This window comes from Calypte anna, chromosome 2 (assembly GCF_003957555.1).
Source record: "Calypte anna isolate BGI_N300 chromosome 2, bCalAnn1_v1.p, whole genome shotgun sequence".
NCBI classification, from domain to species: Eukaryota; Metazoa; Chordata; class Aves; order Apodiformes; family Trochilidae; genus Calypte; species Calypte anna.
In genome coordinates, this window is record NC_044245.1 from 66,406,787 (window position 1) to 66,478,221 (window position 71,435).

The 71,435-nt window shown below is 44.0% G+C and overlaps 1 protein-coding gene across 1 annotated transcript; it reads right to left on the minus strand.

The window, feature by feature from the left end:
- Positions 1-28,185: 28,185 nt before the first annotated feature.
- Positions 28,186-54,695, minus strand: LY86 (lymphocyte antigen 86). The gene is made up of 5 exons (XM_008492612.2): positions 54,419-54,695; positions 41,342-41,428; positions 39,605-39,733; positions 31,588-31,640; positions 28,186-28,609 (listed from the first exon to the last, which is right to left on the minus strand). Exons 1-5 carry the CDS (start codon positions 54,537-54,539, stop codon positions 28,511-28,513), a joined length of 489 nt encoding a protein of 162 aa, XP_008490834.1. The 5' UTR covers positions 54,540-54,695; the 3' UTR covers positions 28,186-28,510.
- Positions 54,696-71,435: the final 16,740 nt, after the last annotated feature.

The window sequence follows — 71,435 nt, forward strand, 5'->3', positions numbered from 1 at the left end:
TTTGAGTTCACATTTTACTTACAAAATGAATGAAAGTTTAGATGCTTTGTGGCAGGAATTGCAGATGTTTTACCTCACTACTTGGTTTCTCTTCAGTCTTCACCAAGTGATGGGAAGTTGGAGACATTCACAAGCTATCTGGCATGTGCAAAGGCACTCTCGGCATCCTGGTGTTCTGTGGCCATCAAAAATTGGCTTTTCTGTGGGCAAGTGAGCTTCCAGCAAATCTGTATAGACCGGGATGTTCCTGGACAGACACAGTTCTTCATCGCTCGATAATGTTTCCTAGACTTCTGATCTATATCACGGCTCTCTTCTGGGCTCTTTCCAGTTGGTTGCTGTTGAAGTGCTGTTGTGTCCAAAACTGGACAGCAGTCCAGCTCTGGCCTGGACAGTCCTGAGTGGAAGGATTACTTCACTTTTCTCAAGTTTTTTTCTCCTGTTCATGATCCTCACTTGCAGAACATGTACTGAGATGCTGTCTCCATCCTGGATCTGGGAACTGATGCATTTCTCCTAGCATCTAGTTCCTTGTGCTTAGGCCACTTGAAGTACACTCTCTTTCTCTGAGATCACTTCTTCAATTTCTCTGTGGTTAATGGACAGATGATGATTGATTCAGAGAGTTCACCAATGTTCATGCTGGGGAGGCTGGTCTGAGTGATGGAGTTGTGGCAGGCCAGAGTACTGGGAAATGGAGGCAGATGTTACAGGCAAGACTGAAATGTAATGGCTGATGTTACAGTGCTCAGTTGTGAAAATACTGGTTAGCTCAGTCAGGAGATGGGCGTTGCTGACTGACTTTAGAAGTAATTACAAAAGATTGCCTGGTTATAGAAGTGAACATAAGAACAGTTTTGCATCTCTTTGAGTTAGGGAGTTAGTAATAGCCAGAGGGTGAAGATTTTGTGTGCACACCTATTATCGCCTGGCATTTTGCAGAACGGCTGAAAACTTCAGCTGGTTTGTGAAATGAGTGGTTTCACAACATGGGAACATAATGTATGTGCCTTAAAAGGCTACTGGAACTGAAAAGGAGCAGTAACTGAACAGCACCTTTGAGTGTTCAATAGAGAGGTGAATGAGGAGTCCCATCACCTCTGTCAAGATACTCTCCCTGTCACTGTTGCACTTTGTAGCCATTAGAAAGAACAGAATAGCCTTTAGACTTCTATTAACCTCACAACTCCGCTACTACTGCATTCTTTTTACTTCTGTCAAAAAACTGTTTCCCCTTGCACCCATCAGCTTCTCCCTGCTTCTCTTGCTTCAGTTCAGCACAGCATAACTCGTCTGGTATTAAAACCCACTCCTTCTGCCATGCAAGTCCTGGGAGAGGAGAGTGATTGCTGGGCAACTGATGAGCTGGGGTGAAACAGTGTTGGGAAAGAGAGCACAGTGTTCTTTTCTTTTCATGGAAAATGATATATTACTGTAGACCACAGTAATCCAAGGTCTGCTCTTAGCTACTTCACGATTAGCGAACAGGCCCCACTTGTGCTGTACCATTTGTGCAGCTGTGGTAGGCACGAGGATGTCAATTAATCTTGATTTGTGCTATAGGATTACTTCATACGAGAGGAAATTTATCATCGGGTTTGGTTTCAGTGCATGAAGATGAACATCTTTGTCCCTGCTATCTTTGCAGGGGCAGCACAGGCATGCACTGTGCCTGGCATGTCACTGGTCCTCGCTCGAACTTCCTGGCAAATTCCCTTGCTTCTCAGGAGCCTAAACTCAGTCTAAAAGATGGAGCAATCAGCACACAGTACAAAATGTTTTGCAAACTTTGCGCAGTCTGTCCCTGTATCACACCCATTTTAGGGAAAAGAAAAATAAGGCTTATTCTCAGCCATATAAATGATTGCAATTATTATTTGCACAGCAGCTCAAACTTTGTGAGATGCAGGGTAAACACAGAAACAGGTGAAGCCCTTGTTATGCATCAGAGAGCACAGAGTCTGTGCAGATAAAAAAAAAAAAAATCAAAAAGACAAAAAAGATGTAGGTAAGCACACCCTCCAAGAGCAGACACTTGTTGTCTTTTAATATTTCTTCAACCACCATCCTGAATCACAGAAAAATGAATTAACCTTAAGAACTGCAAGACTTAGAGAAATAAATAAACTGCAAACCATGAATGTGGCATCCTTATTACTGACTTCTTTTTGCAGAGTGATGTTTGTGTAGAAGAATGAAGCTTTTGTCTCTGAGGTGTGACAGAAAAAATCCTGAATAATGTGACCCGTGACAAAACCACTAGACCTCCCAAACTGTTTCTCAGTCCAGTGGCCATGTAGCTGTTGTCCCTCGCTACCCAACATACCAGCCCCTGCTGCACAAAGCCACACTCACCAGGGACCAGAGTGCTCTGAACTGGGTGCAAGGCAGCACGTGCTGGATGATCTAGTCAGTACAGGTCAAAGCAGGGAATAGGGAGCAGCATGGCCTTCAGCAAAAAGGAAAAAAAAAAAAAAAAAAAAAAAAGTTCAGGGACCTGGAGAACTGACTGCCTTTTGTGAGTTGGGGCTGAAGTCCTCGCTGCTGTGCCTCTGCTGTGAGTGCTCGCTGCCTGACCCTGCTGGGCTGCAGCTAACTCAAGCATGCCACCCATGCTGATTGTAATGTGGAGATCACTGTGCATGAGCCAGAGGAGAAAATAGCTGGGCAGATGGTGCTATATTAAGGAGAGTGTCTCAGAATTGTCTGCTGGGATTCTCCAGGGGCAAGGGCCTGCTTTGGCCTCACTTGCTCTCTGCCTTCCCCAGCCCCTCCTTCTCTTCTGCCCCTTTTCTCTCTTACGGGTTCCCCCCTTGCTGAGGAAGCTGTAGGGTGGTGAACTGCCCCAAGATGTGCTACCTCCAGCTGGAATTTGGGGGAAGATGAAACCTGGTCGTACAAAGCCTGTGCCCCATCTGTGATCAAGCAAGCTGGAGGCTGCCCCTGTTCCCAGGCCCTGGTCCAGCTCTCTGCTCTCCCTCAGGTCCTAGGGCAGGACCCAAGGGGCAGTTTTTCTGCAGGGATGGGCTGGCAGGGGAAGGGAGGACCTCCTAATCTTCCTTGTCAGCAATCAGCTGTCTTCTCTTCAGAGTCCAACGGGAAGGGCTTGCAGCAGCATGTTTTTTCTTCTTCCTCTCCCAGCCTCAGCTCCTCATCTTTCCCCCCTCCCACCGCCCCCAGCCAGTACCAGCCCTGCTCCTCATCCCTGCCAGTTGTCTCTGCCTCCCTCCCACCTCTCCCCTCGGGTTCCCAGCTCAGCTCCAGCAAGCAGGGCAGCAGGCAGGGGCAGGAGGGGAGGACAGTGACAAGACACAGCTGCTGGCTGCCTCTCAGCAGCTGAGAGTGGCCTCTAGTGACCAGCAGCAGAGCAGGGTGGGCATGGACGACAGATGCATGGCAGGATGGAGGGCACTGGTGTGTCCTTCAGAGGTCAGAGCCCACTCCCCTAGGGTCACCTTTTATAAACAGTCAAGACCTATCTAGGACAGAAAACAAATGGGAGAAGAACAACACTTGTGCTGGTGGTGCTGTTGAAGGCCCTGATGATTTGTGGCTTTGCATTGTCACCACTCTTTTTGTGGCACTGAGACTTATTTCCTAGGGCAGTGACTAAAGCGATTCTGTGATTCTGAAGAGGTTTGGCAGAAGTTCCCTTGCCCCATCTCCTCCCCAGCCTTGCTAGAAAACAGAGTCCACACACGGTGTGATTTTCCAGCCCTTTGAAATATCCCAAAGGACATTATGAAGAAGGTGGCTGGAAGCACGCAGAACGGTCATCCTCCTTTATCGGTGCAGGCATCTGTTGTTTGGGGGGCTCAGAAAGGAAAGGAGCTGTCTGGTCATATGTGATATGAGCTCCAGTGGAGTCTATCTGGGCAATAGCTGGAACCTCTAGCTGGTTACTGCAGAAAAATGGAGTGCAGGGAAGCCCTGGAGTTGCTCTAAGTAATGGATATGCAGGATTCTACACGTACAGAGAGCAAACTGGCTCCTTACACTAATCAGAGTGTGGAAAACTTAAAGATGGAAATGCTGGGCTTGACCATCGTGGGTGTCAATAGGGATGCTGGAAGATAAGCACAGCAGCCCCATGGGAACAGTAGTGCAGTCATTGGAGGTGCTACAAAAGGCATGTGGGACAGTGGCCATCGTTTGCTCTTCATAGCACACTTCTTATTTGTTTAGCTCTTCTGTCATAAGAATAATTTTACTGCCTGTGAATGGTTTTCATGACATTCCTTTTCCACACAGCCCTTTCACAATGTTTTTTCCATATTAAACTTGACAGGTTTTTAAGTGCAAGATTGTCACAGAAGAAGAATTTTGATTTTTTTTTTTTTTTTCTGGCTCTCAAACATTTAAAAAAATCTTGTCCACAGTATTGTTCCCAAATATTTTTTTCCCTAGTTGTTAAAGTACAGTGCTCCTGGTTTTATCTCCTTCTTCATACCGTTGTTACAGAGTGGCATTTTGCCACAGCTCCTTGTGGCCCTCTCAGGACCTAGTTTGCTATTAAAGATGACTCTGTGTCCATATGCAAAGCGGCAGGCAAGGTCCCTGTCTGACTGGTGCAAAGTGCCAGTGCTTGAGAGAAGGGAAATACTAATTCTGTTGTAGAAAGCAATGTGACATGCCATCTGCACAATGCAGGGCAGTTATGGTCATTCATGTTCAAAAAAGATTGATTCACGCTGGAACAGGTGCAAAGAAAGGCAGCGGGAGGATTAGGGTGTTGAAGAGCTGAGGTTACAAAAGTAGACTAAAAGAGCCTGGCTTATTTAGTCCAGCACCACGAAGGCTGAGTGAGGGATACGATTGCTCTCTATAAATACATCCTGGAGGTTAATGCTAAGGAGGAAGAGGAGCTATTTCAGTTAAAGGACAATCATGACACAAAAGCAAATGGGCATCACAAACCTGGCAGGCAGAGACCAAGGTGGGAGCTGGGGCTGATGTCAGGCATTGGTGCTGGCAGGGTGAGGGCAGGGGCGGCTTGAGGGGTGACTGCAGCGTGGCAGTGGCACCCAGGCTGGGCACAGCAGACATGGGCTTTCAAGTCCCCCTCAGGGGACATCTGCCAGAGCCTTTTTGGTTGGTGTTGAACCGAGGGAGCCCAGCAGATCTGCAGCTGCCACCCCACACGTACCCTTAGGGCACTGGCAGCCCTGATGTCCCTGTCCTGGCCCTCAGGGGCTTGCTCAGGGCCCAGGACCCCATTTCCCCCGGAGATGCCACTGCAGGGATGTTCTCCAGCCACCCACAGCCCTCCCCTGCCTGGCCATGGGCCCACAGGCGAGCCCAGGCCTGTCCCCATCCCCTGGGAGTTGCCTGCTGCCCTCCCTGGGCCTGCAGGGGCTGTGGGACAGGGCCCCACTGGCCATGTTGGCCCTTATTGCTGGGGGTGAGCAGGCAGGGCCCTGCTGAGCTATACACAGGGCTTTGTCCAGCCCCTTGCTTACAACAGTCATGGTACCCTCAGCTCATCTGCTTGGAGAAGGAAGAGGTGCTATGGAGACAGGGTGCTGAGGGTACCCTCAGCTTATCTGCTTGGAGAAAGAAGAGGTGCCATGGAGACAGGGTGCACCGGTGCTCACTTTGTTTCTTGGCCAGGGAGGGAGAGGTTTCCTTGTAATGGCTTTCAATGGGAGGCTCTCAGGGTGTGGAAGCAGGCAGCTGCCCTGTGGGGCCAGGTCCCAGGAGCCAGCACCCCTGGGGCTGGTGCTGCTGCAGCAGCCGCATGCGGTGTCCCCAGGAGGCCGCGGACATTTTGTTCCTGGCGTGGAGTGAGGTCGGCTGCTTGGAGTTAGCCCATGGCTGAGAAGCTCTCTCTGGGTGTGTCTGTCACTTGAAATCACTCGCATCGTGTTGTGCTTCAAACCTCTGACTTGGGTTTCAGATCTCGCTGCCTAAAAATGTTGGCAACGCCAAGTGGAGCAGTGAGTTGCTCTCAGCGATGGGAGTCAAGTGGCTGCTGGCTTGCCAGTCCGGTTTTATTTCCACCCTGCACCATGTGCTCACTGAGAGGCTTCACCTTTGGATCAGTGGGGTGGAGAGAGAGGAGCTGCTTGTGAAACTCTGCCTCCTGCTGAAGCACCATGGGCTGGGGCAGGAGCCCTGCCTTTCCTCCCCTGTGGAAGATGCTGCTGCTTGCTCTTGGGGTGCTCTGCTGGGACGGTGCTCTGAGCACACCCCCTCTTCGGTGAGGCCAGACCACCTGGTGACATGCAGGGATGGAAACTAGATGCAGGGTTGCTTGCAAAACAAGTAATGTCATAAATATCCCAGGTCATGTGCTTCAGGGTTTCCCCCCCTTTTCTATTTTTATTGCTTGAGGCTGAGGGCAGCCCATAGGATGAATGTTTCTCTCCGGACTTCCATTAATCTGTTAAATTGGGATGTTTGCCAAAAGTATAATTCTTTCTTGTATCTCCAGGATAATAGCTGGGCAGGATGGAGGATGGCTCATTCAGGATGAGACATTACAACACTTTTTTATTCCTGGCATAGGATGGTATGTGGCTATACTGCCTCTGGGTAGGTGCTTGGCTAACAGTGCTTCTGTAAGGAGAGATTAATTTATTTTTTTTATTATTATTATTAAATATCTCTTTTGTCTTGATGGATGAGTTCTGCTGATTGGGGCATCCTGTTATCAGAAAGGGACCCGTCAATGCATGTGTTAGATACCTGCTGCCCTCTAATGGCTGTCTGTCGATCCGAGTCTTGGGACAGCACAGGTTTTGTGCATTCAGTGAAAGAAAAATGCTTAGCTCAGAGCTTTTTCCAGCGATTTTGTAGCAGGGGACAAGTCTCTGGAGAGAGAGTGTGGAGAGATCTCTTCATTACTCCTCATGTTATAACGTGCCTCTTCCGTTTTCCTGCACTTCTTTTTACTCCTCGTTTCTGCCACATTCCATCCTGCTTTGGTTGCTGTTAGGGAAGTGCTTTCCTTTCCTAACAGCTTTAGATGCAGTTTGGAGGGTGGACAAAGAAGCAAAACAACGGCACGGCCCTTGAACTCCATCAGCTTCCTGCAGACCACAGGAGACCTGCAGGACATGGTCAGAGAGACTCTGCTCTGGACTTGCCAAACACTTGGAGTGAGTTCAGACAGCTCTATTTGTGAAATGCTTTACTGTGGTAGCGGAAACACATAGTGTCAGCTCCACTAGTTCACTACCAGAAGTGCAATAATGTCTGCTCTCTTCCGAGAAAGCTATCGGTGCCCTGCCTGCCCTGTTGACTTAGAGGGATTACATTTCTTACCAAGCAGGGACCATGCAGTTCCCTGCTGAAAGGCTTGCTGCTGCTGCTGCTGCTGCTTATCTGTGGGCAAGGTACAGCGTGCTGCTTCCTCAAGAGCATTTCCTGAACCAGCACAGGCTCCCTGAAAAGGCCGGTGCTCGGTGTGTCTCATGGTGTTCTCCCCCAAAACAAAATCTTTAAGGCTGTCTGGAGGTACATGGCTGTACTGGAGCAACAGTAAGATATCTGGAAGGAATTTTGCAGATGAGTTAATGATAACTGGAGTATGAAGAATGGTACCGACACAGCCTGCATCTCTTTGCCAAGGAATCTAGCATCCTACTGAGGACTGGAGGCCACAAGCAACAGGGGAAAATAAAAGATGAATTGCAGTTAGGCAGACAAACAAGCACTTTGAGAGCTCTTGGAAGAAAGCTGCAGGGGCTGAAGCCTAGCTTCATTCTCAGCTTCCTCCCTCTTTTGACTTCACTTCTTTTGCTAATTTTGATAACCATCTCGATGAGAGCACAGGATCACACTGTTGTTTCATCACAGTTAGCCAGCCTCAGTGAAAGTTTAATAAAACCAGCAAGGCTGCAGTCTTTAATGCTCCCTCTTCTATTCAGCCCTGGAAAGAACAGCTTTAGTGCTCTATTTATAAAATGTATTTTAAATCTGGGTTTGCACATTTTGGAAGGTGGGGGGTGAAAGCCTGGCTTCGCTCAAATCAGTGGGAGTTTTGCCATGATTTGCATGGGCCAGAATTTCATCCTTGTTTATGTAGTTTTGCAGCCAGGCTGAAGAACTATTAGGGTGTCTGGGCCAGAAAAAGAAATCTTGAATCTCAATATTGCTGCAAACAGTTGGGGTAAAAATGCTGGGGAAGTCCCAAGGAAATTGAACTGGCATAGAAGTCATGTGTTTAGCTGGCCATTTTAGATGCTTTTTTTTTGTTGTTGCTCTCCATCTCCTCTCTTGCTGCCTGAACTGCAAATGATGTGCTACAGCCCACCCTGATCTGCAGAGAGCTGCAAATCTGACACAGAGCCATCTGTGATGCCTTCCCTGGCAGGGGAATGCCGTGTAGCCTTTAAGATCAGATAATAGACGGGTGCAAGACAACCAGAAGTCTGAACATACTTACTAAGCAATGTTCCTGACTAATGTAGGCAGCAGTTGGTTTAATAGCAATCCACATTTGGTAGCCAAGGCGCTCTGGGATGTGCTTGGATCAGGTTTGGGCATGCACCAGGTCAAAAAAACTGCTCTGTTAGATGGGTTGCTTTTTCCAAGCTGGCATTATAGGTCAGTGCAACACACTAAAGTAGGAGCCACATGTTGAAAGGCTTTCTAGGTCACATCTCTGTGGCTGTGAACTTGCACCCATGGGGTTTTCAGGTGGTCTTTCTATATCTAATAGCACTCATCAGTTTCTAAATTCCCCAGTCTGTGTCTGCACAGCAAAGAGCATGTGCAGCTGTTCATTTCATTCGATAAACCCTGTACCTCATATTCCTGAATAACAGTCAACACACACAATTAAAAATTTCTATTTTGGGTAGAGCAGTCTATATTTGGGTAGAACTTACTACTTCTAGTAAGTTGCAGTGTAGTTTTTGCCCCACAAGCTGCACTAATTTTGAAAATGGCCACATCTGTGCAGCCTCTTCTGCTAGAACACTGGGATGCAAAGTGCTGTACAGACTAACCTGAACTAATCCACACGTCTGCAATACTTCCAAGTGATTGTATGATTTTTAATTAATATAGCTTAATATTTTACTACCCAGGCATAGTGTCTTCTGTAGGGAAGATTTCACCAGTACCACCAAGGGCTTTCCTGGGTTGTTAGAACAAGCATCTTTTAAGGTAGAGCTTTGAGCTAAAAATAAGTCACTCAGTCCAAGTGTCCACATAAGGTTGTGCTATGCTCTGCAGCTTATCTGGTAGCAATGACTTCAGAGGAACTACATTGAAGAACTCAGGAAGAAAATTTGGTCCCAGGCTCTGATCTCAGAACCTCCTGTAGGCCCCAGAAGCATGTGAAGCAAGCAGTAATACTTTTTGGGTGCAATGGTGTCCCTTCTTTCCACAGTATTTGCATCAGTAGAATGAGGATCCAACCAAGGGCAGTCTAATCCCAGACCCAAACATGATGGCTGAAGAGTTGTTGGATTGGATCCTACAGATTAGTTTAAAACAAAGCAAAAGAAAACAGAAAAGACAAACCCCACAGTCCTGCTGACACAGGTTGGATTTTTGCCTGAGGGAGACCTACCAGGTCTGACATTTGGTGAATGAAAAGTGAAATTGTCTGGGTGACTTTGCCATTTTCTGCAAATAAACATGCCAACACTCCCATCAAATGTAATGTTCTGCACAGAAACAGTTTGGCAGGACCCACCAGAGAGAATTTTGTCAGATCTTGCCAAGATGCTGGTGGCTGTAATAAGCTGGATATAAACAGGGCAAAGGGACAGCCCGCAGGCCTCCCCTTGCCTCTACCAGTGGAAAAGGGATGGGTGAGATTTCCCTGCTGTTGTTCAGCTGCTGGTTAACAGAAGAAGCTGTTTTCTATTTGGGCTTTCTCTGGTTGAGCAGCCCTGTCTGCAGCTGTATCGTGTTACACACTGTTACGCAAGCCCATCCTCTCTTGTAAACAATGACAGGAGCAACCTAAATCATGAAACATAAAGACTATAATTAAAGAGGGGAAAGTGCTTATTTTGCATTCGGATACCCACAGCCAATTCAGATTAGCTGAACTTGCAAATCTCTTGGCACAAGCTTAATGAGGATAACATTTGCACTGGACTAAATGATGGTTGCTTTACCCCACTGTTGGCCAAGGCAGCAGTGTAACCTGACTAATGCTGCCATGGCTTGGGCAGTTCTCTCTCTTCTTGACAGACAGTGAGATGTACTTCATGAACAGGAGAAGCTGTGCAGTCAGAGACCCTGCCTCAGGGTCTGAAACCATTAGCACCTGAGAGAGGTCTGGTCCAGGATGATGCTTTAGGTCTTTCTTATGACTTTGAAGTTTGCAGGTCTACAAATCTGAGAGTATCTGCTCAGACTATGCTCTATGTTTCCTTGTTGGGCTTATCCTCTTCATGTTGGTTGCAGGGTTTATTCATCCATGCTGCTGCAGTTAACTGTGAAAAGTGGATGCTCCCTGACATGAGCCCTGATTTTAAAAGTGTGCAACTGTGTAAAGCCTCTGAGACCTCTAGAAAGGTAAGTATTTCAGAATCCCCTACTACCTCCATTTCACCTCCTTAAGAAAGAAGAGCCAGAGTTTTAAAAGCCAATATTTCTTTCAGATTTTTCTTGCTGGAGGTCTTCCTTGGGGAACCCAGATAGTAGCTTACACAGGCATTAATGGAGCAGCAGCTGTTTAGTGTTAAACAAAGAGAGATTTTCATCCAACTGATTGCTAGATATTTGAGTTAAATAATAATTAATAAAAAATAGAGGCCCTGCTTCCCTTTGAACTTGCAACTCTTACTCTGGTGCACATTTCTAAGGGACTCTGTTCAGTTTTCTGATTTGTGCCACAGTCATAAGGCCTCTAAAAGCTCTAAACAAGCTGAGAAAAAAAAAAAAAAGTGAATGTTTTTATGTTGCTGCCTTGGGGACTGTGAAACTATATAACTGCTGGATGCCCAGATGACCCTAGGGATATCTATCAGGGGGAGGAAAAGAGCTTTAGTTTAAAATGTAAAATATGGGGAAGATGAATCAGCATGATTTAGAAGCTGGTGGCTCCACCCACCTGTTTTAACCATCCATCTTTCCCTTTTTCCTGGTGTAATCATTCTCTGGATGTAGTTAGAATTATTTTGCAGATCACTGAATGCCAGAAATTATGCAAGTTACACCGTCCCAGTATCAGTGATGCCCACATCTTGCTAATTTATATTGGATATGAAGATAATACCCATGACTTTGGGCAAGTAGGTCAGTTTAGTTTATGGAGAGGTCTGCAAAATACTGATGACAAAACACAGCAGCATCTGTACCACTGGTCACAGAGCAGACACTTTCTTGTCCCACTGCTGTCCAAACCCCTGTATTATCCCATCCCACAGCCATCCCATCACAGCCAAAAGCTTATCTATCTGAGGAGTCAGGCAGCTCTTCAAATGGGAAGACGTTGCATGATACTGAATAACAGCTCTCTTTCTCCATGTGCACACATTTTTCACAGTTAATCTTTCATTCCTTTGCCTCAGTCTCTGGGAGGAAAAGTTCATGCATCTTAACCTTGAAAATAGCTCTGTGTTGCCCAGGGAGTTAGCTAAATTTGAGATGCAACAGGTCGTTCCACAGAGACATTATTAAGGATGGGGTCTGTACTTACTAGGAGGGTACAATATCACATTTTACTCAATGCATTATTGGTCAGACACAAAGATACCCTTGGCCAGCCTGGCTCTGCTTCTGCTCAGCTTTGGCTGTAGGTTTTAGGTGGGAACCATGATAATTTTGCAAGCTAACAAGCCCTTAATAACACCTGCTTAGATGCCTCCTCCCCTTAGCTTAGCTGAGCTCCCAGCACACAGGTCATAATGTGCCTGAAAATAAAGCAGGTGACCAGTCTTCCATGCTGATAAGAGGAGAGCTTACTTACAGCTGGGATAATTTCCAAGATATAAGGTCCAAGAGCCTGGGCAGGAGGTTTGCCTGTGGATGCAGAGGGGAGTTTGCAAAGTGGAGTTAATGGGGTTGTTTCAGCACTGCCTTGCCTTTAGGGCTGTCCCAAGTTGTTCACCTGCTTTTAGTCAAGTGATGAAGCTGCAGCTGGTGCAACCCTCCATTTTCATCACCTTTATATTTGGCCCTCCAGGAAGCAGTTTAGATTTGTCCTCTCTAGCAGGTCTTAGTTTCCTGTTTAGGAAGAATGAAGGTGGCTGGAAACATTGCTCCTGGTGCAGGTTCATTTCTTCTCCTTTATGGAGAGACAAGCTGGTCTGATGTTCTGTCTATCTACAAGAGCTTCTCTGACTCAGAAGGTACTGTTGTTAGGGAATTTTTAAAAAATGTGCTGTCTATTTTTAATTCTCTGAATATGGGTTTAAGTTCATGGATGATTTTAAGAGGCTTTTTTGTTTCCTTATTTTTTTTTTAATAAAAAAATAAAATAGAAAAGTTGCTTTGGGAATGCTTATATCTAGACTCATGCTCAGTATTGGAACTTGGCTCTCTGTGATGCTGCAAGGAACACAGGCCAAAACTGCTGTCTGTTGGTTGCAAAATAAAGGTTCTTTAGCAGCCAATAGTGTCACCCCTCTGAGGATGCAGGAAAGGCTATTTCTATGGATCACAGAGCCTTATTGAATGGAGGAGCAGTTGGGTATTTGATACCTCTTCAGAAGTCAAATTTACCAACTTAGACATTGACATGAAACACTTGGTAACTTAAGAAAGTGGAATTGTATGTTATGTTCCTATATTCTTCTTTTTCCTGCACATTTTCCCTTCTTCTAGACTACCAGTCTATTTTCTACTTTAACTCTGTGACAAGAAAAGCTACTTTGAAAATGTTTTTCTCTCTTCCAGCTTTCAGTCACTAGTCAAATTCAAAGAGTTAATCTCTTCTACATATGTTAAATATAAAGGCTCTCTTCTGGCTCAAGTGCTGCTTTGCTGAAGTCTGTCCTTCCTTTCATCTCTCTGTTTTTTTGGAATCAAATTTATGGTTGCTTCTCCACAGAGTATGAAAGTTTCTTTTTATTATTATTTAAAGTAAAAAATATAACTGCTGTGGTGTCCCACTTCCTGGATGACATTGGCAACTTTACGTGTGGCTACTGACATTTCAAGGGAACCATCTTATACAGGCAGTCTGTGTTTGGCTAAATTTAGCAATCCATGGATCAAGTGGCAAGTATGTTCCACCCTGAAACCTATTTTAGGGATGAACTCGGTATAGGCACCAAGAGGTTAAAAAGCTGTGTGGGGGAGAAGGGAAAAGAAAAAAAAAAAAAAAGACAAGAAGCAAAATATTTTGCAAGAATTGTTGCTATGTTCTGAGCTTCAGCTCGTGAACACTGCGGCTCTGAATCACGATCTCTGGGGAAACAGCTGCAGCTGTTTAAGATGCTACTGCTCCTCAGCTGTTTGTTACCTTCCCTTTGGAGGATGGGGTCTGAGCACAAACCTTCCTTAGCAGCCTGGGCTTAATGTTCTGCCTTCTGGTCTGAAGTGAGTGTGACCCAGGCCTGTACCCCTTTCCCCCAGCATCGCTGGGCAGCCCAGCAGTGCCTGTGAGAGGGCTTTGGGTACTGTGAGCAGTCCCAGCAAGTTTCTGTAATGAGTTTGGGAGGGCTGCATTTAGGTCCATTGTGTGCCTGAGATGAGTCCTGACTGTACCCTGCTGTCCCAGATCATGAAATACATTTTTATGTGTTCAGTTGTGACTGGGTTGGTTAAAATTGTTTTGGAAAATCGACTTGGCTAAATCACAGAGGAACCATGGTGTGGGCATGCTGGTCTGTAATTAATTGATGATCACTAACCAGATAAAAACTAGTTGTCAGCTCACATAAGTGCATTCATATGGGCTTATGCGTGTTCAGCCAAACAGCTGAAACCCCGTTTCGGTTCAGCTGCTTCTAAACGCTGCCGATTCCCTCCTGTAGCAGCATCCATTAGCCAAAAGGAGGTGTAGTGCTGTCCCAGAACAGAGGTAGGTGTACCGCTGTCTGCCCATCTGCTCCCTCCTGCCAGGGCTGCCCGGTGCTGGAAGATGCAGAGCAGATTGTCTCCCTGGGAGCCCTGCCAGCGGCTGACTCAAGGCAAAGCATCTCGGGGACTGAGTGTAATGGATAAAGAGCCGCACCCGGGCTAGCTGAGCAGCACACCTGGTGCTGTCTGCTGCGGCAGCGATTGGGAAAGACATCGGTGTTTCCTGGCACAGACCCCTGATGCCGTGCCCGTGGCTCACCTCAGCCACAAGCACCCTGCGAGCTTATGCAGCTACCGCACCGGGTCGTGTGTGGGTGGGGAGCTGGCACGGCCCTGCTCCTTCCCTGCTGGAGGAGGGAGATGGATGAAATTAGGCTGGGGGTAGCTGAGTCACAGGCTGGCTTCTTACTCTTGGGGCAACTTCTTGATCATAGAATCGGCTTGGTTGGAAGGGACCTCAGAGATCATCAAGTCCAACCCTTGATCCGCTACCGCTGCGGTTCCCAGACCATGGCACTGAGTGCCACATCCAGTCTCTTCTTAAATATCTCCAGGGATGGAGAATCCACTACTTCCCTGGGCAGCTCATTCCAATGTCTGATCACCCTCTTGGTAAAGAAATTCTTTCTAATATCCAACCTAAGCCTCCCCTGGCACAACTTGAGACCGTGTCCTCTTGTCTTGCTGAGAGTTGCCTGGGAAAAGAGACCAACCCCCACCTGGCTACACCCTCCTTTCAGGGAGTTGTAGAGAGTGATGAGGTCTCCCCTGAGCCTCCTCTTCTCCAGGCTGAACAGCCCCAGCTCCCTCAGCCTCTCCTAGCAGGACTTGTGCTGGATCCCTTCACCAGCCTAGTTGCCCTGCTTTGGACCTGCTTTGGACCTCAATCTCCTTGCTGAACTGAGGGGCCCAGAACTGGACACAGTACTCAAGGTGTGGCCTCACCAGGGCTGAGTACAGGGGCAGAATCACTTCCTTGGACCTGCTGGCCACACTGTTCCTGATACAGGCCAGGATGCCATTGGTCTTCTTGGCCACTTGGGCACACTGTTGGCTCATGTTCAGCTTCCTGTCAATCCAAACTCCAAGGTCACTCTGCCTGCTCTCCAACCACTCTCTCCCCAGCCTGTAGCACTGCTTGGGGTTGTGATCTAGGATCCACAGGTGTTAGAAATAGGAAAGGGACAGCTAGGTTCTAGTGGGGATGCTGGGCTGGGAATCTGGAAGTGTTAGAGATTGCCAGCTGTGCTATTGGCCTCAGCTTTCCTAGAAACAAAATAGGGCTCTATCATCAAGTCCAAGCTCTGGGGTATCAAACATTACTCACGGTACTATTACTTTTAAGGTGTTTTTATTAACAACACTGACACTTATTAAAACGGCAATAATCTGAGGATCTAACAGGGTCTTCACAGTGTAGCTAGCTTGGTTATTCATTTACTGAGCTGAAGTCAATTGACAAAATAGTTCAGGGTCTTCTGCATCAGTTGTTAGTGCAGTGTGAGAATAAATATGATTAAAATTTTTTAAGTTTTCATACCATGCTCTAGTGGGCATATGTATACACACTTTTTTGGGGTGGGGGGTGTTGATGGTTGCATGTGATGATCTTAGAAGTATTTTCCAACCATGACAATTCTGTGATAATTGCAGGAAAAAAGAGGCTGTTCCCTTTTTTCTTGACATGAACTAAGCAAGTCTTTTTTATTATTAAATCTTAAACACAGATGTTTAGACCAGCCAGAAAGGCATCCTGGCAATGAGGAAACTAATGTATCAAGTGCTTTTGGTACACAAGTATTTAGGAGAGATGCTTTTCTAAGCATCAGTACTCCTTTTTTCTTTTTTTCTCCCCCCAAAATAATGAAAGCATTCAGTATACAGCCTGAAAACCCTCTGTCTCTGCTGGAGAAGGCCATGTATAGGTTTATTCCTAAATCCAGACAATGTGTGGAAATCCTATCCCTGACCTGAAAGGCAGCACAGATAATTTCCACCTTTCATAGGAAAAGTTGTGTTTTTCAAGCTCCAAGAAACTCCCCTGAAAGAGCAGAAACACAATAATATTTTTACAAGCATCCCTAAGATCTCAACAACAAAGAAGACAGAATTAAACCTCTTGAAGACATCACCTTAAACTTAGGGCAACACGGGTGGGAGTAGAGTCTTCAGGTTAGACTCATCCTCCCCCATTTTCATGTTTGTAAAAGTGAGCAGGAAGTAGAAGGGGTCATTTCAGTCCCAGCTTGCAGAATGCAGCAGTGTTGAAGAGCAGAAGGCAATACTTCAAGGTTGCTTGGGAAGAGAAGGAATTTAATTCCCACCTTAATCAGTGAGATGGGCTTTTTCCTATTGATTTCAGCAAGGGCTGCCACAGACACTAATAGACTGAGGTGAAATTACAAATAGAGTAAAGCTTGCTGACACTAGTTGTGGAGGGAGAATCTGCCCTCCCATTTATGGTAGGAGTAGGAAACAGAGTAGGTCCCTAAGGGAACCTGAAAGGTGAAAATACTGGAGCCCCTGTCCCAAATGCACAACCATGACAGGTGGCAGCAGCTTCAGCTGCCTATTGGCTTAGTGAGCGTGAAGGGCTTGAGAAGAGCTGGGAAAAATGCTGGTGCCCTTTCAGTGACAGAAGGTGGCTGTCCTAATGCTTACTTGTTGCTGCACACACCAGACAGCTCTCCCCTTTCCTCTGTTCCTCCTCCTTAACTCTGAAGCATAGAATTACAGAATTGGCTGGGTTGGACGGGACCTCAGAGATCATCAAGTCCAACCCTTGATCCACTACCACTGCGGTTCCCAGACCATGGCACTGAGTGCCACATCCAGTCTCTTTTTAAATATCTCCAGGGATGGAGAATCCACTACTTCCCTGGGCAGCCCATTCCAATGTCTGATCAGCCTCTCGGTAAAGAAATTGTTTCTAATATCCAACCTAAACCTCCCCTGGCACAACTTAAGACCGTGCCCTCTTGTCTTGCTGAGAGTTGCCTGGGAAAAGAGACCAACCCCCACCTGGCTGAATCAAGGTATTTGGGGGGCTCAAACAAACCCAGAACCACCTCACCCTCCCAATAGTGATTTATTTACTTTAGAATCATCTTGCTGTGAGATGGCAAGGATGGCTGCACTGGCTTGAGGGAGAAACACAGCTGCAGATGGGGGATGTGAGGAGGCAAGAGACAGAAATCTGAGGGTGATTCTTAGGAAAAAATCTGCTGAGCACTGTATTGGCAGCTGCAGCTGTTAGTGAACTGGCTGTGGATCTGCTGCAGGGGATGGGCAGCTGTATTAATGCTTGGTATTGACGAGTTTGCTACCGCACCAGCCTGTTACTGGAGATGGATTGGGAAGAGTTACGTTAGGTGCCTTGCTTGGCTCTGCAGGGCATTAATCTCTGGCAGAAGAAAGGTTGGTGGCCCACAATGCATGGTGTCCTGTAGTCCTGCAGCAGGTACAGCCAGAGCCACTGACAAGGTTTGAAGAGGCTTTAGTCACAAAGTGTGTGACTTTCAATAGGGGACATAAAAATATGAGGAAATGACTTGCTGTGCATTATTTGATCTTTCCTGTGTTCATGGGGTTGGGAGGAGAAAAAAGCAATTTGTGCGTTCTTTGTAAAGGGTGGAGAGAACACCTTAATGGACAACCAAATCTGCCTGTAATGGAAACTCACCACTCCCTACGTTTTTGTCTAGCTGCTGAGGTCAGAAGGGATAACAGTAGCACTGTGCTGGGGTTGATGTTGTGAGTAGAGAGTCCTGCCTTGTCAACATAGGCTGAAATAATCTTGTAGTATGGACACAGAAGGTATTTAAGTCATTAACACTTCAGTGATACATATCGCCTCGCATCGTAAAGTCTGAGAAAAGTGGCTTTGATAAAAATCAAGATGAGATGATTACTTAACTGGAATCTATCTATGCTTATGGCACTTACACTGTGTTGGTATATAACACTAGATGTGCTTCAACAAGTAAGGGCCCTTTAGAACAATTCATAAGACTTCTAGCCTAGTCCTTGTCACCTCTTAACTTTTTTTTTGGAGGACTCTCCTACCCTGCTGGTCATAGCAAAGGTAGCAGCTGAGGCACTGCTGCTTCATCTGTGTTTCATGATGTTTTTTCCTGTACTGGGAGACCAGGTGTCAACTCTCTTCGCAGGAGAGGAGGGGTTGCTAGGTCCTCTGGGAAGCTAGTAACTGGTTGGTTTCCAGAAAACTGGTGCTTGTGGGTAGCTTCATTAGAAGCTCTTGAAAGATAGTTTGCTCTGGTACCACCAGCTGAGGACTGTCTTGATGGTCTTGGTAAGAAGCAGGGTGGGTACAGGGTTGTATGAATGCCTGGAGCAAAGGCAGCTTTTCAGAGGGGCATTGAGCTGAGTGCATGTACAGAGGTTAGCTCTTCCTCTTGTGTGTGAAATGTCCAGAGATCACAGAATTGTCACAGTTGTAAAAAAACTCTAAGATCACAGACTACAACCATTAACCCACAAAAACCCATCATACCCACCACATTATGTCCTGAAGTGCCTCATCTACATGGTTTTTAAATACCTCCAGGGACGGTGACTCCACTGCCTTCCTGTGCATCTTATTACAGTGCCTGACAACTCCCTCACTAAAGAAATTCTTCCTAATATCTAGCCTAAACCTCCCCTCTGTGGCTTCAGGCTGTTTCCTCTAGCCCTATTGTTATTTACTCTTGGGAGAAGAGGCCAACACCCACCTCACTACAACCTCCTTTCAGGTAGATGTAGAGAGTGATGAGTCTCCTCTCTGCCTCCTCCAAACTAAACAATCCCAATTCCCTCAGCCTCTCTACATGGGACTTGTTCTCTAGCCTGTTCACAAGCTTGGTTGCTTTTTTCTGGACACACTTCAGGAATTCCTTCTTGTGTTGAGGGACCCAGAACTGAACAAAGTAATCAAGGTGCAGCCTTACCAGTGCTGAATACAGGGGCACCATCACTCTATCACTCCCCTAGTCTGCTGGCCTTGCTATTTCTGTATTTCTGATGCAGGCCAGGATGGTGCTGGCCTTCTTGGCCACCTGGACACACTGCTGGCTCATTCATCTGGGTGTCAACCAACAACCCCCAGGCTGTCTTCCACTTCCCAGCTACTCTTCCCCAAGCCTGTAGCATTGTAGGGATATCCAGGTGTGTAGTAGTCTCATGGTGAGGAGAACTTGTGGCCTGTGTTTAGGTGGAAAAATTGACCACTGCTGCCCCAGAACGTGTAGCTTGCAAAACCTCACTTGCTGGTAGTTTCTGCAATTGTAATAGAGAAGGATGAAGTTTTGAGGAGGAAAAAAGTGGCCATGGGAACTTCTAAATCACTAAAAAAAGACACACACACACTGCAATCATTGCTATGACTCATTTGGGCTGTTACTTGTAAGAAAGGCAGGCTGAGCAGTTGCAGACCTCCTTGCTCAAGGGAGAAGCACTCATTTGTGAACTTGCTGAAGTCCTGAAAGCAGAATTGATGTAGGTGAGCAGTTCCCATACTGAGCTGCTGACTCTTGTTTCCCTCCAACCATGGCCAGATTCAGCTTGGGGAGAGCTAGCAGGTCATGGCTGGCTGGTTTCTTCCCACCTATGATTTCCACTGCTGCTAAACAAGTTTGTGAAGTGAAAACCCAGCAGGTACATTCTCAGTGACATTCTAATTGTCATCTTTCTGCTGCAAACAAACAACAAAATAGCTGTGGGGACACCAGTAGTTCCCGAATGATGGGGTGGGTGTTGCAAATGGGAGGTGAGGGGGTGTCTGTGAGGAAAGTTGGTGTCTGTGTTATGGAAGTGTGAGTGGAGGTAACCTCAGGATGTTTCAGGAATGTTTTTCCCACTTTGAACTTTATTCCATGCTGACAGAGAGTGTTGTGAACTGCAGCAGCTTCTTCAGTCACTTTCCTTCAGTGAACAAGCCACGCTTCCCCGGGGCCTTGCTGGGACATGAAAGTGCTGACAGATGAATTCTGGCAATCCTTGCAGCATCGCAGCCTTCTCCCTGGGGATTAGGGACCTCTTGAGCCCCAGCAGAGAAGAATATATCCCCTCAGCTCAGCAAATCTTGCTGCAAAGGGCTAAAGGGGAGTAGGCCCATGCCTTTTCAAAGTCTGGCAGGCAGGCATTGGGCAGAGGAGTGCTGCTGTCCCCAGCCACTGCTGCTGTTTGCTCAGGGAGCGGGAGTTGAGGTGATAAGGTGTCCCTTCTGATAAAGTGCTTTTGTTGTTTGCCTGCTGGGTCAGAGCTGGGTAGCTGCTCTGCATTGCTGTGCACTAAGGGTGTAGGCTTTCTAAAGGAAAATTGAAAAGGAACTTTGAATGGGTTGGGTCCAGGTGCTGGAGGGTTAAAGCAGAACACTTCAGGCAGTGGCTGGAGGGAGAGAATTTATAACATTGCCTTGCACCTAGTAAACATCTCCATCTGAGCTACCTTACCTAGCAGGCACTTTGAAACTCTGATGAAAGAGAGAGACCATCGCACACTCATATAGCTTTTTTTTTTCCCCTCCCGTTTCCCTTCCTTTTCCTCCCCCTTTTTCCCTTTCTTTCTCATCCATCCTCAAGGCAGAAAAAAAAAGATTACTGGGGGGCTTAGGGGGGGACGTACGAGTGGAAAAGAATAGCCTGGTGGCGAGGCTCTGTAGCTTAACAGTGCCACCTCCTGGCTGGCCGTGCGAGGCAGGGATGTCCCTCCCAGCTTTTCACTGGCGTGTCCCACACAGTCCCCAGCAGCAGCCGTGGGGTCCGTCGCACAGATTTATGTCCGCGGTGCGGGGCTGCAAAGGGGAAAATCGGCTGCGGTTTATACCTTGTGGCCGCAGCAGCCAGGAACGGCCTTTGGTGTGTGCAGGCTGGCCCAGGCAGGATTTTTCCACTTCATGTGAAACCCACAAGTCTCCAGTGTTTTTTCAACTACATGGGATGAGAAGAAGTCCTGATCTTGCCACCTCTCCCAGGAGCTGTGGGGCGGGGGCTCAGAAAAGAAAACGTTTTGATTCTGTCCTGCCCTCCCTGTGATCCTCTTTGGTAAGGTCAGATAAACGATCCAAATGCAAATATTTAAATTTCCTAAAATGTTGATTAAAAGCACAGTTCGGTATTTTGAAATGAAAAGCCCCTTTGTATAGCACTGGTGTAAAGTTTCCTCCTTAGGAATAGGCCGGGATTTCCTGGTGTGAGGGAAAATCCACTGCCCCATCCTCTGAGGCCCCCAATCTCTCTAACACCCACTGGCACAGGGTGGGTACTGCCCCACAAGGCAGCTCTGCTGAGACTCCACTGGGTGCTGCTGCAAATGCTTCCTCAGCCAGGATGATGCTGAGTGGCTCCTCAAGATGGGATGTCAGCTGGAGAGTGAAGATTTGCTTGGGACTGAGGAACTGGAGCTTGGGTACTGTGGAGAAAGCTGTCCCTAGGGAGGCCAGCAGAATAAGGTCTCAGCATTGCCAGAAACCTTGGTTGGGTTTGGGGGCTTTATTTTTACTGCTGCAAGTGAGCTTCCAGGAAGCTGAGCAGGATCCAGGACCACCCTGCCTGTGGATGGCATTCCCACAGCAGCTTAGGCAGCTTTTAACCTCCAGCCTTTTTTCCCTGCTCCTGGCTGCAGTTCTCTTTTGACCCCTAAAGCGTCAGGTCAAGAATTTAAAACAGCAGAAAAGCACCGGGCAGAGGTGAGCAGCTTTCTGCTGACTGTCTCATGAACAGACCTGCAGCAGAGCAGGGGAACACAGTGTGAGGTACAGGACAGGAGCCCATAGATGTGTTGGCAAGGGTGTGACCACAGACATCCCCAGTGGCCTTGGTGCTTTGCTCTGCCCTGCATGCTTTTTGTGATGACCCCAGGAGTGGTTGGGGCAGGCCTTCAGCAGCAGGGTTTACTTCCTGAGGCACATCTGCTGCTTCAGTGGTATTCTCACAAGCACATAAAGATGCTTAGGACCTTACAGGCAGTACTTTCCCTTCTAATTAAATAATTTATCTTTGCAGTTGTTCCAGTAACAGTGTGGGTTGTTTCTTTTTTTTTTTTTTTTCTCTCTGTAGTACAAAAAAATATACTCACTTATGCAGTACAGCAGACCGGCTTTCTAATCTTCCCTCTGTACCATTTTGGCAAGTTCTTCAGTTTTATATCTGTACTTCATGGTTTTCCCCATCCTCCTCACTTTCATCTCATTCTGTGGTGTTTCCTGTGGGTGTAGTTACTACCAAGGGAGCAGGAGTGGCAGGAAAGTCTTGAAATGGCTGTGATGGAAAAACCTGGTAGTATGGTAGTGCCTCCTGAATGGCACTTCAGCCCACAGAAACCTCCATGACACTTTGATATGAGGAATGCTGCATCCTGGAACATTGACTCTTCAGCTGGGCTAACGGATTTGAAGAGTGAAAAGAGCTAGACAAATGGCTGAGACTAAAATAAGTAAATAAAGGTACAGTGCAAATCTAGGGTTTTCCTTCAGCCAGTTTTCCTGCTGAAGTCCCCCATATCATCAAGGTACAATTTAGAAGTTTTGGATTTTTTTCCAAAGCGTTCATGAGTGAGTCTTCTTCCTACTGTCCCTTTCTGCTGTGTGACTCCAGTCCATGTCTGGAAGGTTGCCTGTTTTATCAGTCTTTTAGCCACCATCCTTTTCTGCTTTGGCTAGTCTGGTTGCTTACTCTGAAATTGAACAGGGGATCTTCAAACCTCACTATTTGTTACCTCTGTCTCACCTGTGTTTGAGGTTTTATCCCAAGTGAGAGGTAAAAAAAACAAAACAGAAAATTTGCGAGGAAAATGCCTTTCAGTCCTGGTGGCAGTATCACTTGTGTGAAGGTCTGCACAGAGATTGTGGTTTCCAAACCAATGTAGAAAAATTTTCCCTGAACTGTCACAGGAGGACTGGGATTTTCTTTTTGCTTCAGGATACACTGGTGTGGTTTAATACTGAGATAACCATGAGTAAAACTGAGATTAAGTTTCTTACCTCAGATGTACTTGGGATTTAGGTCCACATTGCTCTATTTTGCTGGCCAGTAAATGCCAGAGTGAGAGCAATCTGTCATGGCAGAAACAACTCCAAGATCTGTGTGAGCAAGGAGCAGTGGCTTGGAGGTAAAAAAAATCTTGTGGTGTTGTTTGCTTGCCACCTTCTGCAATTACAGTAGCAAAGCTCATTGTAATAGTGGCTCTAGGCCTGTTTGTTTATTTGTGCTCATCATCTGCAAGGAACTGATGTATATTTGATTGCATGTCTCTTGTGTGTTTACCTGTGAGTATGCTGATGAAAGAACTGGGGATGGAAAAGTATGGTGTATTCCTGATCTGGATCTACAGCTCCCTAACATCCAGGGAGACCTTGAGTTTGCTACTTTCCTGCTTCTTAGGAAGCAAACCAAACTATGTATAATAAATACTAACTCTGGGGCAAAACTGTTTGCCTTTCATAAAATTCAACAGTAGGGACTGCCTGCTGCAAAACAATAAGAACTCTGAGTTGGGACTAGGAAGCCACTAATGGATTCTGCAAGTTTTTCTGTGCCATGATTAACAAATCGGTTCAGCTTTGATTTTTATCTAAGCTGAAGACATCTTCGTTCTACCAAGTTATGCAGATTGGGAACTGCACTTATCTAAGCAGTCTCAACTTGAAAAAATAAAGGTAAAGCAAATCCCCTTCTTTCTGTTGGCTGCTCTCTTGGCTTTCAGAATGGGAAACAGCTGGGGCATAACTTGAATAAATCAAGTAGAAAGAACAGATGAAATCTATGACATTGTTTTGAGCTGAATTAAAACCTATTGTAGAGGCACTTAAGTTTCTTCTTCAGTGATGATGGGGTGAGAAATAAAATTATTTGCATCCTATGATTTGATGGTGTCCTTATCCTACAGTTGTGTTTCAGCACCCAAAGGGTCCTGTGGGAGCTCATGCCTGCTGGGAAGCAGGTAGGGAGGAGCAGGTAAATCACTGTTGGCAGAGTGGCACAAAGGTTGAGGAGGATCTTTCATTTGGGTGCTCTGGTAAAGAGCATCTCAAACATTCAGTAGGGAAACCTGATTATGACTTGAACTCCTCCTGCCCTGGAGCAGCCTGTTGTTTTCCAGGCTGATGATTGTCAGGTGGTAGAAGGAGGTGAAGTTTTGCAATGGGCAGGAGAGCATCCTGGATCAAAGTATTTGGTTTTTCAAGGTAAGCCTGCATTAAACTGGGGGGAAGCAAATCAGCAATAGCAAAGAATAATCTGTGCATTTTATCACTCTGCTAACCCCAGCTGTAAAACTTACCACAGGAAAGCTAATAAAATGGGAGACATGCAAGCAAACAGAGGGCACAGAACTATTAGCAAACATTTATTTTGGCTCTGGTGGAGCCACTCTCCTGATCAAAGCTCTTGGAGTTTGAACCTCTTTTAAGTCATTCCCTGCTCCATCTGGGAGTGCCCTGCTCTTGCACTGATGGCATCAGTATCCTCTGTGCAGCTTGAGTGGGAGAAGGAAAGTATGTGTGAGGTTGCTCCAGTGCAGTGTGTGAGACAACAGCAGCTTATTTTAGCTTTGCCAGCTGCTGTCTGCTTTAGGAAAACAACCTAAGGCTTGTTGTATAACTAGATAGTACAGGCATCATCACAGGGCCAACAGGGAATGCTTTACCATCTTGTAGGCTCATGCCTGGTAGACTGAGCAGCTCTGTGACCCTTAACAAAATAGCCCACTGGCAGAAATTCCCTTGAGCCTCAGGCTGGACCCTTTGGAGACCCCCCTCTCTGTCTGGTCTCTTTGTTTAGGGTTCCCCTCTTCTTCCCTATCTAGAGATGCTTGAATCCTTGGCAATTAGTCTCCTGTCTGAAATCGATTGCTCCTCTTTGATTCTTTCAGGCTTTGTGGTTCGTGTCTGGTGGGGGGGGGTCACTTGGTGACTGTATTGCTCTTGTGCAGTCCCAGTAGCTGAGAAAATTCTTGAAGTTTCTGGGAGGAGGTAATATGGGTGAGGAGCTCAGTACTCAGTAGTGCCATGGAGTGAGGCAGATAGAAAAGAAAGCTTTAAGGTCTCATGAGTAGGATCTTTCTCTGCAAACACCTTGCATCTCAGTTTATATGGTGGAGCAGAATAAATGCAACTTTATTTCTGAATTTCTATGGTTTATTTTCCCACCACTTTTGTTGTTTCTGTAATTCGTGTTGTTTGTTTATTTTGGGGTTTTTAAATTTTTTTTTTACATTTACACTAGAGAGGAGACACATGGGGAGCTGGGCTCAAATGTACCTCCTAATATACTTCCTGAGCAGGAAGGAAAGAGTTGATAGCAAAAAGTTAACACTGTGTTATTCTGCAGAGGGTTCCTTCAGAATATTTTTTTCAGTGCTTATTTAAAAAGATATCTTTGCATTATCTAGCCAGAGCTATGATGGAGTACTTGTTTTTGGACCCCTTCCTGGAACTGTGGTTGTTGGGGGTAAATTGGAGAAATCTGGAGAGCTGGCCAAGCAATTCAAGCAAGACTATAACCTTGGGATCCCAGAGGACAAAACATGACTTTGTCCTCATGTCAGCCACCTCTCTCTTTACCTGTGTGAGGAGAGTACTGCATCCATCCCACTGAGTCCATGAAGGTTTTCCAGTTCTAAGCTGGCTGAACACTGGGCCTTGTGCCACATTAGTCAGAGCTGCCCTCCAGGGGAGCCTCACGCTATTGCTGCACAGAAACAGGAGTGTCTGCAGTGTGTGGCCGTGTAATGAGGCTGGGTGGGGAAGAGCTGGAGTTGTGGGTGGACATTGACACCAGCACGGCCCTAGGTAAGCATGAAAGGAGTTGTGGGAGCTCTGTTCATGTCTGTCTATTTTAGACTGAGATGTGGAAGTCTCTGCCTGGGCTGCGTGTGACTTGTTAGAAATATTGTGGTAACTGTTTGATCTTGGCCTCAGCTAATTATTGAGTGTTATTTGCATCACACTGATCAATCATTGAATTTGCTTGGGCCCTGTGGGCATTCCTGGGGACCAGGCATCCATCCTGTCTGGCTCAGTGAGGCGTTTGTTAATCATGGGAAGGTTAGTTCAGGATAATCCATAGAAGAGACAGGGGTCTATATGCTAGGCAAACTTTTCATCATAGTCCATTGCATCAGAGTTGAGGGTAAAGAGAGCTTCATAGTTTATCTTCTCAGTGTCCTCTGGGGCAAAAACTTGATCTATATTGGAATAACATAACACTCTTTAGATGTCTTGTTCTCCTCGCTTCCCTTTCTCATGCTGCAGAGCACCATCAAAAGAATGAAATGGAGCTGTTCTGGGATTATTTTAGGGCTGTACTGGAGAGAATAGAAGATTGTGTTGAAGAAATTTTAACAATGGATCTTTATGAAAAAAGTAATATATTTTAACAGAAGTAACAGCATAAAGATACTTCCAGCATAGGCCATCTTGCTGACAATTGCTGAGAACCCACAATCTGACTGTGGAGTTCACTTATGCCTCATCCCCCTGACTTCATGGGGAGCTGGCTGGAAGTGTGCAGATCCTTGCTTCAGCAAAACCCAGCTGTATCCTTGCTCAGACTGCAAATCCCTGGAGGATATTGATACCACCCTTGCACCACCGAGCTATGTTCAGAGCCTGGATGTTGCTACAGTGCCCTAAGCTTTTGGCTGCTATTTCTGAAAGACACCTGCAGCAGCTACCAAATGTATTTGAATTGTGGTGTGACAGTGTAAGTACACCACAAAACCACCTGGGACAGTAAGGGATTTGTTAGCTGTGCTGAGATCAATGAAGTTGAGCTCTTTTTTCCTACCCCCCCGTGTCTTTGGGGATTAAATTTCTGCTTTTTGGGCAGCTGAGACCTGCAGCAGCTTCTGTTACAGATGCTCCAGGAGAGCCCAGACACCATGAGGAGATGAGGGCTGTCTTGTTTCCTCTGGTGGGCCTTGGGGGCCTGTCCAGGTGTGTCCCAGGTTATAAAGAGCCAAATAAATATAACTAAGGGGATTTTGGCTTTTATGAGATTGGTTTCAAGCAGAAGTACTTAAACTAGCATTGGGTTTGCTTTTTCATCTGATAACAGACCAGGAAGCTTGGTGGAAGGAATTTGGGTTTTAGTCATGCTTTTGTTGTGTGGTTGTGGTGGAACAGAGCTGAGAGAGTAGACTCTTGTGTGAGTGCTGCTGTTGAATGTGGTTTTGCTACCTTTTCAAAGCCTGTGTCTTCTGGTATCTTATGGGAAATCCCAGGGAGAGGGGTGAATCTAAAGAGCTACTGACAGGGGAGAAAAAACCTGAGCTTGTGTCTGTATTGTGATACTCTCTCATTAGTTATGAAGAACTAAAACACAGTAATGGTGATGACCTGGATCAGGTACTTTCTAAACAGCATCAGAACTTGAGCTGAACCCTGGTCTCTGGGGAGTGGTGACCAAAGCTGGTGAACCCCTCTGGCCTTTTGTTTCCAAATCAAGGTGTAATAGAAACTGATTGAAAAAGCAATGTGTTACACATGCTTTATCCCATTTTGTGGCTAATGTTCAACAGTGCTAAGCTTCCCTAATGCAAGTCAAGTCTCAAAGGCTTGCTTGCCTTTTCTGAGCTGGCAGATGAGAATTTCACTGGACAGCAGGGAAATAAGGGGCTGTCCCTTGCTGCTGGCTGTTGGATGCTCTTTGGCATTGATCATCTGTGCAGCAGGGATGTTCTTGCTGCTGAGGAGCTTGTGCCACAGCATGTGGCTGTAGGGATGGAGGCCACGTGTCAGAACTCCTGTGTGGCCAGCTGCCCTGACTGGACATGCTGGACCTCTCCAAGATGAAGGTTGCTGCCTGGTGCTTGCTGCCATCCTTCATAAGCCTGTGCTCAGCTCCAGGACCCTCTTGTGGCTCTGGTTCCGGCCTATATCTTCCCAAATCAGAACTCAACCCTTTACCTCCTCTCTCTGTGCCTTGAATCCCCCAAACTGATCTCCACACCCTTCAACCCAGGATCCTATTCTTGGTTATCTCCCTATCCATCAGCTATGCCAGCTGCAAAGGCTGCTGGAATAAGAGGGCTTGGGGATGTGCTGCACCTGGGAGTGTTATTTGGGTTCACTTCTGGGGCTTCATGCTCAAAGCATGGAACAGTTTGTCCTCTGCTAACGTAATGTGTGTCAGCAAAAGGTGCTAATTAAATCTGTTTCCCTAAATCTTCCACCCCCCCTCCCATTTTTCCCCACTTAAAACTTTGGAAAGATCCTAGAATAATGAGACAAAATGAAGAAAAAAAATGTTCTTATGATTTTATTGAGAAGCAAGAAGAGCACCTGTTGCCTGTTCTGCCTCATGCTATTTTCATCCTAAAATGAGAATGTTTCTATTAGATACTTTCTGCTTTTGCTGGATACCTTGGAAGCAAAATGTGGGATCCCATGTATATTTAGGGATAAAATTACCACTAAAGGGTCTAGTGATTTCTTAAAAACAGTGAATTATTAAGTGGAATAGCATCAGAACCACCATGCTGGGATTATTTGCTTCAGAATCATTGCAGCATGTAAGCAGCTAACTTTCCTTGACTAGCTTTGGTAGTCTGTAGCTTTTGTGAAGTTGGTTTGTTGTTAATACTCATAATCTAGGTAATTTTTCACAGTAAAATCAGCACAAGCAACGATGGCATGATCTTCATTAGTCAGCTTTGCTGAAATAGTGTAATCTCCCTGTGTGAGACAAACAGAAAGTAAGAGATTAGCCCACCAGTAGTATTTTTATCAGGAATCCTCTTCCTAGAAACAATATAAATCTTTTCCTATCAAATCCATTCCAAAGCTTTCCTGTCCAAATGAGATTCAGAACTGGTAAAAACTTTCCTATATTTGCTGCCAAAATACTCTCATCAGGGATATCAAACCTGACAGCACAACTTCAAAATTAAAACATTATAAGAGCAAGAAAGTGTTTTGATGCATACAAACTCCTTTCATATCTGTTTAACTTCTCATGATTCCTATGGGCAAGCACAATATGGCCTGTTCTGTTCAGCAACTGGAAAGAGCAGAGATGCTCAGTTGTCTGGCACATCTCCTTGGATCTTGTTCAGTATGTAAACTGTCATTGGTATTAATTTTTCTATAAAAGAGAGAATCTTGGATATGTGTTTGTAGATATGACTCGATCTGTGGTGAGTTCCTATATGATAAAACGAGGCAGTTTACTTTCAAACTGTGTAGTTAAACCTACTAATAATTTAGGCTTTGGGGACAACTGTTATCATTGCAGTACACAAATCTCAACTTTAAAGAAGCAATGGATTCTTACAGTGGTCAAAAAATTGCTCTCTTCAGACTCTTGCATAAGGAGTAGTGGACAAGGGGGTGTGACAAGGCTCATTTAACAGATTTGAATGAAGATGTGGACTAGATTTCATTAGCTCTAGATTGCTGATACTGCAATATTTATTTCTGTGTGGGTTGCTGGTTTTTGGTTGTGTGGAGGTTTTTTTCTTTCTTTTTTTTTTTTTTTTTTTTTTTTCTTTTTCCCTTGGGAGTGTGGAGAGGAATAGAACCTAAGGTAAGAGAGTCTGGCAGCAGTGGCCTCCTGGTCTTGACTGAACTATAGAAAACCCTTGTCCTGCTCAGAACTCTTCTTCTGGAGTAGAAAGAGGCATAGCTAGAATGAGTCAGGCTTCTTGGCATTTGCCTTTTACCATGGGATTTCTAAAGCAATAACTGGTCTGTGTCCTCACAGAGAAGTTCAAGCTAAGTGTAACTTCCAAATTTAGAGAGAAACCCAATGCATATAAACTCATGAGAATACAGCCTTGTAATTGCTGTGCAGACTGCACAAATGTCCTTTGGGCTGCTCAGATGAGGCTGTTCTTTGTAATAAGATGATGATTGCTGCATGGAATAATTTCTTATTGGTGGCATGGACTATGGTATTAGTTGCCTGATTGATTAATTAACAAAACAGGCTTCTTTTTCCCTTTCTCACAAGCATATTAATTCTCCAGCAGCTTAGTTTCATTCATAGAAGGGGGTTTATAATAACTCATTTCCATTGCTTGTTGGTGATTAGATTATTTTTTTCTCCTCTCAGAAAATGTTTTGCTCATGGGGAAAAGTTTTTATTAAAAGGAGGACCATGAACAGCCCTAGAATTTCTGGCTCCAAATTCAGCTGATATGCTCAGAACTGGAGTTTTACTCATCTGTGTGGATGTTTGTAGGACTTCTTTCTGGTCTGAAGTCCTATAATTCAGAAGTCCTATAATTCAAAAGAGGACACAAAAGTGCCCTCAGTATTTTGTGAAGCTGCTCCTAGGATGTTGAGTGATAGGAGCTTAGGCTGAGTGAGAGAGAACAAAAGTGTGAGAGGACAAAAGGCACATAGCATCTCTAGGAGTAAGTAGCCTTTAGGGAAGCAGGCTGGTAAGGGTGGGATAGCAGCCTGCATAAGGGGGACCAGATCCCTGGAGGAAATTGGTGGAAGAGGAAGGCTTTGCTGCTATCTCTCTGGGAAGACTGAGGTGAGATAGTAACTATTATGGAGGCTTTGATCCTCACAAAAGCCAGCTATCCTCATAGTCTCTGCAGATCTTGGCAGGCCTGGATCTCTGGAACTCATGTCTCTGTTTTTTTGTATCCCTGCTCTGATCCAGTTTTCTCCTTTTCCTGCACATGGGCCAATCTAGTGCTGAGCAGGCCCCAGACATAAGTTTTCTGTCTGATGATGAACTGAGAACTCACGTTGTGCTTCTCTGTGTGAATAAATCTAAGGAGTGTTTGATCACTGTGTGCTTTTGCAGTGGTGACAGTGATCCTTTTCTCCACATTCTCAACCAGATGCCTTGATGACCCAGTTCTTGTATTCTCCTCTTCAATCCAGTCTCTTTGTGTAAGCAGCTAAAAATCCTTTATTATTTACTGGTCAAATATAGATTTGTGTTGTACCCAGTTAAGAGACACTGTAGTATGTTTGGCATTGGAGACCAATCTTGCTTTGCAATGTGATTTGATTTACCTTTAAGGAGGAAACTTAGCTAGTGCAGAGAAGGCCACTTGTAAAGAGCATCAGTATTGGATAACCAGGAAATTCAGAGCAATGCTTAGGGTACTGCCTGGTTTCTCACCTTTGCAAGACTTTTTTTTCTTATTTTAATGCTGCACAAATCCAGAGAGTGTTCTTGACCCACATAACTTGTACTTTTGGTTTCAACCCACAAGACCTCTCTAACACCATATAAGTACAGTGGAACACATACAATTGCAGTACTTATATAAATTGTCTTTATAGCCAGTGAGGATGAATATACTTCTCCAAATGGTTCACCCCACTAAGGAGCGAGCTGAATTGTGGCCTTGGTCTCCTAGAAGTCCCTTGGAGTTGCTGCTTTTGTTGCCATTTTAAGAATAATACAGGGGGAACCTACTACAGAAATATGCAGCTGCCTGACAGTGTTGGTAGAAGGGATCTGCTAGCCTAAGAAAAGTGGTCTGTCTCTAGATAATGGTGGCTGCCTAATGACTTAAGCAAAGCCACTTAATTTCATATTGGAAATACTGCTCATGTAAATGCTAGCAGATCCACTGTGCCAGCGGGGGGAGCTTGTAATATGCTGATGTGATTTCTGATAATTCTCTGACCATACTGCATCCAGACAGCCCTTCTGCTTGGAAGCACAGATGTGGCCAGCTTACCTGAGGGATTTCTTGGATTCCCAGTGTGACTGGTCCCTCATAGTAGAGGTGTTCTGAAAAGCAAAAATGATGATGAGTGATTAGGCTTGCAGCCCAAAAAGGAAACAAGCAGCTGATTGTAGATGCTTTTTAGTCACAGTGCTGTAAAGTGCTGCAATGCCAATTGCTATGGAACTGCAAAGTACTCTATACAGTCCTGGAACAGCCTTCCTGAAAAATGTCAGGATGTGTAGTAGTGCCATATGGAGAAGGCAGGGCAGAGCCTGGGCTCAAGGCATACCTGGAGTCCCAGTCTCAGTGGAGGAGGAGGGGTCATGGTTTAGCACAACTGGGTGGGTGCTTCTGCATCAGTATGTCTTGCAAATAGGGAAATGAAAGGAGAGGGGATTGCAAGTCCTTTAGCATGATCTGTTAAACATCTGCAGCTGCAGTAGCTGAACTATACTGTTTTGGTAGCTTTAAGAAAAAACACTGAGTGTTACTATAGGTGTGGACTTTGGCTGCTTTCTGAACATGACCTTAAGGCAATGTGTCTATCTTGCTGCTAAGGGAGTGTTCACCAAGAAGTTACATGATGTGCTGAAGTCATTACAAGTTGTTTTGGTGACTCAAATAGAGCCTTGGAGTTCCACCTTCCATTCCTCATCTTCATAATTGCAAGGCATACTTGCTCTTTGCTGTTGAAGAAAGGGCAACTTTGGCACTTATGGGCATAAGTAGCAAGATGTTCTGCAGTTCCTCCTACTTTTTCATAGCCTCCTGGGCCACACTGTGCAGACTTGACTGAAATTTGTACATGTTTCAGTATTTTAGAATTTCTTGCACGACTTGCTCTTCACAAGTTGTGGAAAAGTCTAAGAGCTGTCTAAGGATTCTCTTTTGTAGGTGTCATGAAATAGTCTTTACTTTGACAGTGGCAGAGGAGTGTTTCATCATTTATATGAATATGTGCTGGCATTTTTTTTTTTTTTGTCAGTTCTAGAGAGTTGTTTTAGTCCAGACTCACTGTGCTAGTTTAAATTCTTTCTTGTGAAAGGTTGGGCAAAATGTTTGTTACATGTTTATGTAGAATGGCTCATCCCACAATGCAGTAGGAATCTAACTTGGAAAATGTCCACAGGTCTTCCCCACACATGCCGTGAAATGTTAATCCCTTATAGCAGACTCATATCAAAGAATCATGGCAATAATATAAATAAGGAAAAGAGTAAGAGAAGCTGGAAACATCACCAATGTTCTACACCTTTGCATTAATAAGGAGTTAGAGTTTGTTAAATGTAATGCCTTGATGATCCTGGAGAGTGAAGAGAAATTTTAGTGTTGCCCTGAAAAACCTAACACCAAAACATAGAATAGAATGAGTATGTTTTGACTTGTCACTCTGGAACTGATCAGCTATGTTGCAGTACTTTTACTGTACTCCTTCCCCTCTGCCTGCCTGGTTACTTCACCTGGATGCCAAGAGCTCTCTCGCTTTACAAAGAGCAGTTGCCACCACTGCTTGCTTCTGTGCATGAAGCAAGATCCCTGGAGTCTGACACATCTCCACCGCAGAGAGCCGTGACTCAAGAGTTTTAAAAATACAGTACAGCCCACTTCTCAGTTCACAACTTCACCAGAGCCTAAATGGGAGTTAAAGACACTGCATACTGCATGACTTGGGTGATGAGTGGCTGCCTTGGCACTTGAGCTGTGTGTGTCTTGACGTGTGCTAAGCCATATTGTGAGCTGCCCCCCCTCAAGATGGTGTGGATCATGCAATGGCACGGCTCGTGGTTTGTGTGACCTCTAATTTCATTGTCCTTATTGGAAAAGGGAAGTGCTGTGGATGTTGTGGACCTTGACTTTAGCAAGGCCTTTGACACAGTTTCCCACAGCACTCTCCCAGAGAATCTGGCTGTTTGTGGCTTTGCTGGATAAAAAAAAAAACTGGTTTGTTGGCAGGTCGAAAGAGTTGTGTTAAATGGATTTAAAACCAGATTCTGGCCAGTCACAAGTGGTGTACCCTCCTGGGCTCAGTGCTGGAGACACTGCTGTTTAACATCTTTATTGATGATTTGGATGAGGGGATAGAATGCACCATCAGTAAATTTCCAGATGACATTTAGTTTGGTCGATCTGCTTGAGGGTAGGGAAGGATCTAGACAGGCTTGATCCATGGGGCAAAGCCAATTGTATGAGTTTCAGAGAGGCCAAATGTCAGATCCTGCACTTGAGCCACAACAACCCCCAGCAGGGCTTGGGGAGGAGTGGCTGGAGAGCTGCCCAGCAGAGAGGGACCTGGGGATGTTGATTGACAGGAAGCTGAACATGAGCCAACAGTGTGCCCAGCTGGCCAAGAAGGCAAATGGCATCTTGGCTTGTACCAGGAACAGTGTGACCAGCAGGAGCAGGGAGGTGATCTTACCCCTGTACTCAGCCTTGGTGAGGCTCCACCTCAAGAACTGTGTGCAGTTTTGGGCACCGTGGTATAGGAAGGATATTGAGGTTCTGGAGAGGGTGTAGAGAAGGGCAGGTAGGCTGATTAGGGGGTTGGAGAACAGGTCTGTGAGGAAAGGCTGAGGGAGCTGGGGCTGTTCAGCTTGGAGAAGAGGAGGCTGAGACCTTATCACTCTCTACAGCTACCTGAAAGGAGGTTGTAGTGAGGTGGGTGTTGGCATCTTCTTCCTAGAGATAGGACAAGAGGCAATGGCTCAGGTTGTATCAGAGAGGTTCAGATTGGATATTAGGAAAAATTTATTCACCAAAAGAGTGGTGAAGCATGGGGACAGGCTGCCCAGGGAGGTGGTGGAGTTGCTATCCCTCGGATTGTTCGAAAAATGGGTAGATGTCCTTTGGGAGATGGTTTAGTGATTACAGTGGTGTAGGGCTGACTTCATGGTCTTGAAGTTCTTTTCCAACCTCGATGATTCTATGATTCAATAGAGAGCCTTGTTTGACTGCCTCTCCTTCAGTCAGCTCTGAGCCTATCAATTCTTGGATGGCAGCAGAGGCGAGTGGAGAGGAAACTGGGCTATGAACAATCACCTCTCCCCAAAGACCACCTCCACAGGGATGTGAAAACACCTCCTGGATCATGTGGCTCACTAGGGTCTCACCTAGGCTATCGGAAAGCCATCCAGAATATAGACATACAGAGGCAGTATATAGGCTCTGCAAAGCCTATATTTTAGAATGAAGTAGGAGTCATCAGGCCATAAATTTGCTTCTGAAATGATGGAGATGCTAATCCCTCCTTCAGTGTAGACAGAAGCTATTTCCCACTCCCTCCCTCTTTGCTGTGACAAAGTAATGATTGCATCAGAGTTAGATGAATGCAGCCTTAGGGCTCTGCCTCAGCCCTCTCTGAAAAGTTTTCTGTGATTGCTTTCATATGTGGTGGTTACTTTTTCTTGGGAAGCAATGGAATAATTCTTCTTGGCTGTATTATCTTTCAGGCAGCCTCAAACTGTGAAGATAGAATTTGTGTGTCCAGTTTGAGGTCCATTTTTACTGTTCTGTGCTTTAACATTGCCCTTACTTAGCTCTTTCTAACCTTGCAGTGGTTCACAGCTGTTAATCATATGGAGCTACTGGAGAGTCCAGTGGAGAGCCACTGGAATGATCAAGGGACTGGAATATCTCTCCAATGAGGAGAGATTGAGAAAGCTGGAACTTTTAACCCCCCCAAAAAAAAAGTTTAGAGGAAAGCACATCAGTATGTACCAAAACCTGAAGGGAGGCTGTAAAAAGGACGAAGTCCTTCCAGTGGTGTCCAGTAACAGGACAAGAGAAAGTGGGAACAAACTGAAACATTGGATGTTTCTCCTAAACATAAGGAAATACGTCTTACTGTGAGAGTGCTGAGCATTGGCAGAAGTTGTTCAGAGAGGCTGTGAAGTCTGTCCTTGGATATAATAAAAAATGCTACTTGGTCATGGACAGCCTGCTGTAGGTGGTTCTGGTTGAGTAGGTTTGAATTGGACTACATGGTTTACAGGGGTCACTTCCTTAACCATTCTGTGGGTCTGTAACCGTGGCTCTAGAAAGTTCTTGTAACCTTCCTTGCTTCAACAAATCATGTTCACTTTTGACCACAGCAACCTTCACATTGCCTACACTGGCTGTATCAGAATTTTCAAAGCTCATTTCATGTTCCTCTCCCATGAGGATTTCTGCTGTAATTCCAGAAGCATAAATATCCTCCACGGTTTTAAGGACTGTAGCTCCCATCATCCTTCATATCCTCATACATTTTTCTCCATGTATTCATAAATTTTTGCATTGCTCCATTGAAAGAGAGTGAACACATCTGCAGTAAGTGTAGCTGTCACAAGCACTGAGCCTGGATCATTGAAGGAATTCTGTGGTCTTTTTAGAGCAAGCTCAGATGTAGCTGCAAAAATGTATGAACATTGGAAAAAGCATAAATGATGAGTGCGTTTTTCCAATTACAAGTTCCTATATGTTTTTATTGATCTACTGGTAAGCTTTAGTATCTGTCAGGTATGCTGCCACCAGTGATGTGCTTTCAGTCCAGCTTCCATGTTCACTCCTTTTTCTTAAAGATATAACTGAAGGTGCCTTCTATAGAGCACCCTTGAAAATGTTTGTTGTACTACTGATTGTATTTCTTGTAGCAGCTTTTCACTATTGTTTCTACCACAAGTAACTTCTCCCTGACTGTTGAGAGGGCCTCTATCAGGTTCTATTCAGAAGCAGAGCTTTCAAATATGTAATTTCAAAAATCTTCCTGAGGATTACTTCAAGTTACTAGTTATCATTTATCGTGAAGAAACCTCTCATTTCTGAGAACACCTATAATGAAATTCTCACTCCTCTTTCTCAAATCTTCCTTGCACTGAAAATCTTTAAACATTCTCACACTCTTGTACTATATAAAGGCCCTGTACATCTGCACCCACCTCTTCCTTTTTCTGCTTTAGATCTCTTTAGAACTGAAATGCTCCATGTTGGAGCATGTTGGAGTTTTAGGACACGATCTTGCACCCATGCAACTGACACACAACTTTTGGGAGTTTTAGGAATGCAGAAGTGATCTGAATAACTGCCAGCTATAGGTGTATAGTTGAGTGAGAAAAATGTATATAAATATACAACTGGATGAGAAACTTCCTCTCTCTTTCCCGGGGAGGAAAAAGTGATATGAAGGGGCTAAGCAAGGCAGCACTGTGTATCAGCCCAAAGACCTTAGCTTTGTGGGGTGGCTGCTGTCTCAGAAACATGTACCTAAACTCTCTGTGTGATACCCAGTTCTGTAACTTGTGCCACATTCTCTACTTTTATTCACAAATACTGCTTTAGAAACTTGCTCACTGTAATGCCAACTGAAAAAGGCAGTAATGTAAAGAATGGGGAGGTTGGAAGCAAGGGAGGTTTTTTTCTGTGGTTTGGGAGTGTGCACAAGACATTGTGCAAGTTCTGTTTATCAGTTGGGACTGAAAGAAAACTTGTGGACTTGCAGAGGATGCAACTATGTTTTGTCAGGAAGTTTTGTTTAAGCCTGCAAGCTGTCATTGGCACACTGCTAAATATTACCATGGTAGGTCTTTATCTAGTTTTTAGTGATTACATTGGGAAATCTGTTAAATCTTATGTAACTCCTTTCTCTGGAAATGGGAAATAAACAGCACTTTCTACTAAAAAAGGAGAGCTAAGTTCATGTTATGCCACCCAAAAAACTCAGCAGCTTTTGTTGTTGTTATTCTGAATTGTACAGAATTTTCTATTTTCTTGCAACCTTTGAGCTAGCAACTTGATGGCAGTTATATAGCTCAAATAAAAAGATTTTGGAATCTTATTTAGGAATCCCAGTGAGCAGAGCTAGGTATGGCCTTTCTTTGACATAGATAGCCAATACTGTATTATGATTATAATGAACATGAAACCTGCAGGTGTATTTAGCCTCCTGAAGTATTTCCAGTCAGGGCAAAACTGTAGCATTATAAGGGAGAGCAAAGATAACCCAAACGCACACCACCAAACACCCCAGACCTCTGTCACATCCAGCTTTTATGTGTATCTTCCTTTAACTTCCTCTCTGTTTGTCCATGAGTGAGTGAACCAGCAAAGTCTGTAGCAGAACTAATTTCTGTCTCCTTTTTGGAGAGAGAGAGAAACAGGCAATTTTTGAACTCCTTTTGGAAAAGAAGCAAATTCTGTGTGGAACTATATTTAAACTCAGGTCAGGTGTGGCCAGATGATGGAAATGTTGCCTGTACAATAGGGAAAAAAAAAAACCTTACTCTGAAAAGCTTTGGTTGAAAGAGCTGCCCTGCTGCTTTGTACCTTTGCTAAGCTGCATACTTGGCCATTCACAATGTTGTCCTTTCTGCATAGGTATAAAGGTAAGATTTACAGCCGTACTAATATGGTAAATTATGAATGTGCCAAATAACCTCAAACTAATCTTCAGCTCATTTGTGTCCTAAAACATTGGTTAGAATCAAAATGTCAACTAATTAAGAAATACCACATTTTCAGTTGGTCCTTAGTCTGAGAAAGTTCACTTTCCCACAATGACTTTAATTACTAAATAAAAAACAACTACTGAACTAGTGGATAAGTATTAAAAAATGTTGCAGAGATCCTTGCACTAACTTAGGAGTGCTTCAAAATGAAGATGTATAGCATTATACAAACAACCAGCCATGGTTTTATATCATAATGTACTTCAATTAGTAGAACCAATCACCTCTCTGTTTAAGGGACTTGGAAAGCCCAGGAAGTTTTGGCTTTGTGGTTTAATGTGTGAACAGCATTTTGTGCTCAGCTCAGGACCAATTCTGCTTCTCCTTAATGTATTCTCTAAAGAATGTTTTTTAGTTATTCATCAGAATAAGAGTTTTTCAGCAGGTCTGTGGGTGGTTCCCCCTCTTTGCCTAGTAATTCAATATACAGTGATGAAAACTTTTTTTTTTTCTCCTATCTGGCTTACAGGATTTGCATAATTGGTTGCTCATTGCAGCATTTTTCTATTATTCTTTGTGATATTTCTATGTTCTGTGAAATGTCTTAGTAATTTTCCAGGGGCTGCCTTAGCAGTAATGCTGTGTATGGTCTTTAAACTCTCAGCCCTTGCACATGAATTATTGCAGCATTATCAGGATGGAGATGCAAGTGGATGGAGGTCAAGCAGTACTAGTAAACTAACTCATGCTCTAACTCTGAAACTTCCCTGCAGCTCTTTCTGTTTATTTTAAAATCAGCCTAAAGAGATGGTCATGGTGTACGAGAGATTTCAGAATAACCACTAAAGATATGTGGATATTAAAGTCCAGAGGCATGACCATGGTTCTTCTGGAGACAGCATGGCTAGCATTGAATACTTGGTCTGGGTTGCAGCAGAAGGGACCTTGAGGTGTCCAGATGGGACCGATGATGCTCTCTGTGGGCAGCTAATGCCACTGTGACTCAACTGGTACATGTCTGCACCAGCTGGCAGGTTGACTACCATGAACTGAAGTCTTCCTACTGCTGCACAGGCACATGTTGAGCAGAATGAAAACAGGATGAAAACCCCATAGCTGGCCCAAATATCCTTGTTAAAGTATAATTTCTCAAAGTGAGTTAAGAACTGCGTTCAAGGACAAGGAAGTGATACTTGCTTAGTAGCAAAGAACATGTTCAGAATGGCTTGTTTGTTTGCTCAGCCATTTCTTTGACAAAAATAAAGGCCAGTTCTGTAATATTTCTTGCCACATGACATCCATGTGGTTATAAATAGGGCTTATGAACCTCTCTGATGTTGGATAAGGTCACATTACCACTGCTTTTTTTAATGGACTTAAAATCCCATGTGCATGTGATATTCTGTTATTCAATCAAAAGAAAGTAAACAGGTTAGGGGAAAAAAAGCAGGCTCTGAAATGAAAATGCCTCTGCTCTTCTGTGTGTCTGTCACCCATTAACATGCTGTGGAAGTAACTGTAGTGTGGTGTGTGTCAGCAGCACAATGGATGCATCCTGCTTGGAGTATTCAGTAGCTGTGAATCATTTAGAGTGCTGCCTAACTTACCTCCTTCCTTCTTTCCACAAAAAATAAGCTTGGAATGACCCGGCTCGCAAAGTGTCTCTGAGTAGCTTAAGACAGTCTTCCCATTTATGATCAGATCAACCTTGACACGCAGTTCCTTGATGCTCCGTTCTACACACAAAGCAGAAGGAGAGCTCAGAGAAAGTGGAAGGGTAAACAGGTTCATTACTTTATTTTCGAAAAGATACCTATTTTTCCTCTAGCATTAAAGCCACTGAATGTTTTCATGGATAACTCCTGATACACAAATCTATGCTTCAAGAGCAGGTCTCTAAGTCCCTTAAGACTGTAGAATCATAAAGGTTGGAAGAGGCCTTTAAGATCATCAAGCCCAACCATCAGCCCAGCACCACCAGCCAACTAAACCAGCTCCTCATGTCCACACATTTTTTAACACCTCTAGGGATAGTGTCTCTACCATGTCTCTAGGTAGCCTGTTCCAATGCCTTACCACTCTTTCTGTAAAGAATTTCCCTAATATCCAGTATGAACCTCCCTTGGTGAGGGAGGATATATAACAGGGTGCTTAATAGTGTATATATTTAAATAAATTATATTAATGAACACTCTCTGACCCTGAGACCAAGTGGCATGGGAAAGCTTGTGTCCATGCACCTAAATTTTTTCTCCCCCAGTGTCCCTAGCACAGGGATCATAGCAAGGTTCTGCCTCCTGTCTGAGAAAACAGTAGCTGACCCGAGTCAAACCTCTGCCAGGCATAAGCACAGAAGCTTGGCAGCCCTGGGACATTGCCTGCTTGTGCCTGGGTTGCTAACATAAATACAGACAGTGAGATTACTGGATTTAAAGAGAGGGAGGTCCTGTAATAGCTGCAATGTATTTTGCAGATTTAACTTTGCAGCCACCTGAAAACTGGTGTTGCCTGGGCAAGAGGGCAGCATGTATCACAGGACGGAGACCTCTTGCTTGCAAGCAAGCATTCCTAAGGCCCTTGGCATACAAAAATATTTTCATCACCAAGAACATAGAGTAGCACTCTTATATTTATACTCTGGTAGTTGAGGTTCTAAGTGACCTTGGAGCTAACAAGGTTGTATGAAAGTGGCTTTCCTGTGCAAAGATCACAAGTCAAACTATGGCTAATATTAACTTGAGTGCTCAGCCTGTTAGTTCAAATGCAGTTCTGCTTTTGACCCTTTACTTCTGCTCAGTCAAGTGCCGGAGGTTTAATTCCAGCTGGCACGGGTGGTGAGCTGATGGCATGGCTGTTGCCTGGGGGTAGCACCCCTGCAGTGCTCTGGATCCCCAGCACTCCCCACATGCTGCTCTGCATGCCCAAGAGGGTCAGGGAGGTGACCACACCTTACCCTTTGGGAGCTCCTTTGCTCAATCTCCCACCTGCAAGGGTCAGTGTTGGTGATTTGCTGCTGGAGCTGACCCCAGTGGTGTTAGTGTAGCTGTCTTATTCAGCAAGACTGTCCCTGGAGGACACAGCTGCTCTAGAGTGACCCTCATCTTGGCTATGTACAAATGAAGGGCAGGAGAGGAATAGGGGCTGAGGGCTGATATGACCTGCTTAGGGTGATGTGTAGTCCAAGATAGAGCTAATAAGAGAATGGGAATTTCCATGGGACAAGCAGCTTTTGAAATTTCTCAGAACTGAAGCCTACTCATCGTCACCCTTGCTTACTTGTCAATACAACAGTGCTAGCACAGGAACTACCTGTTTGGGGCATGAAAAAACAGCAATTCACTTACTTAGGACCATTGCAGCTCTGATGTTAAAGTTGTGGGTTGCAACGTCAGGACAGTGGTCAATGCTGAAAGCAAAATCTTGCTGGGGATCTGTTTGGAGACAAAAGCAATGGCCAACAACTCACGTTTTCAATGAGATACTGATTGCATAGAAGAAAACAAGAAATTATAGAAGCTATTAAAAACAATACATATTTCTTAGAAACGCTGCAAGCTGTCAACAAAGTTCTCATACTCTGTGTTTAATAACTACCATCCTTCCTGCCACTTCAGTCTGAAGCACATTCAGCTGAAAGTATGTGGACAAAACCTATCGTGTGGGGAAAAAAGCGACTTCCTCAAGGTGGTGTGTAGTCAATAGTCATTCAACAGTGAAGTCTTTGTACAGCTGCTCTTCCCAGGCTCTGTGCATTGCTGTTCCTTCCTCAGCACTAATGAGCAATTGGTTGTGATGATCTTTAATTCATTTGTATCACAAGATGTCTTGGGGAGGCTGTTTGAGAAACTGAATTCTGAAGTGGGATGAGAAGTCCAGAATTGAAAATAAAACCACGTAACTGAAATTGTGAAGTGTTTCATGCTGGGTCCACTCTCATCTACTATTTCTAACCAAGGAAATATCCCACAATTCTCCCTCTCTGGGAGAGTTTACCAGAGCTGGGGAAAAAGGGAGTCCTATGGCTGACTGTCATGAATAAGACTCTTACAAGCTCCCACAGTGTCCATTTCTCGGAATGAAGCTCCAAAACTCTTGTACAAATACAACTGATTCCCCTTACCTGTACCTTCTTCCTTGCTAACTTCCCTGAGACTTATGTCTGAAGCCTTGCCAATGGTCGTTCCCTGGTAACAGCCAGCAGCAACAACTGAGTTCACATGCACAGCATGTCCAAGTGTTTTCCAAAGATGGGGTGGAGGTGAAAGACTCTGCCAGTTTGGCCTCAAGACCATCTTTAGGTGTAGGTTTGTCCCTCATGGTGGCTTTACAGCCAGCCTGTGCATCCAGCTCTCTTCTTGGAGGAAAACAGAAGCAACTATAGTATGCACAGAAGCAGATACAGTCTCCCTATTTTATATAGAGCTGGTTGTGACAAAATACAGACCAAGGAATTGAATTCTGTTTCTAAATTGCTTGAAGTGGTCTTCTCTCTGAATTGAAAGTACCAGGTTGGGAGAGTTCTCCTCTGATGATGTGGTGAAATTTGAATCATGAGGGTGTTCTGGAAGGCTGAGTGAGCATCTCCACAGTCTTGACCCTACTTTTGCAGCAGTACCCTACTGCTGGAGCAGCTGGCAGGGAGCAGCCTAGGTGACCCAGCCCTGATTGCTTAGAGGGGAGCATGAAATGAATGAAAGAGCAAGGAGGAGCTGGGGACTGTGACAAAGCAAGGCTTTGCAGCACATGGAGTGTCAGTGTGGTCCAAAAGGAGATCTCGAGTCAAGTTCTGATAAATAAAAATAACCCTTGGAAAGAGAGAGAGAAAAAAGTCACTGGTTATTTCCTAAGCACTGTGTCCCTGAGCTGGATTTTGTCCTCCACACCACTGAAGCAGTCTCTGCAGTTGTACAACCTACCTGCTTGTGACAAAAAGTTGGTGCCTGGAGTTGTTAAGCACCTACTCAAGTGTGACAAGAATCAGAGGTTTTTTTTTTTTCCTCCCTTTCCATATTCCTGTCAGTTTTTGCTTTGTTATTGCAGCTTCAGAAGCTGTTGCCATCTGGTAGGAGAGCAGTTTCCTGCTCCAGCTGGAAGGCATCTCAAACTTCTCTTTTCTCCAGGACCGTTAGACCCACTTCCCCTCTGGTCCCTACAGCTTCTGAGGGCCTGGTTTCCGCTTTCCTTTGGACTTCTGCAAGAGGGTGAGATGATAAAGTTGAGGAAGCAGCTGTTCAGATTCAGAGCAACTTGGACATTGATGCCTACAAGCTGTTTGTTTGTCAAACGAATAAAGTTGTCAGCTCCATATTTCCCAGAGGGAGTTATGGTCAAAAACAGCACTGCAACATATACAGTGCTCTTCTCTATTCTGAGAGACTAGACTAGGCTGTGTGTTGGTCAACAAATTAAATCATGGGGTTAGGGCTAGAAGTTTGTTTTAGTTCAAAATTTCTCATCATTGACCCTTTGGATTGAAAGAGGGTGCTCATGAAACCAAGATTCTCTGCATGATGATCTTACAATGAACCTGAGCTCATGTTTGTTTCAGTTTGGATGTCTCATGCCTGCTTGGTTTTTCGTTTGTTTTTCTATGGATTGAGCTCTTTTGCCAGATGACATATTTCATAGGGCACTGTAGCCATGGATGTCTTCTGCACCTCTGGTGATGCAGCATAGGAGGACTCTGGTGTATCCAAGAAAGTGTTGTCTGGTTCCCTAGAGAAGGGAGTGTGGAAGCACACATGAGAAATTCCACCAAAATTTGTTAATTAGAGCACTTGGATTCTGTGTTGTTACTGTGTTGCTGAGAAATAGGAATTTTTCCTCTGGCAAAAGAAACCCCAATTAATTTTCTGACCACCTCCCTGTGGAAATTCAGGCTGTGACTTTGCAATCCAACATCTTAGATGCTGGGTTATAGGTGGGGGCCTCCTGCTGAAATCACTTGAAAGGATGGCTGTGTTGCTACAACTATGGTGCCAGGCAGGCTGGATTCCAAAACACATAGGCACAAAGGTTGCTGCTAAAAGGAAATTAAAGAAAATAGTGGCTTTTAACCATTTGGTAAGTGAAGAGCTCTGTAAATGCAGCTGTGCACTATGAGCTAAGGTATGGTGCAATACCTTTCTTTAAATTTTGAGGAGTCCCTCATGGGGTGAAGGCAACTCCAGGCAGTTGCCATTTTTGTGTTTTATCTCAGATGCACAACTGTGAATCACTGTGTCTCTTACAGAAGTTTAACACTTATTCTTCTTCCTTGTTTGTCTTCGTCTGAAGTGAGCTGGTTAGACTGAAAAAAATACATGTTATGTCTTTCACATGTGCAGAGCAATAACATTTACCATTAAGTCTCTAAAATACGTGAGGCTGCCCTTCAGCCTTCCATTTCTCTGCAACGTTTCATGGTGCACAGTACTGTATGTTCCCTCCACCCACTCCTTTCAATCTGCTCCTTCTTCCATAATTAAAACTAGAAACTCTTCATCTGGTTGCAGATTTTTGCTTTTCTACTTCAGCTTTGTTATATTACCAATGCTTAAAACATCGTTGGAAATTTTGCCAACACATTGAGGTTTATCAGTGGAAATCCTGCTTATTGGGGGGGAAAAAAGTGTTTTTATTTTTCTCTGTGAGAAGGGGTTGGGATGCAACACACTTGGAGCAAGGATGAAGGTTCCTGGGAGCAGGATTTTGACTGAAGTTTCTCTCTGAACAATTCTAAATCTTTTAGGCAGCTGCTCTGAGAATCAACTCTTCAGCTTTATTAGGCAATGAATGCACTGTAAGATCTCTTAGATCTTGTTTGAACTTGAAACTGTGGCTAATGCTGAGCTTTCAACTGTGTCTAAAACTTCAGCTCTTGCTGAAGACTGGCTTCTGTAGTATAGTCCTGCTTTGTGACAGGTAAACTGGGACACACCTGGCATCTTGCTACTGCTTCTATTTCACTTGGCATAGAGCCAGCTGAGCCCATCTATCCCACCTCCCATTTCACCCTTACTCAGGTACCCTTGTGGAGATCTATTTCTATATTGGCTTGGTATGTGGTTTTCTTTGCATATCACCTGCAGTGTCACCACGGTGCAAGGTTTCAGCTGGTGCTCATAGCAATGAATTTGGCAGAGTTCTTCTAGAAAACTGAGCAGATCTGCTTAGTACAACTAAGAAGCTTGGATGAGTTCCTCACCTTTCCTTCCTGGAGTTTCTTTTCCTGCTCTTGTTCCTGGCAGAAGGTTCAAGGTTAATAAGCTCAGACAGATTTCCAGTGGTGTATCTGTGTGACCGTCCTGGCTGCAAGCCTTGTGCACTGGATGGAGATTATTACTCCAGTAATAGGGACAACAGATGGGAACGTGCTTTAATGCCTCAGTTACTGCAGCTGTGGGGCAGCCAGCTTGCTCTCCTGATGTACATCAAGCCACAGGGCTATGAGCTGGGGCTGTCCTTATGCCTCACATGTCTTTTCAGCCTCCTGTGTTCTGGGAGGTGATCTCCATGAGGAAGGCAAAGCTGACAGCTGGGAATGATAATGTTCTAGCCCACTCTGGCTATGTCCCTCAGAGCCTGAGCTGCTAGATGACTAACAAGGCATCACAGAAACTGCATGAGCAGGTGGGAAGCACCTGTTACAGGAATTTTGCTGGGCTGATGTACAACAGCCTTTGTCTATTATTCTTCTCTCTCTCTCCCCTCACTTTGTTAACTGTACTCTACTGGCTTTACTTTCTTCTGAATCTGCTCTAAAATCACATTCTTTCCATATAAGCATGAAAACCAGTGGTACTTGTGAATAGAAGCAGCAAGCGTGCAAGCTTTGCTTGTAAGAATCTGCATCTATAAGTCTTGCAGTGATGTCAAGGCTATCCAAATCTGTAAGCTTTGGATGGTCCAAAATAACATTTTTTATGAGCAGATAGGCTACATAAGTGAATAGGATGCCTAGCTGCACTTGGATAGGGTCATACAAGGACAGACTGGTGCTAGAAGAACTGAAAATTAGCACAAGGAAGAAACATATTTAGTAATTACCCAACACACCTCACCTTCAAAGCTCTTAATAAAATTATATCATTAGTCCTTATAACGTTCAAGGTGATGAAAGGAGAGAGAAAGAATGAGGAACTATTTGGGATCTCAGACTTTATGTATTCACTCAACATTTTCCTTTTAATGCCTACTTAAATGAATTAACCTAAATGCTCAAGGTTATATTTGACACTGGAATCTACTTACAAGGTACTGAGAAAGAAGCATCAGCTGAATTAGCAGCACTCAAGTTGTGCATCTAGATTTCCCTGAGCACCTTCAATTTAATGAGCTTCCCTGTGGGCCTGCTTTCCCTGCATGCCCCTGTCATGCCCAGACATAGCTGGGAGAAGCAGAGTGACCCTCTGGTTGGAGGGGAGATGACCAAATTATGACATTCATGTCGCTGGTTTATCATGAGGATGTTTCATCCCAAGGTGCTCACCCCAGATATGACCAGCTCTGGGCTTTTCCCTCCTTTGGGCAGGCACTCTGGCCTCCTTTGCAGAAGTTGTGGTATATTATATTTTAATCTCCTATACCTTTATAACTTGCCTAGGCAGCCTGAAGGTGAAGGAATAGGGAAGATTATAGTTCACATATCCCTAACATCCTGGGGGTACAGACTGTGGAATTTCCCTTTTGCAAGCATAGCTATCAACTTGTGGTATCTGGGGTCTGCTTAAACCTGAAGCTGCTGGAGATGGCTGGTCGAGCAAATAACTGCTGCCTTTATGGTAAAATGTACATGGATGCAGAGGCAAGCCTGAAGATCTGGACTGTAAATAATCTATAAGCTAAAAAGACCCAGAACAATAGCAAGAGAAACTGAAAATATGGTTAGGAAAATAAAAAAGTGTATGTAATATTTAAATATTTTCAACTCCTCTCAAGAATACTGAACTTTGGTGATGCAAAGAACAACTTTATACAGTTTGGTTTACTTAAGGTACAGGCGTTACTGCTGTGTTTATGGACCTAATTTTGGAGCAAGGCAATTCCAGTGTCTTACAAAATTAGTTTAAATAAAGGGGGAAGAGTTTGTCTCTTACTTCAAATAAAACTGTATAACTGATGTCCAAACTTGCAAATATTCAGAAACAGTAACTTAGAAGGATTGTAGCTTCTCCAAAACTCGTTGCTGGGGCACTGACTCCAATAGTAGCAGCATTGGAGGTATGAGGAGCAGATGGAGAGTGGATGGCTCAGCCCAGGAGCAAAGGGCTTGAAGGGGGGCAGGTAGAGAAGAGAGGAGGAAATTTACCTGGTACCAAATGTCCATAGAGCTGCTGGTGGCCTGGCTGAGGAGCTGCGAGGTGTGATGGGTTGGAGGGAAGCCCCTGTAAAGACAGGAGGTGGGAAGGGCTCCCTGAAGCTGGAGGGCTGTGTCTGGGGAGTGGATGTCACCAGTAGACATAAAGCAGCCTTGCCAAAGACTTGACCTGGGTCTCTCTGCCTTTTCCTGCCTGAACAGCCTTTCTTGACAGCAGGCTTGTTTGCCAGGGCTCAAGGGGAGACCCAGTGTCTGGATGTTGATGGAGAATTTCCTTCCTTTTGCCACTGCTGGTATTTGGAAAGGGAGGTTTCTGTGCTTTGTGTGGGTATGGCAAGGTTTTGTCTAAGCCTGTCTGAGAAGACAAAACTGGAAGATGCTGGCATTGGGGTATAGCTCGTACAGATCTGTTTGTATTTGATAATCCTGATTTGCCCTAGTTAGCTTGAGAGAGAAATGGAGGCAAGGCAGGTTTCAACTACAGCATGACAAGAAAATGCTGAGGTAACTTGGGCCCATCAAGGGTTGCATTAGAGAGAGAAAGTCTTTGTTCTTATGTTCTATTAATAAGAAAACACCGTCCTCTGCGTGAGTAAGATGTATTCGGTAACTGTCTGTATTCCTAATCAAATCTGTCTCTTCTCTCTTCTGCTTTTTTTATCATTCTTTACACTGCTTTACTTGAGACAGATTTCTGGACAACGGTGCTTGCCAGTATGCCTGGGGATTCACAACAGACTTGCAGACTTGTGTCAGAAATAGAACCAAACATTACTAGAAACTGCCCTGCTGTTAGACACATGCTATGCTCTGGGATAGCAGGCTTTACTGCTGATTATACAGAGCAGTAATCAGCAGCATATAAATGGGCTAAATGTTCCCATTTTTTCCAGGATGGGTTGAAATCCACTGCTGGAATGTGGCAGTAAGCTATAAATGGAATAGCACGCTTCCCCTGCTGAAGAAACTAGCTGGGTTCCCACCTGCCTGATCACTGCTGGATGATTTGACAGGAGCCATCCATCTTCAGGTAAAGAGGAAACTGATGGTAGCTTTCAAGATCCTAGCTTTTGGCAATTGGAAGTTCTGCTGAATCCAAAAGCAGCATCTGGGTCAGATCAGAAGTTTGATTCAGTATATTGAGGATCTGTACAGGGCATTTAGTTATCTTGCTCCTGATGGCCACTGTTCCTTCCTATTTTTAAGTTACCATGAGGCTCCTTGGAGCTGGTTCAGTGACACCAACACACAATAATTCTGAAGTTCTTTTCTCATTTCTCTGAGGTGTCTTAATTTTTCTTAGAGTATTCAGGATATTTTTGATGGTGGATGTTAAAATGCAGTGAGAAGCTGATCTTCTGCCTCTATTTGGTCTGATAAACTTAAGCATTGTAAGGTCCATAACTATTCTGGTGGCCTTGATGACAGCTGTAGATGAGATACTGTGGCAATGTCAAGAAAACCTACCAGTGCTTCCCAGGCTAATACAGAAAACTTTCCATTGCAGCACTTAGGAGCAACAAAGGTTTGTTCTCTGATGTAGTGGATGTGCTTTTGATAACTTCTACTGTATTTAATACAGGAAGCTAACCTTGAACTTTGCTCAAACTGTTACCATAGCTGTGACTTGCCTGTTTAGCATGTTGCACCACTAACTCCATAGAGACTCAGATTCAGTGTGCAATAGGAAATGACAGCTCTGCCTTGCCCACAGTTGACTGCAATGCAATACACAGTTCCCTAGCTGTGTCTCCTATTTGTTTCCAAAGGCAAGAACACTTTTTCCTACAGCTTGCCTTGAAGACTTTTACCCTTCCTGCTTGAGACTCTGCAGTGACTCTGCAGCTACAAAAGCCAAAGACAAGGCAAAAGCCTACAGGTGCAAAATGTGCCTCCTAGTTTAGATTGGAGATATGCTGTCACACAGAAGCAACCCTTTTGCAGTCCATGATCACCTTAATTGATTTGGTGAAGAAATGGACACTGTGAGAAGACCTCTGGGAACTAAATTAGATGGAGAAATTTAAAGCATGGTGGTAATGTCAACTGAGATTAGTTTTCTCTGCTGCTTGTCTCAGTATCAACATTAATATTGATTTTGCTAAGTTGTCCAAAGTCTGGATGCTGAACCTAATGTTTGCCAGAGTATCTTAGAGGTATACAATTGTCTCCTGCTTCTGCTTACCATTCACTGTTTAAAACTTAGTAAATACTATCTCCTCTCTAAAAGAAGAGGTAAAATTAAATCAGAACCATCTTAAGAGGTCACATAAGAAAAGAAAGTAAGTTTTAATCCTTCCTAATGAAACCTAGGATGAAACAGATAAGGTAGCTTTAACACATGGAAGGATCAAAACTTAAAAAGAAGATTTGCATGTGCACTCATATCTGTGCTACCTTGATGATAGCTTCAGTTTTTTAGGATCTGCTGCCAGAAATATGTGTGTCAACATCTGGGCTTCCCTCTGAAATAAGTAAGCTATACCAGATGAGTATAGCAGCAAGGCTGTGACACTAAGATGGCTTGGACAGAGCAAACAAACAAAAAATATTTTCAAGTGAAATTCTTAAGTTCTTTGATTGTTTGCCCATTAGCAATCTATGCAACAAAAGATCAGAGAGGACATGGTGTCATTTGGTTTTAAATAATTTAGAAGCAGGAGCAATTGCTGGAGACTGCTTGAGGGAAATAAATAAGTTCAAGAGAAGCATCTGGCTCAATCTGTCTGCCAAAAAACCCAAAGAATAATGGAAGAAGAACTTTCTTTTAACAAGTCTCTAGAAGAACATTTGCCCTGAAGATGCATGAGAATGAGGATTTTTTTTTTGCAGACTTTCCTTTGCCAGCTGAAACATTCGATTGTTTATATCCTTTAGTTAAAGGATGTAAGTGTGTGGCCTGTGAGAAAAAAAAAAACAACTAGGTAACATTGTCTGACAAAGAAAACTAAGGGATGTGCTATAAAATTAATGCTACAATGATGACAGTTTAGCAGGTTTGTTTCAAAGTAGGTATTGCTGACTAAATGGGATGGGTGTTATAGATCTATTTTTTTTAAAGGAAAAAGATTCCTTTAAAACAAGTAGCATAATTGATATCTCAGGATGTAGGTGAAAGAATATGATGGGCTGAGTGTGTGAGGGGAACCCCAGACTTGAAACTATTCAGCACAGATGGAAAAATAATCAGAAAATCCTAATCCAACTGGACTACCAGTTTCCACTTTTTCTTGTCTGTTGGAATTTAAACATGGAAAAGTTTGTTCAAAGCAGAATTTAACAGGAGGGTGTCTTTGTTTTGAACACAGCATGTTCTACACCAGAATAACCCTGTTGACTTCAAGGGCCCATTTTAATGGGGATCCAAATCTGAGCTCATAAGTTTAAAGAAAAGCCATACAAATGAGTTTCTCTATCTAAATGCAATCCAGTGCAAGCTTGTCCTGAGGTGGGCAGTGCTGCCCTCTCCTACTGAAGCAATGCAGGGGAGGAAAAAGCTTTAAAGAAATGACCCTGCTTGAAGTGTGCAATAGAGCTGTGCAAGCAGTCATTGGAGCTCAGTGGACTTAAGTTCAGCCTGACTTTGCTCTGTTTAGGAGGAGGCACTGGCACGTAAAAATAATCACCTGCTTTACCCTATGAAGAGGTCCCTATTTGAACACTACATCGTAAGAGTGTTTTTGGGGCTAACTACAACAATTAGGCTTATGTGAATGATCTGGAAGCAGGAGCTAGTTGCTGTGCTGAAGAGTTAGATTTTTATAGTCTCTCACTGCATTGCACTTTGAGGTAGGTGACTGACACTCAAATAGCACTGGAATCTGCTTGGGGCACTTTGCCACCATTGCTTTCCTGCCTTTTTCTTGCCAGACACTTGCCTTTTAAAATGTAGCTGGAAAGATCAAAAGCATTATTACTGTAAAAATCACTGTGAAATTAAAAGGGAGAGGAATGAACCATTTGTGTAGCAGGTTCTTTTCATGTCTCTGCAAAGACTTGCCAATTGCAGTTCACTTTTCTCAGTCATAGATGTTAACCTGTGCTGCTTTTATCTCCCAATCCCTGCCCAGGTTTTCTAAAGTGATTTGCGGTCAGTTGAGATCTTCCTTCGTTTTTGTCGCTTGTTCCTGGGAGGAAGAGTGGCACTGATAGGAAATGTCTTGCTATTTATAGACTGTCTCGGTGTTATGTCTCCTGTGGTTATACAGAGGAGTTAGTCTACTGTATATTTACTTTACTTTTATACCATCCGTCTCTTAGCCTGATTTTCTCTCTATGGACTTGCTGCTGAGAAATTTCGTCTGATTTCTTTTAAATAACTTTTTTGCAAGTTCACTATATTGATCAATGGGGTCTTGTCCAGCTCTGTCCTTTGATGCATCCCTGGGTGTCTTGGTCACTGAATACTTAGCCTGACATGGCTGGGTGGGAATAAAGATCCTTTTAAAGGATCCAGAGCATCACGTGAGGCTTGGGGTTTGATGTATGCTTATTTCTTATGCCTTATAGGGGCAGGATGCAGCCAGAGCAAGTGCTTGTGACAGGGAATCAAACTTGATACTGTGTACAGGAAATTGCTATGCTTTTTCTGTCTTTCTTCTGTTATGCACATAAGCTGCTCTGCTACATTTATCATAGTTATATTAGCTCATTTTTTTTGGCTTTAGTCAGATTTTTACTGCATAATAGGAAAGGATCTGATAAACTGCAAAGAAAAATGAACATTTGTCTCCTTTATAAATGCTCAGACTGATCTCTATTAATCTGTTGATAGAGGGCATTCAGCTCCAGAAATGAAGGTGTGAAATACTTGGCTAAAATTCTCTCCATTTTCTTAAATTTTGCTTGATTCAACTCTTTGCTTGTAACATGCTAGGGTTTATAGCAACAACAATAGATGTGAGGAAATCCTGTCCTTCTTGAAGAGAGCAGGGAATTCTTTACCCACAATTGCATACCAGATGCCTCACAGTTGCCACTGAATCACAGATATACAGATTCATATAATGGTTTGGGTTGGAAGGAACCTCAAAAATCATCTAGTTCCAACCCTCTGGCATCTTCAGCGGAGCAGGAAATACCACGGGGATTTCTCAGTCTGGTGGGACATGCAGGGCTTCTCTTCCCCAGAAGTAGCTAAAGAATATAAGCAGTTGCCTAGCATTGATGCTGTGCTTGCTGACATTACGATGTTATCGTGAGAAGGTTTGTTGAGAGAAAGCCTTGTAAAACCTATGCACTGGCATGTCTGCTCCACCCTGGGTGAGAACAACTGGTGGGGCACAGGTAAAGAAGAAAGCTGTGTCTTTCCCATCTAGGGTTTTACAGTGAAACTAAGTTGGGGACAAGCTTCCCCTCTCCTGAAAGGGCAATTGTCACCTTCAGCACCATTGAGCCTGCCAGTTAGCTCAGTAAGAGCAGTGTCTTCTCTGGAAGGCAAGGTAAACTGGTGTACTCAGATTTATCCTTCTTACCTGTAGATTTCTAGGCTCAGCCTGAAATACCCTACATATTTTTTCTTTACACAAGCTACTAGACTATGAGCTGGTTCAGAGATGGTGACACTCCACATGTGGCAGCCTGACAAGAAGGGCAGGGTGTAACACTGGGACAGCAGCTCTGTGTGTTGCCACCACCAAATCTGCCAGAGCTGTAAGTGAGCAAGAAACCAGGCTTTAAACAAGGAACCTGATTTAATTCTTGCATTGTTTCCACATCTGTGTAATCTTCTCATCTCCTGTAGCTGTGCCTGGGAGAACAGAAAACCACTCTCAGTGTTGGGATCTGACCCTGGGTATGAACCCTGGCTTGTGTTTCTCAAGCTGTGAATTCCTACTGAATGAATGTACCTCTTACCTTTCTGTGTGTGGCAAACCCAAATAAGTAACACACAAGCCCTGAGGGCATTCTGTTTAGCTAGGCCAGTGGTGTGTATAGTAAGAAGTAATGCCTGACTGACAGAAACCCAGCAGACAAATTTCTTCATAATTTGAATTGACTCTGTGTCAAGGCATCTCACGCTAACTAAGACCTGTTGAAGGAACAGAATTAACTTACACAATGAAATACTACAAAAATAAAAGTAATACCAAAGCTTATGTTCAGCATCTAATTAAATATTTCCTAATGCAGTATACCCATTTATAAGATATGAAGCCTGACTTTAGTCTCCAGGGAGCAGGCCAGTAAAGAATAGCATTGCAAATATTTATTTACTTCTCTTGTCCCTCACTGGCTTTATTTCAATGGCTGTGCAAAACCGCATGAAAGCTACAGAGGAGAAAAAGCCCCCTGGGAAATCCTTTGTAGCTGGATGAATTGGAAAAACAAACTCTAGGGTGCTCATTTGCCATGAATCTCTTTTCACATCACGTGCGGAAAATGAATGAGGCGGCTGTGAATCTAATTCCCTTTGTCCCAGTTGTAAAGCAAATCAGAGCAATAGGAGAGACACACTGCCAGCAAAGCAAGAGGTAGAAAGCAGGCACCATTCAGTGAATTAATTTTCAGTCATTCCAGTGCTTGCTTGCTCCTTTTCTCTACAGATTTAGAGAACAAACAAAACCCTATGGTCCCTGAGAAATGCCTTTGTTAAGTGGTGCTGCTGAAGTCTTGCTAAGCATGGTGGCAATGATGGAAAACACGAATCCTTCCCACAGTCAAGCTGGGTCCCTTGTCACTCCAAGTGGGAGGACAGAATGCACACAACCACAGCTTCTTCGTGTGCGTTAGGAAAACAGATCAGTGCATTGAAGAGTGTGTCATCCCAGGGGTAAAAAAGATAAAGATCTAAGATATTCCTCTTTTTTAAAAACCTAATTTCAAGATGAAAATCTTAGTCATCTCTTTGACGCTGCACTGCATTTCTGACAGCTGTTTATTATTCTGAATTAGGTCACATTATTTACTCTTTGCTATCTTCTAACTAACTAACTCTTCTATCTGGATCTGTGTGTGTGTGTGTGTACCTAACAGTCGATATTTGAAAGACTGAAAATATTTTAGCTGGCTTGGCAGTGTAACCCTTCCATTCATTGTCTGGCTTATAAGCCTCTTTCACTGCATAAGAACAACTTTGTTTGTTGCCCAGCTAAAAGGAAAATGGAAACTTTAAAAATCTCACCGCAGCTTTTGTAATATATTTCCAAGTTGTCCTCTTTGCAGACTGTGTGCGTAGGCCATTCTGTGCTGCCATTGATGTAAAGCAGGACTAATAGGAGAGCAAGAGCATTTGCTGTCTTCATGGTGGTGGTAGTTTGCAGGATTACTTTCCTGTCTCTTGCTAACTCTCTGTGGAGGGAGGTCTTCCTTCCTTCCTTCCTTTCTCCAAGGGAGACAGGAGTAACTACATTCGTGCCTGTAGAAGGGTTAAGTGAGCCAATGCAGCCTTAGCTTCCCACAACGTGGTATAAACAAGAGGCTAATCAGAACTGGAGGGTGCTATTTCCGTGTACTTAGACTTCTGCTTTCTGCTTCATGTTAGTTTAAACAAATGACAAATGAGCTAATCACACCTACTCACTGCACAGCACAGCCCTGTCTCGCTGCCTGCTGGAACAATGCAGCAAACTGTTTAGTTTTTCTCCCACTGCCAGTTTCTTCTCCTTGAAGTCAAAGCATTTTGGGTAAAGACTTCAGAAAGGCTCATTTAGCCCTTCTGGCTGCAAAACATTGCGAACCAAATCGCTCCAACTTAATTGCACAAAGTCAGACCGAATTCTGCAAGACGGACAGTTTGGTTTCTACATTCTTCTTAACAGCCCATCTGTCTGCTAGAGGGAAGGGAGGTGTGCCTGATTTAATCTAACACCAAATAAGCAAGCCTGGAAACTTTTGGGAATTAATCCTTACTACTTGAGTGTATGTTAAATACACTTCATTTATGTTAATGTTCTTCAGTGGTTATTAGGAATGAACTATTTAATTGTGTACCAAATTGGGTACATCTAGACTTATTTTGTTTTTCTTACTGGTTATTTAATGGCCCACTAGTTAACAAGTGCACACTGTGCACTTCTTAATTGCAGTAGGGGTTTTTTAAAGCTGTGCTTTATGTGAAAATCAGTGGCTGTTACAGATGGTAGGGAATTATCAGTAAGGAAAGGAAGGAGTTGCTGCACCTTCAGTAAACTTCTCCAATGTTAAGATCCAAGATTGGAATAGAATTTCAAACTGCAGCTGCCAAAAGGGTCACAGAGCAACAACTGCAAAAAAGCTGCAAGCTAAATTCAACCCTCAAGCAAATGTCTGCAATAGTCCTCTCTGAGCTGGAGACAAGGGGAAATTGGCTCTGTAGCATGACAGGCTTGAATAAATGATCACTTTGGCCATCTCAGTCTTTCTTGCTCTGAAGACTGCAAGTATGACTTGCTCTACCACTGGATAAAGCAAACAGGAGAGAACCTAAAAGGACACTTATGAAGTAATACTGAACAGTAGAGCTGTTCCTCAGGCAAAATTCTGGCCTGGGTAAATAGTATTAAGAGACAATGTCTAGTATTACTGTGATGCATTTAAGCTAGAATCATATAAAGTCAACTTCCCACTAAGGTCTACAAAGACAGTGAAAATTTGATATAGCGATTTATTACAAAATGCAAAGTACATCTGTGAGAACATAACTTCCAAATGTATTTATTTTTTTTAGGGATGACATCATCATAGTCCTTAATTTTGAATGTCAGCCTAATGCTCAATAACAATGAACAAAGCAAATCAAATGATAGGGCAAATGCTTCAAAGAGACCTGCTGAGGGATCACTAAACAAACCAAATCAGGCTCAGGGACTCTCCTGAGATGAAAATTGTTGGAACCTGGAAAAATATGTGAGACAAATACCACACATGCTTACCTTGCTCTTACTATTTTCTGCATGCCTCTTTGCTCACACTGCTGGGAACAGGTTACTGGGTTAAATGGAGCCTTGATCTGGACTAGAAGGATTTACTTGAAAACTGAGCTTGTTCTTTACCTCTCCTTCCCTCTGCCCACCTTGTCCTATTGGAACAGTGCTGCTGGTACTCATGGCTTTTGAAGTGTTGCCTCAAAGCAGTGTCTCATCTTTGCAGAAGCCCTGTGGTAGCTTCTCTGCAGATATCCATGAAAGTGAACCTTGCATTGCAGAGATTTCAAGACAAGCACAAGTAGACAGCCTGGGAAGTGGAACAACACTGGACTTTTGGGATACAACTCTTCCTGCCTCAATGAATGCAGGATTGCTGGGGTAGATCTAGTGGAAACCAAGCAGGACTTTGTTGATGAGCTAAGGAGCTCTGCTATAAAGTATCTGCACCATTTCCCTGTCTGCTGCTTAAATTCTTTCTTGCTCTTTTGAGACAGCTCCTTCATCTTTTTTTATTTTTATTTTTTTTTGGCAGTGCTCCTGACACTGACTCAAAATGACAAGTCACAATTTTTTTTTTTTAATTTATTTTTTTGTGGGTGCAAGGATGGAATGTGTGTTTTAAGAAGTTTTTAGGTAGCCACTATCCTGAGAAGAAGCAGCACTATAGCTAATATTTTGGGAAGCTGTGCTGTCCCTTCCATTTTGCCCCCCTGTGGTGTTCTCAGTGGGAAGGGGATTTTACTTCGAGTGGCTCAAGTTTACAACCTGTACTCCAGACAGTTTTGCCATTTCATTCCCTGTGTAATCCTTGTATCTCCTAGAAAGAGCTTTATTACCAACTCCATCTGTTCCAAGAACTGCTTTCCCTTCAAACAGCTGAAACCTGTGGGATGAGGAACTACATCTAAACCAAGTGGTACCAGTGCTGGCAGTGGGAATTCTGTTTTGGCAGGTTGCTTAGCTGGCCAGCAAGCATGTTTCTTTATCTGTCTGACTGAAGGCTTTGACCATGGAAAAAAGCAGTTAAAAAATGCCTGCAATGAAAGCTATTTACCTAAAGAGAGGCAATGAGTTTATATATCTAGAGAACTCTTCACCTCATTCAGATGTTTCTGCAGAATTATAGAGTGGAAAAGCATCTTTTTTTTTTTTTTTTTCCTTATCAAGAAAATTATTTTATCTGCTATATAATTGCAGATATATAATTGTTGGGATTTCTTTCCTGTTTGCTTGTTGTCACTTCATGGCCCAATTCTTCCCTTTTATATTGCAGCCAGTATTAAGCCAGAACTGATTTAATAGCAACATCTGTTGATTAAACAACATACTATCAAGTAGTCTAATTATAAATATACTGTTAATAGATACACTGTTACCTTTAATATTGCATAATTTTCCAGTTACAACCAAATATAAGACTAATTCTCATTGTCAAATCTTACAACTCAAACCCTACTATGTTATTGTAATTCTTCCATCCTTACTGCCCACTCTAGTTGGTGCCAGAGTGCAAGTCCATCCCTTTTTACATGTCTCTGCTGAGTCTTTCAGGCACAGACCTGATGGGTTATCTGCAGGGGTTCCCTTCAGTGTCCTTAGTGTCCTTTCCCTTTTCCCTTTTCCCTCTTCCCTCTTCCCTTTTCCCTCTTCCCTCTTCCCTTTTCCCTCTTCCCTTTTCCCTTTTCCCTCTTCCCTTTTCCCTCTTCCCTTTTCCCTTTTCCCTTTTCCCTTTTCCCTTTTTCTCATTGGTCTGCTGCTATATCTGTACTCAAGTTTTATATTTCCAGCACCTTTACTCAGTGTTGGCTTATGGGGACTTGCTGATACAGTTGTTGAGGTATAGGCAGCCTGATAAGATCACATCCCAAAAACTTCCTTTCAGGTTTTTTTTCACACTGGAAATGTTTTTTAATGTTTGGGTTTAAAAAAAATTATTTTATAATGCTCACTAGGGGGAATTATCCTGCTTTAGCCTTGATTCCTCTACCTAACTCCAATTAGTGCAAATATCTTCATATCTGAGATGCAGCCTGCATACCTGAGCAACAAAACTATGTGCTTGTCATGCTCTGTTTTGTGCTTAAACAGCATCCTTGCCCTTAAATTGTTTTAATTACTCTCTGAGTTCCCTGCAGAGGATTAGCTAGTCATGAGGCCTGGTGCTCCAGTGGGGCCTCTTGTTTGGGTTCTTACAACTGCACCTACACTATTACTGTTGCCAAACTAGTTATGGGTATGTTGTTTTTCCTATGCTGCTGGCCAAATGGTTGTGTTTGCAAAATTTTTTCCAATATTGACCTGGATAGTACTTCACATCTCAGCAACAGGGTTTTCTCTTAAGAGTTTCTTTAAAAGATTTTTTCCCCCTCTGTTGTTCAAATCCAGTATAAGGTGAGCCCTAACCAAAATTTAAGTTTTTATAAGCCAAATTATTTTTTCTTGCTTTTGGCATCTTTATGTACTCCTGTGTTGTGCGATGAAGCATTTCCACAGGGAAAGCTTCACATTAAAAGCTTCACTGACTTCTCTTCCTTTTTCTTCTTGTTCTCTCTGAACAAAACCTTTCTGCTGCATACTTGGCAGCTGGGCCTCCTGCTAGTGAAAGACAGTGAATGAAAACTTCTCAGCAAATAGATTTCACTTATTAGAGAAGATACCTTTACACTCCATAAAAGTCAGCTTTTCCTACTGGGTGTGCAGTAATGTATTTAATATTGTAGTTAAAAACCTAACAAGGTCTATAACGCAATACAAACTGATGTGCCACCACATCCCTTTCCAGCTGCAGCAGAGAGGGGGGGACTTTTGCTTTCTGTGATTTCTTCAGCACTGGAGTGGGGTTTGAAGTGCTGTGCTGTCAGTCACCTGCCTGATGGGGCTCATGCACAGAATAAGCCCTGCAGGAGCAGAGCCCAACAGACCCTCAAGGCTTCTCCCTTCCACAGGGGGTGAGAGGGTTTCTGGGACCAACCCTGCTGCCTGCTGATGCATCACCTCCTTGGCAGGCACACATCTCCCTGCAGTAACCCACTGTCTCCAAACCAAGAGCTGGGGGTGAGGCTGCTGCAAAGTGAAGAAGTTTGATGCTAGCAGGGACTTCCAGACAGGGCTGCTGCTGCTTCATTCTTTCTAGCACCATCCAGCTGAGATTTGCTGAGCTCTGGCATGCTCTGAGCACAAGCCCTTTGTGTCTGTCTGGTGTTGGACTGCACCTCAGGAATAAAATGCTGGTGCTCTTTGTACGTAATATGTGTCTATGTGGTTTTTATACAGGCCAGGTTTTAATTATTTGGGCACCTGAAATAGCAGCAGACTACTATGTTAGGTACTGTGGTAATTTTAATTGCTTTTTTAAAAATTAAAAAAAAAGAATCAGGAAAAAGGAATAGTCAGTGGTATGGAGAAAGAGAAATAACTTTCTCCTTTTTGTGTATGTTGCAACTTTTCAGGACAGCCTGCGAGGTACACTGAAGGTTCCTGGTTCATTGGCGACCAAGTGAGAGGGTGTGCATTTACACCAACATATATACCTTAGGTCAGGCAGCTGTAATGGGTATGTGTAAAAAGTGAAGCCTTGTACGGCTTTCTTTTAGTTACAAATTAACCTTTCCCTGGAGGAAACTGGTGGACAGAAATGGCAAAATGAAGCTGCTGTCACGAAGCAAACATGTTTCTTGGGTCCCGTGGAGGGCCCCAAAATAGTCAGAGGAGTGGAACAGCTGTCCTATGAGGAAAAGCTGAGAGAGTTGTTCAGCCTGGAAAAGGCTTGTTGTAGAACAAGGGGTAATGTTTTTCTATTAAAAAAGTGTAGATTCAGGCTAGGTAAAAGGAAGACGTTTTTTACAATGAAGGTGGTGAAACACTGGAACAAGTTGCTTAGAGAGCCTGTGGATACCTCATCCCTGGTAATATTCAAGGTCAGGGCAGAAGGGGCCCTAAGCAATCTAACAATCTAATATAGTTGCAGATGTCTGTGCTTATTGCAGAGGACTATATGACCTTAAAGTCCCCTGTAACATTCTGTACATACTTCTGTATTTTAACAATTGAATCCTTCCATTTTAAAAGGATAGTGTAGTTTTACAAGGGAAGATGCAGTGATAGGACAAGGGGGAACGGGTAGCTTTATATTAGGTATTAGGAATGCATTTTTTACTGTGAGGGTGGTGAGACACTGGAAGAGGTTGCCCACTGAAGCTGTGGATACCCCCTGCCTAGAAGTGTTCAAGGCCAGGTTGGATGGGGCTTTGAGCAATCTGATCTAGTGGGAGGTGTCCCTGCCCATGGCAGGGGTTTGGAACTTGATGATCTTTAAGGTCCCTTCCAAGCCAAGCCATTCTATGATTTATAATGATCAATATTTCAAAGACTTTTATGTAATTTCTGTGCTGTGATTATGTAGCCTCTTCATATAAAAAACATAGATTATTTGTTAAAACTCCATTTAACTCATCTATAAAGTGCTGGATGACAAGATGGAAAGAGTTTGGGGTTTGAGGCTTGCAGGCTTCTACTTGCAGCAGAAGAAGCTTTTGGAACATAGGCGTGAAGTCAACAGGTAATACCCAGGCAAGAGCTGTTGCATGGTTTCCAGCTTTCATTTGTCACTCTGTGCTTTTATTGCTCTCAGTTGTACTGCTGTGCCAGGGCCTCTTCTGTAGTGACACAGATTCGGTGCTCAGGGAAGAACTAGGTTGTCTTCTATATGGCCTCTTCCCTCTGGCACTGTCTTCCCAAAGGAAAAAAGTATTAGAGACACAGAAAACAATCCATCATCATAGGTTTGGAGCAGGAAAGCAATATTTCTATACTGTCCTTCTGCCATTTGTTGCTTGCAGGAAGAAAAATGTAGGGCAAGTTTGTTCTGGTGCTCTCTGAAGAGGATAGCCATACTTTGATGTGGCTAAGGTGATTCTATGTATGGAGTAAGTGACTAAGAGCTTGGGATATTATTTTTACAACAAGTGTTGCAGTGTTTGTAAATTCATCCACATTGTGAGACTTTGAACAAGGGAGTGTGAAGGAGACAAGCAGACTTAAGACCACTCAGAGCAGAGGCAATGGTATGTACATACATTTATTTGTGGTTTGCATCAAATGTTCATCCTGCAAATGTACAAAAGCCTAAGGCTAATAAGAAACTTTGGCCTTGGAGTCATGTGGTCTCTCAAACAGTAGTAGAAGTGACGAAACCAGGTGCAAAGAAAAAGGCATTAATCTGCTTCTGCATCTCCCCTCCTTAGTTTCACCAATGGAGCTCAGCGGTTATGTGAAGTTATTACTGTGACAGTGGAATGTTGAGGTGGGTGGGAATTCTCTAGTGAATACTGTTCTTGCCAGAAAATATCACTTCATGTCCAAAGCTTCATATGGAAGTACTGCTAGTATGTGATGGGAATACCAGCAGGAGAGATTTTTCAGCACTGGAAGCAAGCGCTGCAGTTAGCAGAAAGTTCAGATCCAAGAGTAGCATCTATAGGTCAAAGCACTTGCTTTACTTCTTGTGAGGCTGGAGTTCAAAGCAGGGGCTTGTGTGGAGACTACTCCTGGTCTAACAGATTCTGAGCTGCCATGGGAGTGGCCTCCTTTTCTTCAGATTAAGCTCAGAATGGGAGAAGCTGTAAAACCTCAAGCTTCAAAGGGCTGAGAAAGGGTCTTTTACACTGTCCTGTCAGTGGAATGCCTTTCAGTGTATGGCAGCAGCAGCAGCAATAGCTTGAGGAACTGCTTTGGGAGCAACCTTTAATTTGCTGAGGAAACAGCCTCTGGCTTAGCATGAACTTGGCAGGTCTCATTTGGGTCAGGAGTCAGTCTCTCCTGTGTTACTTCATGGCTGGCACCCACAAGCAGCTCTTTGTTCAGGCAATACATTTTACTTGGTGTTGAATCTGCATCACAATGGATCAATGGCTTCTATTAAAACCCTGTGGCCCTCATGGGTGGGCTAAATTTGTTTGCCAACATTGCAGTACTGGTGTGCAACTTCAGATCGATGCAGATCATTGCTGGTTAGGCAGTAAGGAATTGCACACCAGGACAGCTGAACTGAGGTACGGTGTCAGCTTCTGTAATTCTGGGGGAAACGGGTGTTTCTCTATCCTGGCTAATTTCCTCTGCTCTGGGGGAAGTGACTCTATAGAAACGAGCTCTGTTCACTTCCTGGGAATTGTTCAGTGGTGTCCAGGCACTCTTTCCATAATATGCCCTGGGACCTTGTGATGGAGCAGTCTCAGCAAAGGACTCATTAATATTTGATATAAAGGAACAGAGTTTCTGACCCTACAGATAAACTCTGTTTACAGGTGATTCAACAGGACAGAAAGTGATATCTATGCATATCAAGTATCTGTAGCCAAATACTCAGTGGAATTGTGTGGAATTTCAGTCACACAGATTTTGTGCTGGGGAAGTGTTGACTCAGCAGAGTTTTGCATTGAATAATCATGCACAAGCAGGGATTAATGTCCAAAATAACTGCCCTTGTGCTTCTGGATCACATAGCATTGATAGCATTTCTTTTCTAAAATGATCCAATTGACTTTCACACAGACCTGACATACCTGCTGGCAGGTATGTAAAGAAGTGTCTGTTCCGTAACACTGTGGATGTCTCTTACCAGCTACACACACAGTGAACAAGCAGTTCAGTGCTTCTGGTCAAGAAAGCAGGTCTTGAATTAGGCAAGAATTTTGAATTTCATCAGCCTACTTTCCCATTTGCTCCCTTTGGTAGCTGAGCATTCCCTAACCTGTATTCCTCCTCCTCTTTCTGACTGATGGATGGTGAAGTTGGGTTTGTTTGGATGTGTGGAAAAAAGGAGATGAAGGAACTAAAGCAGAAGGAGGACTAAGTTAAAACTGGATTCTGATGGATTTTAGGAATGAATTTCAGACTGGTCAGCCCACTGCCAAAAAGTTATGAGTCTGATGCAAATGAATTTCATAGCTGCTGCTGACGTTCTTCCAGAAGTAGCAAGTCTGCTAAGGGAGTTTTGCAATTGCTCCCTGTGAAGCTATTCCTGAGTTTACCCTGCTGTTCTCTGACTGCAGAAATACTGGGTTTCTCAATGTCTCCTTGTCATCAGCATGATGCCAACAATGAGAACACAGGGAGACTGCTTTCTCGGTGCCTCTGCTGTTGCTTCAAATGTGCTGTAGATAGAAGGTATCGCTCCCTCTGTTGAGCTTCATTGTAGTTGTGCAGAGGGAGCTTCGATGCTGCAACCAAATCTAAGTCTGATGAGCATCAGCAGAGCCTGATACAGACTTCTCTTTCCCAAGTGGCTGGGGTAGGACATGCTACATCCATCCCTTCCTCAGGGGACAGAGCAGGTACAGGGAAAGCTTCAGCAGAGGTAGGAGGTTCAGACTTGGTGAACTCTTTGAGTTATTTGTTCAGTCTCCTGAGTTTGCCAGTGCACTGAGCCTGCCACCTCAGCCAGGCACTCCAGAAGGCACAGGTTGGTGTTGATGGCATCTGATGTGAGGGTGGGATAGAGCTGAGTGCAATCTGTGACTGGAATTTGCCAACCAGGCAGCTATTATAGACATGGGATTATATGTACGAAGGGACAAAACGGTGAGAAAAGCATCCTCTTTTGTCCAGGTCCTAGCCTCATATCATAGTACTATATCATAGTACAATGCCCATCCAGAAAGCCAAACTTACTTTTTAAAAATAAGAATTTCTTAGGGATGGGGCAAGCAATACATTAGAGTAGGCTGCTTTTTCTCAATGGGTATTCAGAGAGCAACATCTAGGAGAATTTCCATCTCATTCTAGCTTCTCTTTCCTTAATAGAAGTCAGTATGGATCAGAGCCACAAGGTTTTCCTAGTATGCAAATTGCCAGAGATTTAAAATTAATATATGAATCTTCTTGTCCCAATAAACCAGTCTTGCTATGGATAGCTTTCTTCAGACAAGTCTATCTATCTGTCTTCGCATGATTCATTTCCATTCCAGGTAGGCAAATACAGGCTTTCTGAGTTAGCAAGGACATGACAGTTTGGACTAGGTAAGCCCAATTTGGATGTTGCTGAGATGAGAAAGTGGGATTTTTTTAGAGCTCACTCTGGCAGAGAAAAGTTTCACTTACCAGTCTTATTCAAAGCCTGTCTCAATCCATTTCCTAAGCAGAAACGTGCTCATCTTTCTTCCCACTTCTGTTGCAATCTCTTCCAGAGGGGTTGATGATGGTGGGAAGGAGCAGTTGCATTGGTTTTGAGGACTCAGTTTGCTGTGAGTACCCCAGCCCAAGCTCTGTGCTTTCTTGGAAAGAATGATGTGAGGAAATAGGATTGCAGAGCCTGGGGAGAAGCTTTGCAGACCACCTGGTCTTCAAATTCCTGGCACTGCTCAGACTTGTCTCTGTAGGAAATCCATGTTCTAAGTCAAGCACACGTCACATGAGAAAGTGAATTTGGCAAGAATTTTGTGAGTCCCTACTGATCTGCCAACAGATCCACCCCAAGCATCTTGTTCCATGGCTCTACACTTAGAATAGAGCAGCACAACTGACAGCCCAGTGTAGAAAAAATATATACTTACAGAAGTGCCTGGAGGTGGCTTCTGCACACATTCTCATGAACCAGTGCTGCTGCAAGCTGACTTTCCTTATCAGTGCATTCTCCTTTTTTTTTTTTTTTTTTTTTTTTTTTTTAAATAAATGCAAGAGGGAAGAGAATTAAGGTAGCAGGAAAAAAAACCCAAAACATTCCTTCTTTTTAGTTTTCTGTGTTCCTATTGTCTTAGGAAGACTTCAGTTCTCCTGGGTGCTGTTTAGTCACTCAAAAATATACAAGTGTAGGGGACAATTCATACTTTTGGACTCACTTGACCTCTTCTTACATCATTAGTAGCAACTGGTGAGATGTTGCTGTGTGCATGTAAGTGCCATTTTGTGCATTGTTTTTCCCCCAAATATCTCAGCTTCAGAGCAAGGTGCATAAAGAAGGCGAAATTCAAATTCACTCTGGCACAATTACAGTAGAAATACGCAGCTATTGAGCATAATGCAGGTGCCATGATGGGAAATATAATCTCATTTCCTCTTCTTTCTTTTCTTTTGTGTTAGGTGCTCTGGTATCATCTTCATGTGGGCTGTTCAGAAATTTTATTGTGTTGAGCATGTCTGGGAATTGGGAGGTCTCTATTGCAGAAGGCAGAGATTTTTGAGATGGGCTGTCAACAACTTGCAATGCTTTAACATCTCTTCAAGGTGACTGGATGATGTGCTTTGTAGAGAAGTGCCCCTTGGGGCAGCATAACTGGAAATCTGGGACTTTCTGATCAGGCCACAGATTTTTGAAAATTAGAGGCTGAAATTAGATATGTAAATCAACCCTTCTGTATGAATAACCACAAATGTAACTATGGAAGGTTCTGATTTTCGGGGTTGCTGCTGTAAGATCTAAATGTGGGTTTCAAGGCTTAAACTCTGAGCTGTGGCGTTTCCTAGGGGAGCTGAGTAACCACATGTTTGAATAGTTTTCCTTTACATATTTGAACACAGCTGTATTTGTATTTATTTGTGTATTTGTTTCTATATCTTATATAAACGTGTAAGACATATCCCCAATAAGTAAATGTATGTCTGTATAAATGAATGCATATGCAAACAACGACATTTAATATTTATTTGCATTTCTTTTTATCTGACCTAGATTCTGCTAAGAGACAATTAGAAATACCTAATTATTCACTGAAGTTAAGAACACACTGAGAAATATTTTTAAAAATCCAGGTATGAAAAAAGCAATGGACACTGATGGCATAGGTCTGTCCCTTGCTAGTCGTGCAAATTGTGTCAGTATAGCTGTAGTTACTGCAGCACTGTGGGTGAAAAACAGCCTTTTGTTTTCCTTCAAATTGTCTCATTTAGTGCTCTTCTGTCTTTATGAAGATAAGTAAGGACAACAGGCAGGAGTCTGAGGGCAGAGGTTGTGACATGCCTGAGGACTGGAGTCTGGAAGCTGAATTCTCATCTTTTTTATCTTTATGAGTGTTGGTGCCCTATCTGCTCTATGACTCTCGGGGCATGGAAGGGACTCTGGCTTCTTAGAGAGGAAGGGCTCCAGTTCCCAGTTTGCACTCACCAAAATATATGAGCAACAAGAGAAGGCAGCAGAGGTGCTGAAGGAGCCAAATTACTTGTGAGGTGAAAGAGCACCTGCTTGAGGCAGGAGGAGGCATCCTCCTTCTTCCTGCAGGCAGGGGGAAGTGGGTGCCAGCCATGGCTCAAAGGGGGTTTATACGCTGGGTGTGGTTTTCAAGGTGAAAACACTGATTTGCCACTGCTCCCCAAATTTGAAGAGGCTGAGGGAAGGGAGTTAAGCCTCACACCCTGCTCAGACCAGCACTCTGGATGCCTGAGCAGGTAGCCTGTTAAATGAGCCAATTAAATGATGTAGTTAAAGCTGAGGTACATAGAGGTGTCCACAATGAAAAGGACAAGACAGAAAAGACTTTTATAGCAGGAAGGAAGCAGCACTTTGGATGTTTTCCCTCCTGCTATCGAAGCTTTCTCCAACAGTTCTGGACCTGGATTTTCCCAGAAGGGGCTGCGGGCCCTTCCGGCTTGGAAGGTTGGAAGAGGAGAGCAGAGGGATGGCCAGGTTCGACTGGAGATGTCCCGGCTGGCTCCGCAGATCTAATTTCCAGGCGAGCCACCTGATGGTGCTGTTTGCTCAAGTTCCCGGCAGCCGTGGGTCCTCCGAGGCTGCAGAGCTGTGGACCTGCATGTAGATCTGCCTTGTCACGAGGCATTTAATTAATAAATAAATGATAAAAAAGGTCTGCATCGCCCACCTGGCTCTGGTGGTGGGATATCACCTTTCTGTCAGGCCCTAGAGCAGCAATATATTTATATATATATTTATTTAAAGCTCAATTTCAAAAAAGTGCCTTGGAAAAGATCTGGGGGAGGCCTGGGTTCTCTGCGTTTTGTGGAGGCTGACGATGGCTTGCTAGGTTTTCCTAATTTATTTTGCATTCTCCTCACAATTTTCATTGTGGAGCTTTCCCGTACGAGGATTAACCATCACAGGCAGTGCAGTGCAGCATTGGCAACCTCCCTGGAAACCATGCATCCTGAATAATGATGAGCTTGAAAGCAGGATGGGTAATCCACCCTTCTGCTCCCTAAATCAGAACTGGGTAACACCACCCCAGGCAAAGACCTGTGCTTGGTGACACTCCCTGTTCTCTCAGACTGCACCCCCTCACAAACCTGGCCCCCTCTCTGAAAGGCCTCACATCAAAACATAGAGGGAAGGCAAAAAATGTAAATTGTGAGGATGCTCCTGCCCAGCACCAGGACCCTACTGGTAGGCCAGACTACCCATGTGCTCTGGAGGGTGCAAGCTTGCACTTACCATTTTAGGGACCAAAGCTCTTAGGTCCAGTGGTGTGGTGCTTTGCAGTGTAGGTGCAAGGGATGGGAGTGACTGGTGTGAAGAACCAAGGCCAACATGCGGGGAATACAAGACGTCCTCCTGCCTTGCTTGGTTAATTTTCTGATTCTCACAGAGGGCAGGGAGAGCCCACTCCTGCCACAGGTAGCACTGCCAGTGGGTCCCAATGAAGAGAATAGACTGTCTCCTCGTTTGTTTCTCTCCATCAGGATGATGAGTCCAACTAGATATTTCTCTGTTTGTGTTTGCTGCTTGTCTGTGCTGACAAAACATGCGTAGTTTGTAGCTCCCTAGCTTCAGCTGGCTGCTGTTCCATTTTAATGTGAGGTGCTTTCTCAGAGGTCATTTACTTAGTATGTTGCTGGGCCATTTACAAATATGAGCTGATGAATATTTTATCGTCGTTCACCAGGAATTCTGTTGAAGTGTAAAGCTTCATGGCAGCAAGTCAGTACGCGATGTGCTCTACCTGGAAATGCTTCCTTGCTGCATCTGTCATCAGATGTACTAATTGCTGGTATTGAGGAGGTAAAGTTGGTGGAAGGGGGAGGAATGCAGATATGTGCTAACCTGATCATGCTCTTTATCTCACCTTGATTCTACTTAAATATCCCTGGAATTAGTGTTGCCCCAGGAAGGGGCTTCTTTGGATGAAATAGCAAGCGCAGCCATCTCTTTCTGTTCACTTTAAGAGCAGTACCCAGGTTGAGTCTCCTTCCCACAGTGCCACACCTCCAGGAAGTGCCAGGAAGAATGAGTACTTGCAGGCAGGGTAGGTGGGGAGACCAATTTATTTTGCTGCAAAACATCCTAGTGGAAGCAAGCCACAGTGTGCAAGGGACACATGCCAGTGTTAGTGCCTGCTTGAGCTAAGAGTGCTAAGAGCCTGAAGCTATGGCTCTGCAGAGGGAGAGACAAGCCATTTGTCTTAGAGTCTAATGATGATTTAGGCACCAGCATCATTAGGTATTATATTGCTGAGCCAAGTGAAAAAAAATGGAGGCTGGAACAGAATGCCAAGGTTGGTAGCAGGTGTCTGTAAAGGTAGTTTACCCAGCAGCTTCCAGCTGGGAGGGAAGATTGTTGCTGTACCGTGGCAGCAGAAAGTCCCAACTGGATGGTGCAAATGTGCTTATGGCAGTGCCACCTGCCTCACCTGCTGGCTGGGGAAAAGCCAGTGGGAAGGTGTTCTCCTGTGCCACTGTGTGTTTGTGCCACTGTAAAAAACAGTTTGTAGTCACTTGTGGATTTGCTGTGCTGCTCTATTTTCATGGTGAATGAGGTGGGGGAGAACACTAAGGGCACACTGTGTTTTGCTGGACAGAAAATAATCCAGCCAAAGAGGTCCTGTAACCATCCAAGCTTCCTCAGCCCTCTCCCTTGATGGTGCTGAAGTCAAGCTCAGGGGGGGTCTGCCAGTAAGCAAAAGTTATTACATCTGCATCAGATGAAGGAAAGGGAAAGAAGGCTACGTGTAGCTGGAGGATGTCTACTTCCCTGCATGCTCAGAAGCTTCTGTCTGCTGCCCAGACCACAGGGATTGGCTGCAGAATGTGCCTCCTCTTCATACACTACTGGCTGGTCATCTGGTGCTTCTGAGCTAGAGCAAAGGAAAGAAGCTGCAATATATCAAATTTGGTAGCTGTGGGAATGCAGGGGTTCACCAGACAGATGCAGAGGTGTCGGCGTTTTGAAACTAGGCTCCACAATGCTTTTGATGGAGGAAAATAAGATGGGATCCTCTTGACTTTTCTGTCTCAGCTTGGTCTACTTTCTACAGTTCACCCAGCTCTCAGTATTGCAGTATGTCTGTCACACCAGGCAATAGGCCATCTCATGCTGCACTGCAGGTAGGGTCCTGCAAACCTGGTTACAGAGCTTTGTGTGAAACTCTTGCCATGCACTGTGCAGAACAGAGAAGCTCTGGAAACTGGGAAGAAGTGGATTTAGCATCATAATCTCCTGTGTGCTGGCTCTTTTGAGACTGAGCAGGAGCTTCATGTTGGTGATGCTCTCTGGTCACTGCTGTTCAAAGGGCTATGGTGCAAACTTATGGTACATGAACTGGCCCTTAGCACCAAACTGTCTGGAATGAGCTTTAATCTTAATGGTCTCTGGGGGTTTTATTTTGGGGATTTTTTTTTTTCTATTTTATTTTAACTTTTAATTTATTATCTTAGTTTTGTTTTTTAAGATTCTGTGAAATCTCTATCACAGAGACAGCCCACTACTGTGCTGTTTAGGTCTGCCTACATCTGTATGTGTGTGCATGTACACACACACACACATATATATATGGTATGTTTTATCTTATTGCATGTTTTGACATAGTTTTTGGAAGCACTCCCAGGAGAAGCCTTGTTATCCTAGGTATGATGTCTTAGTTGTCCTTTGGTCAATAAGCTTTTCCCAAGAAAGCCCAAAGCCTGTGAAGACAGTGGGGAGATTTGCTGTAGAAGTAGGGTTAGCCTGTGATGGACTTTTTGTGACTGGAAACTTTAATCTCTGTCCTGCCACAAGCTTCTGCCACTGGCATCTCTGAGAAAATCAACATTTTTCACTCCTCTAATCCCATCTCTGGTCCATCTCTACTCTTATGAGTAAGTTTTAGAAGGTTTTTGTTTGGTTTTTTTTTTTCTCTTGACTTATGTCTTCATGGCTTTTCAAACTGGTATCCTATGGTACAGTTGCTCACTGAAAACCATGGAGGTGCAGGCCCACTCTTAAAACAAGCATATCATCTGGAAATTGGGCATTTGGGAACATTATGCCAAGAAATTCAGTAAAAGCAGGCAATGTGGAAACAAATTAGTCTCCTAGACTCCCCTATAGTCTTTGGTTTCTTAGTAGATTTAAAAAAATATATAATTGGATTTTTAATTTGACTAATTGTAATGACAGAATGAAACTGATTTTGTAGCCATTTCTTTCAAAACAGCTTAATTAACCTGTAGATCTTTGAAATATAATTAATAACTTTTTGTAGAGTGAGAATTTTTTCCTGTGGGGGTGCAGGCATATGTGGGTGGTTACTGAGAATACACGGTAGTCTAATCACTTCTCACTGTCTCTTTTCCACTCTCTTTCTGATGCACACAGATATTGTGGGCCAAAATTTGCCACCTCTGTCATCCCAGAAATAATCAAGAGTAGTCATAGGGCAAAACATAGCTTACTACAAATAAAAGGGACAGAAACAGTACCTGAAGAAGGAACAAAATTGTTGTTTTTAATAACAGTTAGTTTCCAAAGTGGAAAGCAAAAGAATTAACTGTATTATGATTTGGAAATAAAAGAAGAATTATTGCCATTTTAGAGAAATGTGATGGAGGGAGGGCTGTCAATGGAAATTGCTGTTGAAGTGGATTGTCTAAATTTTGATTCAGGGTAGGTTTTCTCAGCAGCATACTGACATTTCCCAGTTTTTCACACTATGATTTTACAGTACTTCAGTCACTAGTTAAGTAAGTTCAGATATTGCACAAAAGAGTAAATATACCAGATTTTACTTTTTTCCTGAACAAGTAGATGCTGCATCTGTCCATGCCCTCCATTAGTCACTTTTCTCACCAGACATGGTGGAGCTGTATGCTCTAGCAGACCATCTGCCAGCTGATGTCTTTGCTTGTCCATCTCTTACAGAAGACTTGCACTGTGAAAACCATTAAATGTGTTTCACAACTCAGTGTAAATTGGCCTGAGCCCTCCCATCATTCTCTGCAGTTTCCAGGGAGGTGGTTGGGCAGGCAGGAGTGCAGGTAAGAACCCTAAAGAAACATGGGGTGGGAGGATTTCCCTGTTTCTCTTCCTGTTACCTTGCAGAAATGCTTGGATACTTTCATCTCTGGAAACCCTGCATTTGGTGGTACTAGAGACCAACT

Bases quoted from the DNA above. Each gene is read 5' to 3' on its own strand.
- LY86 (XM_008492612.2), bottom strand. From the start codon at position 54,539: ATGAAGACAGCAAATGCTCTTGCTCTCCTATTAGTCCTGCTTTACATC. The intron at 39,734-41,341 runs GTAAGTGAATTG...CTTTGTGTGTAG, and splicing joins CAGAGCTGCAATGGTCCTAA to AACGGAGCATCAAGGAACTG. The intron at 28,610-31,587 runs GTAAGCTGGCCA...TGTCTCACACAG, and splicing joins GAATCCAAGAAATCCCTCAG to GGAGATTACACTATTTCAGC.